Genomic DNA, 72,089 nt, shown 5'->3' on the forward strand with positions numbered 1-72,089 from the left:
GAGGGCCTGAAAGACCGCAGGAGCATTGGTCAAACCAAATAGAAGCACCAAATACTCATAATGTCCCGAGGGCGTATTGAATGCCGTCTTCCACTCGTCCCCCTCGCGAACATGGACCAGGTGATAGGCATTGCGAAGGTCTAGTTTAGTAAAGACCCGGGCTCCCTGTAGAAGTTCAGTCAGAAGACATGAGCAGTAAGTGGTATTTATTCTTAACCGTGATCTCATTCAAACCTCGATAGTAAATACAGGGGCACAGGGAGCCATCCTTCTTCTGTACAAAGAAGAAGCCCGCACCGGCCGGCGAGGAGGAGGGACGGATGAGCCCAGCTTACAAAGAGTCTTGAATATATTTCTCCATGGCCTCTCTTTCAGGAGCAGATAGAGAGTATAGACGACCCTTGGACTGAGAAGTGCCTGGAAGGAGATCTATGGCACAGTTGTAGGGGCGATGCGGAGGAAGGGACCTGCTGAACACGGACCAAAGATCATGATACTCCTCCGGGACCCCGGTCGAATCGGCAGCTTCGACTTGAAACACAGGTGACACAGAAACAGGAGCAGGACTAAGACATGACACGTGACAAAAAGTGACAGAATTAGTAGCCCAATCCATGTGAGGATTATACTTTGACAACCAAGGAGGCCCTAATATGATGGGTATTTTGGGGGAATCGAGGATGTACAGCTTAAGAGGGTGAGGGGTGATGTAAGTAGCGGAGGTGAAGGGATGCCACGCTTGCGACCAGACCGAGATGGGTTGGGGGAGGGGTATGGCTGGGATCTTTCATTTACGAGCCATAGTGACGTCGATGAAGTTCCCCTCGGCGCTGGAATCCACGAGGGCCAATTCAGTGTGGGTGGCTTTGTCGAAGGACAGGCGGAACGGCAGCTGGGTGCGGGAAGATTGAGAGGATACAGGAATGGCGCCCACCCGGACTCCCAGAACTACGGCTGGGTGCAGGCTTTTAACGGACACTGCAGTACCTGGTGATCGGGCTTGCCACAGTAGATACACAGCCCCTGGAGAAGACGTTCTTGATTCTGGACTGGAGAAAGACGAGAGCGACCCAGCTGCATTGACTCCACCTCCTGAGACGAGCTGACAGTGGTACCCGAAGCGTTGGCGTTCCGGCCCGCCAGAGGGTTGGTGAAAGTCGTCGTCGACGGCGGGCATTGACTCGACTCGCCACCCTGAGGCACAGGTTAGTGAGTCCCTCCAGGTCTCAGAGGGGGATCCAGGGTGGCAATCTCGTCCGCAACGGCACTGTTATGCCCGTCAAGAAAACGTGAGCGTAAAGCCCCCTTGTTCCAGTCACAGGCGGCCAGTGTCTAGAACCAGATGGAATAATCGGTCACCAAACTTCTTCCTTGAGTAAGACAAGAGAGTTGGGTGGCCGCCTCATGCCCTCGAGCCGACCGGTCGAAGAGATTCGTCATCTCGGCACGGAAAGCCCTGAAGCACAAACAACAAGGAGCGCGAGCCTCCCAGACAGCCACATCCCATTCACGGGCTCGCCCAGTCAGCAGTGTCAGCACATACACCACTTTCGCCTCTTCAGTGACATAATGGCGAGGTTGCAATGCGAACACCACGGCGCACTGCGACAGAAAAGCCCGGCAGAAGTTTGAGTCTCCGTCATAGAGCGGCGGGTTGTTGGCATGTGGCTCAAGCTCGAGGGGGAAACCGCGAGAGAAGGGGGCGGTGGCACCCTGAGGGCTGGCCTCCATGCGGTGCAACTCAGAGGCCTGGAGGAGCAGATCCGCAACCTGGGCGTTGAATGCCTCCACCTCCCGAGTGGTGGCACTGAGGCAGGACGCCTGGTGTCCCAGAATGGCCCCCTGCTGCTGTAGCGCGGTCCGTAAAGGGTCCACCCCCGCTGAGTCTTGTGACTGGTCAGGCCGTTCTGTCATAATATAACAAGGCGGCAGACTCAGATGCGGGGAAAAACAGAGATGTTTATTAAATCACACACCCAATACAACCCACAAAAAGTCCAAGTGAGGCACCACCGGTGGCACGGCAATCGGCAGGGAGATGCTCAACCGGCCAGAAAGATGACGAAGGCATAGAACAGAGTGTGGGGAGAACACTCGACCCATCGAAACTCACACAGAGAGAGATGTGGATCCTTGACTAGGACTAGGACAAAGACTAAAGCTACGGCTAATGTTAAACGTTCAGGAAAGCCAAATGGCAGAGTGGGTAGTCAAAGCTGGCTAAAGAGAAACGGTCTGACACAAGACGAGAGAACAAGAGGGATTAAATAGGGAAACCTAAAGAGCGGCAGGTGAGAGGGAGAAGGATAATTAATTTAATGATGGCAGGGACAATCTTCAGGTGAACAGAGTGATGAGGTGATTAGAAACTGGTGAGTGGAAAAGTCTGACGGGGAAACACAAGGGCGGGGTAAATGACGCAGATACCGAACACACGGCGAGCTGTCACAACAACAAGCAAGTGCGCTCGACAAAACAAACACACACACCTTGTCAGACAAAGTACCGACGTGACCGGGATCACGACAAGCACCCCTGATGTTGGGGCTAAAGCTACACTAGTTTTACGTGATAATAAACAGCTGCCTGGTGTTTCCATTTGTAGACATGACATGGTTAGATGTTAACTTTCATATATGAAGTTGGGTGTCCACCTTAGAGATAACCACCACCATATATATATAATGAAACCATTACATTTTAAATATTATATTAATCATGTAATATAATTTCTTGTTTCTATTGTACTGTATCTATATTAGACTTAGACTGATTTTATTTGTCATTTTAGATTTCCATCAAAATGAAATTTCGTTGCGATGACACATAGCACAACAAGAATAAAATGGAGACAGTATACACAGTTTGAAAAAAAATAAATGAGATAAGCAATATAAAAAGAAACAGAAAACTTTGCATAAAACCTGTAAGATATATATATATATATATATATATTGCACAGAGTAGTTGCCTGTGTAGAAGCAACTATTTGTATTAATAAAAAATTATATATATATATATACACAGTATAATACAATAAATATTTTTCACAGTGTAATTTGGAGTAGAGATCCTATGGGAGCAGTCTTGGGTAAGTGTATGGGTGGGGAGGGCGGGAAAAAATGGGGAAATACTGTAGTTACAGTATACATTGTTTAGCAGTCTTATAGCATATGGGAAGAAGCTGCTGTTGAGTCTGGTTGTTCTGCTCCACAGACTATGGAATCTCTTTCCAGAGACCAGCAGTGAGAACAGTCCATGGTTGGGGTGGGAGGGGTCCCCAACGATGTTTTGAGCTCTGGTCAAACAGCGTTTCTTTGCGATATCCTGGAGGGGAGGAAGTGATGTCCCGATGATTTTCTCCGCTGTCCTCACCACCCTCTGTAGGCTTTTCCAATCAGAGGCACTACAGGCCGCCGACCAGACAGAGATGTAGTTGGTCAGGATGCTCTCTATAGTTCCTCTATAGGTGGTGAGGATGGGAGCGGGTAGGTGCACTCTCCTCATCCGGCGCAAAAAGTGCATATGCTGCTGAGCCCTCTTTACAAGAGTGCCAGTGTGGTTTGACCAGGAGAGAGAGTTGGTTATCTGCATCCCCAGAAACCTGGTGCTGCTGACGATCTCCACTGCTGAGTCATTTATGATGAGAGGAGTGTGTCTGTGCTGGTTCTTTCTGAAGTCCACAATCATCTCTTTTGTTTTTGAGACATTCAGGATCAGGTTGTTGGTTTCCCACCAGTCTGCCAGATGTTTCGCCTCCTCTCTATAGGCCTGTTCGTCGTTGTTCTTTATGAGGCCCACTACTGTCGTGTCTCATATATAATTGACCCTTCGCTAAGCCACGCCCGAAAACCGCCACAGGCCAATCATGGTTTAGCAACTGTAACTAGGAGCAACCGTAACTAGGAGGTCTGTCAAGCTTTCGAGCGAGGGAAACATGCCAAAGCATTGTGCGTATGGATTGTGTAAATCTGATAGCCAGTATCCTAAAAGTTTGGACGGGGTGGTGGAATTTTTTCCCTTCCTGAAACCTAAAACCCAAGGGGAGAAATGTCAGACGTGGCTCAAGCAGTGTGGAAGGCCTCATTCACAACTAAATGTGGGACATTCTAAAACACTTAACGTGAAAAACGCTTAGCGTAGCTTAACATACTTAAACAGCGATCAAGGAAAACCAAATTTCTGTCAAACCTTCCTTGTATTAAACACTTGCTGCTGTCAAAAGAACGAGCTCTTGTTCCGCGGATAAAGTGAATATCACGTTAAGCGTTTTCTCCCCCATAGAAGTCCATTAAAAGGAAACAGCTTAACGTGGCATAACGTACCTAAACAACGCACTGTATCATCTCATTTATATTTCTGTCCCTTTTTATCAGAGCTTTTAGAAACATTTGTGCTGTTTTGTTCTAGTTTGCTCCACAGGCTATTCAGCTCGATGTAACAACACTGAAGCCAGGAGTTAGCAACTTTATTGCCTTTCAGCCTCATTTCTTAATATTGGTTTCAGACAGGGCATAAAGAGGCCCCTACTGCACTTTTTAACACAATGCAAGGTGGCTTTTGAAGTATTAATTACAACTAAAATGACAGAAATTTGTCTAAGCCACGTTAAGCTGTTTTCTCTTATAGGTTTCAGACAGGGCATAAAGAGGCCCCTACTGCACGTTTTAACACAATGCACGGTGGCTTTTGAAGTATTAATTACAACTAAAATGACAGAAATTTGTCTAAGCCACGTTAAGCTGTTTTCTCTTATAATGGACTTCTATGGTGAGAACGCTTAACGTGATAATCACTTTATCCACGGACCAAGAGCTCGTTATTTTGACAGCAGCATTATTAGAAGCAAAATTTGACAGAAACTTGTTTTTCCTTTATCGCTGTTTAGGTACGTTAAGCGTTTTAGAATGTCCCACTAAAGGTCGACAGGATTAACAAAAACACCTATGTTTGCTCCAAGGTAAGAGCACGCTAATGTTAGCTAGCTAGCTAACGCAGCAGCACATCATTGCTTGGAAATAATGACGGTTCTTTGTTCATAATGCATATATTTGAACGTAAAATATGATGATTAAAGGCAAGACGGAAATGTGTTTGTGTTGTTGATGATGTATGGCTCAGCTCAGCATCTCTGGCTCTTGCCAGGTCCAAGGCGTAGATTAGACCCACGACGTGTGAGCAGTAGCCTGTCGCGCTACTAAAATATAAGCGGGAGAATGTTATCATTCATAGGCTTTAGCTTCAATTTTGATTAAATTATTTTCTAATCGGTTGCATATTATGTCGTGGATATATCCCTCGAATGCACACTGCAGTCCCTTTTGTCTTGCTCTCTCAGATATTTCACATGTTCGCCAAAAATTACTAATTATCTCCTTGGGAATGTCTGACACCGGTGCATACACACTGTAATACACTTGCCAGGCGTGAAAGCTTGACAGGCGTAGCAACAGTAACTAAGGAGGGCGGGGCTTAGCGAAGGGTCAATTGAGATCTCCAATGCCTTCAAAATCTTAACTTAAAAAAAGTGTTTCTGTTTTTATATATTGTGATATTAACATATTTTAAAAATGAATTATTTTATTTATTGAAATAAACCAAAAATTTTACAAACTTTGTTAAAGTGATCGTTTTGAACAATTATTTACTTAAGCATTATTAAAACCTTTTTTTAATCTAAAGTATTTGATTTAATGGCTCCCCTCGCCACCTCATACATTTATACGATTTTTAAACTAAATTAACCTCTTATGATTTATTTTCAGACAAAATGTGTTGCTCAATAAATGTTACAAACATCATTCTTATGTAAAAGCCTTTCGGTGTGACACAGAAGATATTTTTCCTGATGTGCTGTGTGTACATGATTTCAGTTACGAGAACACCGAGCGCAGTCATATCGTACACCACTGGACACTGAGAGGTGTCGTAAAGAGATTGGGCGGTGCAAGGTTGCTACGATTTAACCAATCAAAAGTTTCCAAATGCGTCACGTGAACTTTCTCCGACCCCTGCGGGGAATCAGGTTTCGATAGTAACCTCGGGCACGCGCTCGAGCGCGTCATTGTGAGTTTGTCAGTCAGTCACTCGCGCGCATCCGTCAGCAGCATGTTTAGCAGTCCCTCGAGACAGTTTGACGAAGACCCGTTCTTCACGTGAGTCACTTTTATATCAATTCTGTTAAACAAAGAGAATTAATATAATACTTCTTCAATTGATATCAGTTATACTTCATACATGACAAGTGTGACACAAACTGCAACAGCAACATACAGTACGTACGTGTGTTTATTTATACTGGATTTATAAGAATGCCCTTACAAAAAGTAACCAATGTTTTTTTCACTATAGATGGGTCATGATACAATATATTGCTATGTATTTCGATACGATACACATTTGCGATATATTGCAATACTTTAAATAGAAAATGTAAAAAGTAGAGCTAGAAATACAACATGCTGTGCACCACCGAGGGTTTTCTGTAAGGATAAGTGTAAAAACATCCCTTACCTCTGAAGAGTGGCCATGATGTGCGATGCATGGACCTTTAGATCAGAGGTTTGGGTTCTCAAACTGTGGATTGGCCCCTCAAGTGGGTAGCACAGGGGAATAAGGTGGCTCACGCAAGTCACTTGGCTGTTGTGGTGCATTACAGTTAAAACAATGAACATGGGCAGTGTAAAACCCCTGATTCATCCGTGCTGTAAAAGCACTGAAGTCACATCCGTGAAAGCACAATAAATGTCATTGTTACTTTTCTTAATAAACTTTCTGTCTAATGCACTGCAGTAGCCAAGTGACTTGTGTCATGACTTGAGAAGCCTACAAACAGCATTGTTTATATAACTCATTACTCCATGACTTATTTTCAAAACCAAAGCACCCACACATCAGCTCTGAGAGCTCCAAGCGTTCTTATATTTTTCACCATGCTCGCTTCCACTTACTTTTGGCCGTATGTATATGACATGATTTAAATTATCAAATAAATCTAGACAGAAATCACCATCGAAAAAAAAAATGTTGTGATGGTTACATGTATCGATATTTTTGCACAGCCCTAGTTTTTTGTGGCACGATTGTAGTAACCAGGTTTTTTGGTGTATTGATTACTTGTGGCAAAAATGTAACCATGGTTTTTCGGTTTTAACTGTAGTAAAACCATGGTTAATTTTCGTAAGGGTGATGTGTACAGTGCATTAGATTAATTAGATTTTAGACATTAGATTTTATTATTAATTGATTATTATTTTATTATATAGTTTTTTTATGAATACTGTAATATTAAGTGAGACCATATATATATTACATTACAGTCTCACTCCAGATGAGAATAAAGTTTATTTGCATGTATTTATCTATTATAAAGTTTAGATGTACTTGAGTGTTGAATAACATTGCTTATTAAGCTTTCATAACAATAATATGATATCGTGACAATTGTGAAATAGATTTCGTATTAAATGATATTTTATTTGCATATCATATGTATTTCTACACTGTCCTCTCCCAGCGATCCATTCCAGGTGCATCATGATCGCATGCGGCAGATGATGAGGGCCTTTCCAGACCCTTTCGCTCAGAGCTTCACACCCCGCATCACAGACGGGAGGAACAGAACTCGCAGGGGTGAGGGTCAGGCCAGCACGACTCCGTCCCTTCTACACAATGAGCGAGTGAGTAAATGCCACACACCGGCAGCACTGTTCACCTGCTGTCGTTGTCTGTCAGCGTTTGATCTCGGTGCTTTACACACTTGGCTAGTAAATCGGTCTGCTTAGCGGATGAAGGTATTATTTCAAATACAGTAGAACGCCACTTCTACATACCAATGCTGTGTGCCGCAATATACAGCATCTGATAAATTGAACTAGTTTCTCATTTTTCCATTTCTCTCTGCTTTAAGTCTCCACTACCAGAAACTGCCTAGGGTTCTTCCTGTGAAATGCGGAAGTCACGCATGCATAGAGCCCATTCTAGATGCTCATGACAGTGAAGATACTAGAATCAACCCAGAGCCGTTGACTGTCACAGGCACATGAGGATCAGTGCTAATGTTTAGCTAATCTTGTACTTGGCTGTCGTGATGCTGAGGTTCTTTTGGAGGATTGCTGGATCATTGTTAGGTGGTTGTCAGGGTGTTCTGGGTGGTTGCTAGGTGCTCGGATCAAATCTCTTTGAACTATATCTCTGGTCCTTAGAAGTCTGTGGAATATTTTTTGCCCATTTTTTTTCAAATGGCAAGAATTGTAAGTCAGATAACAGCATCTGTAGTGGGATGAGTTTATTGTCACGTGTGTGTGTGTTTAGATCACTAACCCCACTTATGAGCAACACTCACGCATTTCTTTAGTAATGCCGACATTTCTGCCCTCTCTCTTTTTACTAAATCAATCTAGCCTGTTGACCTGTTTCTAGCAAGCTAAAAATATTGGAAGTGGAAGATCTGGAGGTTAAAGTGTGTCACTCACCAGCTGGACGCTTTGGCAGCTCAGGACACTAAACTTAGTCTCCGTGTCCATCTGTAATCCCCCACCTCTCTCGGAGGAGTATATTTAACCCTGGTCATTACCTTCATCTGATTCCAGTCTATTCACGGTCCTGCCGTCTCAGGCGGGAGGTGCTAAAGATAGCCTGTGGGTCAGGGCCGGAGAGTTTGAGGAGGTTTGTCCGGTGTCGGTCTATATTTGCTGGTCTTGCAGTAGTCTCGCATGATCAAGACGGTCGGTGTAAAGCCCGGTCCGGGTCCAGCCAATGCGACATAATAATCAAAAATAATCATTTAATGCCATTTCTCTTTGGGTTTCGGACTTCACGTGATATCAGATATTAACATGTTAATGACAACATTAGGCATCTGTGCATGCGGATTAGTAACCTGACACGTGTTTTTCTATGTTAGGTGGCATTTGAAGTCTCGCCAGTATATTCCCAGAAGCGATCCGGTTCTTCCTAGAGCTGCTCGTTTGCTAAATCAGAAGTGTTTTTCCCGACGGGAGCTGTGTTGATAGTAGGGCTGCAACTAGCGATTATTTTGATAATCGATTAGTTGGGCGATTATTTTTTCGATTAATCGGATAAAAAATTTAATTACATCTTTTGCTTATAATAAGTAAATCAGATGGGAAAAGTATACACAACTGAACTCATTAGCCTTCTCCCAAAATGTTGTGAATGTCTCCACAATTAATACACCTGGTGAGTTGATTCAGGTGTGTCATATTAGAAGCAACTGACAATAGTCTCTCCCAAACGTGGGAGCGAGGGGAGGGTCGGCCAAGGAAATCATTTTTTTGTGCCATGAAAAGTGAGATATTTGTCATTCAAATGTAGTGAAGTACAGTAAAAAGTAAACAGAAAAAGTAATACTTAAGTACAAATACTCAAAAAGTGTACTTAAGTACAGTACTCAAGTAAATGTACTTCGTTACCCACCTCTGAACTAAATAAAGCACCAAATCAGGGTATTTAGCCTATTATGTACTTTGCAAAGTGCAAATGCCACAAATTGGGTTTTACTAATATAATCTTTAATTTTGTCATTTAAAACACCTCTCCCCTTTAAACTTTAAAACTGCGCAGCTTGAAGAGATGCATGCAAAACACGTCTGACTTTAAAACTGCGCAGCTTGAAGAGATGCATGCAAAACACGTCTGACTTTAAAACTGCGCACCTCGCGCTGCACGGAGAGACACGTCTGACTTTAAAACTGCGCACCTCGCGCTGCACGGAGAGACACGTCTGACTTTAAAACTGCGCACCTCGCGCTGCACGGAGAGACACGTGTGACTTTAAAACTGCGCACCTCATGCTGCACGGAGAGACGCATGCACCGAGAGACACGTCTGACTTTTATGCTGCACGGAGAGACACGTCTGACTTTAAAACTGCGCAGCTCATGCTGCACGGAGAGACGCATCTAAAACGGTAATTTTAAAAGGGAAAGAGATGCGCTTGATTTATAACTGCGCAGCTCGCAAGTGACGTCACAGACCAACTAATCGATAATGAAATTCCTTGACAACGAATTTCATTATCGATTATTATCGATTTTATTGATTAGTTGTTGCAGCCCTAGTTGATAGCATGAAGCAGAAAGGAGTGGTGACCTCAGCTGATCTGATATGGTGTTCTGGAACTTAAAATACAGTGTTGATGGTGCTGACTCTGAGACAGCAAACACCTGCTGCTTCTCCATGATTACAGCTGATAAACACACATCGTTCACAGCACCTGTCACAATTGAACCACATTTCATCATTCACACATGAGAGGTTTAATCATTTCAGTAAGTAACAGAAGGAGAGCTGGACACGCGATGCTCCCCCATCACTACTAGCATAGGGCCGTCTGCAGGTGTGCTGCCAAATTATCATTTCAATATCTGTGGATGTGCCTGCGTTTGTCCCTCAGACACGAAATGTCAGTGATTTTTTGTCAACATCAGCTTCCCACTGGGTTGGTGGTCGAAAGGACATCAGCACGTGGACGTCAGTTTGATTTGGATATTCAACCTGGTTTTTGACGTCAACTATATGTTTGATGTCAATTTCACATCTTTTGAACATCCATTGCCCACTGTGACACGTTTCAAAAGGAGATGTGGCAAATCATGGATGCTGTTTGAGGTTCCAGTTAAGAAACAATGCTACACACACTTTATCAGGCTGACAAAGAATTGATATTATGCAAATCAATCCATATGACATCAATCTGGCGACTTAACGTTGACATGGATTTGATGAAAAGTGAATTGGCCTGCATATATATTAAAGCAATTTTAATGTGGGCATGAACTTCCCTTTTTTCACCCAATTACCACTGGAAGAAACTGCTGTCCAAGCTGACCTTGAAGGTCCAGTGTTGCACTGCCATGTTTTGTATGGGAGTCCTAAATGGACAAACAGCTCCACAAAGGGGGAGAAAAACGTCTACTAACTTACTCCTTACTGCTATCTCGCTGTCAGATCAAACACCTTGAACAGTGTTGCAATTTACAATTGCATCACTACTCTTACCTTGTAGTAAATAGCATGCAAGAAATCTGGCTAAAATCAGCGAATAAAACACTGACACAATTATAGAAATGTAACAATAACTTTCGCAATAGCATACAGGTTAAATGATTAATTACGTTAATTTATTTTCTTTATTTACCTTTGTAAAGAAACATCGGTGCTTGAATGGCTGCTATCTGCTGTCTCAGCCGATGACATCATTTTGTACTGTTGTGGCCACTGTCGTGCTCTGAAATGGAGGGGTGAGCGGAGGACTGAGAGATTGGTTGCAATTCTCAAACTCACCGCTAGTGGCCGCTAAAAATCCCACAGTCTGGCTTTTTTTTTTTGACAGAGAGAGTGACTCTTTTCAGAGAGGACAGGAAGCGAAGTGGATAAGAGAGAGGGGGTAGGATCGGGAAAGGACCACAAGCCAGGATTCGAACTCGGGTCGCCCAGGATGCACCGGCGCCACATGTCGGAGCACGAACCACTCGACCAACTGGCTCCGACTCAGTGTGGCTTTTAAATGATGTCATAGAAGCATCCTGATGAAGTCATGACAAACATTTGACATCAAATTGATGTCAAGTGATATCACGGTGCCCGCTGGGGTGTCGTCGATTCATCATGATTTGTCTGAAGGTTTGTTTTATGAAATTTTCACAGGAGGTGGATTTCTTCAGCAATCCTGTGGCTTTGATGGACAGCATGAGGAACAGAATGCAGGAAATGAACAGAAATTTTGTAAGTTTGACCTTTCTTAAACTCCTCATATTCTCCTCATAATGATATGATTTCTTGAATCGATTTGAAATTACAATTGTTTCTGTTGAGTTCTGTTATCATTACCACATAAGTGACATTTATGAGCCTTTTAAAAAGGAATTTGTATGGTTTTGTATTTGTTATGAGTGTGAATATTCTGCAGTTGAGAACTGAGTTGTATCACTATGTTTCAGGAGAACATAGCCTCAGAGCCCAACAGCCACTCGTTCTCCACCTCATCTGTCATGAGCTACTGTAAATTGGGAGATGAACCGGCTAAAGTCTTCCAGGCATCTTCTCAGACCCGCTGTGCTCCTGGAGGAGTGAGTGCTGCTCTCTGAAACATCTCAAAACATCATCTCACATCATCACACTAACCCTTCACACGTGTGTGTGTTCAGATAAAAGAGACCCGTCGTTGTCTGAAGGACTCTGACAGCGGCCTGGAGAAAATGTCCATCGGTCATCACATTCAGGACAGAGGACACGTCATCGAGAGGAAGGAGAACAGGAAGACAGGAGAGAAAGAACTCAACCAGGACTTCCAGAACATGGATGAGAGTGCGTGTTTGTGCGCTTTTGACTTCGGCGCCCAGGCGGGGTTGGGGTAGTCATTTTTGTTTCTCGTTTCAGCTGAGGCTCAGTCCTTCGATGATGAATGGCAGCAGGAAGTGTCCAGATTCCAGGTTTCGGCACCCATGTCCCGCCTGGAGGCACCGAGACACAGGACAGTACACAGAGCGGCCATCAAGGGTCCACAGGAGATACGCAGGTCAGCGGCACATACACGTCTCACTGCTCTTCTGTCCTGTAGGGCTCAGTTGATCAAACACATGTGAATAATGTCCCCGAGGTCATCATAGTGCCACCAAACCAATTGATCGGTTTGTCCAGCGTGCGCCTGGACTGCAGTTAACTTCCGGTCTGTGTTTGGCTAGTGTCTAATAATAACTATTTATATTTAATTTAATTTTTGTTAATATTCATTTATATTATAATTTTATTGTATAATAATTGCATTAAATAAACGATTTGTTGAATTTTGTTGTATGTTCATTTTATTAAATAAACAATTTGTTGAATGGGTCCTGTAGTTCGGTCGCAGTTAAAGAAACCGCATGGTACACTGACATCTAGAGGTCGAGCTTGGTATCGCAGTCTAAATTCTAAATATTGGAGAGACAAGTTTAGCCAAGTAACGCCTTTTCTCGATGAACGTGCACATGCCCAGTAACGTTTTGAATTATATCTATAACAGCTAAGGGGGCAACATACAGTGGCGTAATGAGACTTATGTAATGTGGTCAGTTGTATGTTCTTTTGGAATTTAACAACGCCTTTGAACACAACAGCCAATCAGAATCTAGCACCAGAACTAATCGTGTCATCAATTATTTATTTAGAGACACACCACCCGCTTTGGATAAATAAGCAAAAGTGTCATCCTGCCTACAGTAACTCTGAGATCATTACTTAAAATCTGATTTAAACCATGAGCTAAACATTTTATCATTTGAAGAAGTGTGATGAAGTAAGGAGAGAGTTTCTGTCGCTTGTTTTATTTCTGTCTGACTGGATCTCACATAAAGACTCAGGATCAGATGACTGTGTAAATAACCAAAGAGACATGACATCATAATGTCAAAGGTCACATATGAAAGATTAGCTGGGGTTTCACAGTCATCAGCTTGAGTCTGTGACAGTCGCAGTAGGTTGGGTCAGGGATGGACAATCTGATCATTTTGTATGGTAATCGATTTAGTCTTAAAGACATCCACAAGATGGTGAAGACTACAGAACAAAGGCAAGAAATTGTAAAGCGAAAGTAAAACGTGCTAATAAAGCAAACAGAACGTGCATAAACACTCGAGTCAGCGTATGATTATCACATGTATCGTATGTTGCGTTTCACATGAGAAACGATAAAGAACTGCCACGGCACAGGTAAACGCAGATAACGCTTTGTTCAATTTCAATTTATCAAGTTCATTTATCACGTGTACAGATGTCAGTGACAGTACGTACATTACATTTACATTTAGTCATTTAGCAGACGCTTTTATCCAAAGCGACTTACAGATGAGGGAAACAATGGAAGCAATTGGAACAACATAAGGACAACAAAAAGCATAAGTGCAATAAAAGAAAACTGGTCTCATATAGCCTATCACAGTATACAGAGCTAAGTTTTTTAGTATTTTTTTTTTTGAAAGAGTAGAAAAGAGATAGAAGTCAGAACTGATCAGTCAGGTGTTGACGGAAGAGATGTGTTTTCAGGCGGTTCTTAAAGATGGACACAGAATCTGCTGATCTTGTAGCAGCGGGCAGATCATTCCATAAATGTGGAACCGATCCCGAGAATGTACGTGAGAGTGATTTTTTACCTTTTTGGGATGGCACCACAAGACGTCGTTCGTTTGCAGAGCATAGGGATCTGGCGGGTATATAAGTCTGCATTAGCGAGTGAAGATAAGGGGGTGCCAAATCAGTGGTGGTCTTGTAGGCCAAGAGCAGAGTCTTGAATTTGATTCGAGCGACTAGAGGGAGCCAATGTAACTTAATGAAGAGAGGAGTGACGTGCGCTCTTTTCGGTTCATTGAAGACCACTCTGGCCGCCGCATTCTGGATCATTTGTAGAGGGTTGGTTGTGCAAGCTGGAAGTCCAGCCAGTAGCGCATTGTAGTAGTCCAGTCTGGACAGAACAAGAGCCTGGACTAGGACTTATAGCATGCTCGGATAGGAAAGGTCTGATTTTCCTAATATTGTAGAGGATGAATCTACAGGACTGGGTGGTGCTGGCAACCTGATCAGTGAAGTTAAGCTGATCATCGATCACCACTCCCAGGTTTCTGGCCATTCTGGAAGATGTGATGGTTGATGAGCCCAGTGAATGGAGAAGTTGTGATGAATCTTTGTGTCGGCCGGGATTACAAACAGTTCTGTTTTAGCAAGGTTCAGCTGCAGGTGATGGTCGTTCATCCAGAGCGAGATGTCGGCTAGACATTAAAAGGCTTGTCTCAGCGATACAAAACAATACAAGTATTTACAACATGATTTACAGTATTGGTGGCAGACACACAAAATGTATCTACTGTAGAAGGTGTGGAGTATGTATATTATCGCTTGAATGTAGATGGAGAAACATTTTACATGAGGTGTGTGTCTTGATATGTAGTTGTATGTAAGTATAGTACAAAAATAAAATACCACACATCAAGCTGAGCAGCTTCGTGTTGGTTTTAATTTCATGAACATAATGAGGTGATTTGTCTTCGCAGAGAGGCCAAACAATGAGCTGAACATCACAGGCTCCAACATCAAGAAGCAAGAAAAACTGGTACTACTGCAGTCTGTCACCAGTGCTGCTCGTCAATGTGTCTTCAGTCCACGAAATCATTTTCACTGACACAATGATTGTTTGTTATATTCCCTGAGATGTGTTTTTTACTGTTAATGTGCTGATTTTTTATTGTCCTACCATCACATCTGTTTGGATTAAATAAAACAAGACAAATGTCTGTCAGTTCTCTAATAATGCACTTAACTGATGTTGTGAATGTGGAAATCGGCTTTCTCTGCTCTATACATTTGTAAAAAAATGTAAGAATATGACTTTTTAATGTTATTGTTTGTTGATGATGTAATGTTGATCATGCTAATGCCTTTCAGCGGGTCCGTTTTTAAGCTTATGCAAATTTTTCCACTTTCATAATACTGCATTAACCAATCAATAAAGTCTTTACTGAGCTTTAACCCAGAAGCTTCCTTTGTCCTATTAAAAGATAGTTACACACAAAACTACAGTTGCTTTTTACTTAAAATCGTTTACTGTTGCAATTCTTCAGTGCATGTACATTATTGTCGTCTTGGTCTTTTGTCTTGTAGTTTTTCCTCAACCCAGCAAACATTTGTCATTTTATTCAGCTAATATATTGTTTGGATGTGCAATAGAGCTGCAGTTTCAACAGCAATACACAACACAAACTTTTGACTTCTTCATCCCCTTGTTGATGAATATCAATAACATCAGAACACACATCCAACAACAGAGGAACATCACAGAAATTCATTCAAGATTACACCGAATGACAGATTCAGTCTTTAAACTGAGTGTAAGGATTTATTTGATCTCTGACATTATTTTCAATACATTTCCCTTCAGATGTTTTTGATGTGCTGTGTTCATAACTCATGTGATAGATGCAACTGTTGTTGACCTCTACACACATAATCACGTGACCCTGACCTCGAGTCACATCAGTGAGGAGGACCAACCAAACTACAAATACAATTCCTTTTAATAATAGTAACAAAACGCCAAACGCAATCCATTAGAAATATATTTTAAGTATTGTTTTATTTGTCATCAGATTTATGTTTCTTAGAGAGTAACTTTATAGAGTGTTACATAAAACCCGAAATATAAATAATACATGTTAAATGCACTCGTTTAATTAAATTATATGTACCAGGCTTATTCAATTAAAGATAATCGAAAACAAATAATGTGACTGAATTAATGCTGAATGTTTCTTCATTTACAAAAAGGACATACATGGGCAGGAACGAGGTGACGAAAGAAAATCGCGTTTCTCACGCGTGTGCTTTGATTGTCCCTAGCGGGTCGCTGTAGAAGCGGAAGTTGTTGCTCCAGCAGCCGGTCAGAGCGTGACATTCAGCTCATGTGTACGTAACATCACACGTTTTAGTGTATCTGTCAGAATGAGTCTCCTGAGAGCAACATCAGCTTTAACTCGAATACACAAACCGACAAACATCGCGCTTACACAGGTGCGTGTGTATGTGTATGTGTGTGTGTGTATGTATGTATATGTGGACTGTCTCTACATCATTATCATCATGTTCTCTCTCTCTCTCAATTTCAATGTAAGTGTGCTTACTTGGCATGACAAAATGTACATTCGTATTGCCAAAGCATTTGCAGCTGGGCTGCGTACAAATAGTGCAAGTATACAAACGAAATGAAAGATAATTATAGTAATAAAGTGTGGTGTATATAGTGCAACTTAAAGTGGTTTATAATATATGTAAATATATCAAATTAGAAATACAGTATAGTTTAAACAAAGATTTACAAAAGCAAAATATAGATGTAAGTAGCAGAATAAAGGGCTATAATAATATAATGTTGTGTAGATATATTGGACACATCAGGTCAGGGCAGATTGATCGTTTTCTCTTGTGTTGCGACAGGCAGCTAACACACAGCAGTCCTTGTGTTCTCCTAACAGACACGCCACTTTCTCATCGTCTGACACACTTTCAAACGTCTAGTGTATGGACTTGATTTTTCCATAAAACATTGTCCATATGTGCATGTATTTTGTGCATTCTGTTAGGAAGTGGAGTTGTGTTGAGATGACAGTGTGGACACAGTCTTTGGTCCTGTTGCAGCCGTGTGTGTGTGTGTGTCTGCCCGTCTCTATAGTGAGTCTGATCTTTTTCATCTGTCACTGTGTACAGACTGGATTCTCTCTTTAGGGCCAAATAACATTGCATTTGACTTTATTGTTTTCTTTGGCTTTCCCAGTGAGTGATATAGTTTTGTTTCATGTGTGTTGTGATTGTGTTGAGTGCGATTTTGTCAGTGTTGTTGTGGTTGAGAGCATCAGGAGATGATAGGACTGAAACATCAGGGGGGTATTCCGGGGGTGTATTCCAGAAAGCAGGGTTAACTTACCGTCAGCTAAACCCTGAACTCTGGGTTGATTAACCCAAACCTTGCTTACTCTGAGTATGTGTATGGTGACTCGTGAAATCTGTGATCCATCGACAATGTCTTCATGTTGTTTCTGTGAGCGCGCGTTAACTCTGGGTATCTTTCGTGAGGTTGATTAAACTTACCCTTCAAACGTGTTCTGGAGCCAACATACCCTGAGTAAGCAAGGTTTGGGTTCATCAACCCAGAGTTCAGGGTTTAGTTGACAGTAAATTAACCCTGCTTTCTGGAATACACCCCAGGACTGAAGCTCTGGACCAGCTGACAGAGAGGATTCATTTCTTTGCTCATCTCGTGGTGTTTTAGGGCTTTAGAATGATATGATGTGTAATAGATGTTTCCAGAATTTGATCGCCCTTTTTTCTCTCTTTCTGATCAGTGGATATTTGCCTAATTCTGCGCTGCATGAGTTGTTTGTTGTGTGCCGTTGCACTTGTAAGAGATTTTTACAGAGTTCTGTATGCAGGCTCTCAATTGGATGTTTTTCCCATTTAGTAAAATCTTGATTTGGATTTGTCAGTGGACCCCACACTTCACTGCCATAGAGAGCAATCGCTTCAATCACAGATTCTAATATTTTCAGCCAAATTCTAACTGGGATTTCTAAAGGACATTGACGTTTGATGGCATAGAAGGCCCTGCATGCTTTATCTCTCAGTTCATTCACTACAGGATTCAAGTGATTTTTAAACCCAGGTCATTGTAGTGTGATGTGTGTGTTATGGGGTTTGTGCCTAATGTAAATGTGTGTTGTGATAGCTGTGTTCTGGATCGTTTCTGAAAGGTGATCATTTTAGTTTTACTGAGGTTTTACCAGGTCTGACAGTATTGTTCTAGCAGGTTCAGTTGTAAGTCATGTTCTGTCTCCATCACTCTGTCGTGTCAGGTGTTGATCAGCAGCTGTCGGTCGTGTTCAAATGGAGTCACACCGAACGAGCGGATACGGAACATCGGGGTCTCGGCTCACATTGACTCCGGGAAGACCACGCTGACAGAGAGAGTTCTCTACTACACAGGCCGGATAGCAGAGATGCACGAGGTGAGCGAGCGCTCTCAGACAGCTTTGCTTCAAGGCCTACGAGATCAACACGACAATGAAAGCAACAGAAGTGTGTGTGTGTGTTGTCAGGTGAAAGGGAAAGACGGGGTGGGCGCTATCATGGACTCTATGGAGCTGGAGAGACAGAGAGGAATCACCATCCAGTCTGCCGCCACATACACCAGGTGGAAACATCACAACATTAACATCATCGACACACCAGGTGTGTATTCACTGTACACAACACGCTTCTGACTGATGTTCACTACTCTAGCCCACAATGCAGTGCAATGAATGGAACGGTTTGACCAATCAGTCATTTTGTATACGTATATAAGAGATGATAACTGGCCACATGTCATGAGGTCATGTGACTCTGATGTAGCATTTGTGTTGCGCGTGTTCCTCAGGTCACGTGGACTTCACCATTGAAGTGGAGCGAGCTCTGCGCGTGCTGGACGGAGCCGTGCTGGTTCTGTGTGCAGTCGGAGGTGTGCAGTGTCAGACCATGACTGTGAACCGACAGATGAAACGCTACAGCGTGCCCTCCCTCACCTTCATCAATAAACTGGACCGCATGGGTGCCAATCCCAGCCGAGCCCTGCAGCAGCTCAGGTCACACGCACACGCAGTATTATTTGAAAAACTGAAACAAAATGATAACTGGAAGGAAATCTTGCTTTAGTAAAGTGAAATAAGATTAAATTAAGGCCCTAACATCTTTAATTTCGAAATAAATTAATAAGGGTGTAACGATATTCCAACTGAACCGATTGAACCGTGATACACCTCCCTCGGTACGCACCGAGAAACTCTCATGGCGTACTGCGAAACCCCCGCTTTATTGTATCCGTCGAAGCATAAGATAAACAGCAGTATCTTCTTATCTAGAACTTGCAATACATGGACCAGAAAGAGCGCAAAGCTGTGCGGATACAATCGGTAGTAAAATATGCTTCTTGATAAGCTTCTCGAAGTGATTTGCTCATTAATGTGTTTAACGTTAAAATAAGGTATTGCAAATTTGTATTGTTGTACTGTGGCAGACAGCGCGATGCACATTGGAAATGCTCTGTTATGATGCTGTGACGCATCATTTGGCCCTATATCACAAAGACAATTTGATTAAATAGTAGGAAGAACACTTTTAAAAACCAAGTTACATTGTTGTTGTTTTTGTTATTAATATTATTAAGTTAAAAGTGAATCTAGTGTTCTTTAGCATTGCTGGTGACATGCCAGGACCCTAGAACCCTAGAATTGGTGTACAGTTACACCCCTAATAAATAAACAACTGAATTAAAACTGAAATGAAATAAATGAAACATATATAGTGATATAAAAACAACAAAATAAATAATAAAATGACAAAAGCACCTAACAAAATTGCAAAAATACCTAAATAACTCAAATTAACATAAACTACAAATATAAAAATACTGGTACTTAAAGACGTCACATCCTTATTTTTTTGATAGAATATTGCCGTAATATTTATTATAAGTGATTCTTTTTTTAAATTCATGTGACCTCATATTAAACTTCTGTGCTTAACATATGTTTTAGCCTGAGGACAAGACTATATTGAGCATCCAATGGCCACGCTTCAAATAATCCAAGCCCCGCCCTACAGGTTTTCCCAATCCAGAAGCCGTCACACTCTCATATACGTCTCCATTCGGAAGAAAACACCATCACAAGTTCACAATTTATGTTTATGCCAAATTTAGAGAACGGCGCTCTTGAATACTTGATTCTGATAAACCAATCGCAGCAATCCAAAATCTGATATTCTCAGATAACAACCGCTAAAAACTAATTAACACATGGTAACCTGAATGCAGGCATCATATTGACAGGAACAGTTTAATATTACACAAATATGTCTTTTAAAGGGAAAGTTCACCCAAAAATAAAAATTCTGTCATTATTTCCTCACCTTCGAGTTGTTCCAAATCTGTATAAATTTCTTTGTTCTGATGAACACAGATAAAGATATTTGGAAGAATGCTTGTAACCAGACAGTTCTTGTACCCCATTGACTACCATAGTAGAAAAATTACTTTATAATTGTTTTGTTCTGTTGAACACAAAAGATGATGTTTTGTAGAATGTAGGACAGTAAACAGTTCTGGGCACTTTTGACTACCATTGTTTTTTTCCTACTATGGTAGTCAATGGGGTCCAAGAACTATTTGGTCACAAGCATTCGTCCAAATATTTTTCTCCGTGTTCAACCAAACAAAGAGATTTTTACAGATTTGAAACAACTAGAAAGTGAGTAATTCATGACAGAATTTTCCCCTTTAAAGTCCCCGTCATCCAGAAGTTGCGATTGTTTTTACTTCGGCATTTTGATGCATTTCCGAGTGAAATGGAATTTCTAATGAGAAAAATAGTGGGCGTGGCTTTGGTCTTTTCCAGTGATTTGATTGGATGTATAAAAACAGCCGTTGCATTTTGAAATGGAACTGGCAGATGGCAGATGTGTTTGGATGGCAGATTATGTGTATTACAGCACGGGTACGGTCTGTCAAATCAAATCTCCTCTTTGGGGACATACGTCATTTAAGATGGACAGTCATTACAGGAAGGAAGTGCGTTTTCAGATTTTAATTTAAGATTATGAGGGCACACCAATTTAAAAAAGAGAATGACCCACATTGATAAACTATATGCAATAAACGCTGCAATATTTCATGAAAAAATTGTCATTTTTAATTTCACTTGGACTTTAAAGGCTATATAAGGAAAGTTAACAGGTCATCCTCACTGAAGGTCTGCATTCGTTAAAAAATGAGCTAATAAAATGTCAAATCAATATTTCATGTTCAATAACTAACTTATGAGGTAAGTAGTTGTCAGTGTTGGGAGTAATGCGTTACAAAAGTAATGCATTACAGTAACATATTACTTTTTGCTGTAACGCAGTAGTGTAAGGCATAACTAATCAATTTTCAGTAATATTTTACTTTGTACATGTTCATTAACGCTCGCGTTACAACAAACTTTTCGCCCGCAAGACATTAACAAATCAAAAATCCCGCAAGTAAGTTCTATTTCCTGTTCATGAATAGGTGTCATTCACCTATTCACCTGTGGTGTCATTCATCTCCCTCTGGCTGGTGGAACTTTGTATTTTGTATTGTAACGCAGCATGATTTCAGCCTCTGAGCTCGAGGTCCGAGGCTATTGACCCCGCCCAGTTCGCTGTAAGCCCTAGCGCCAGTGTTGCCAGGGTCGCGATTTTCCCACACAATTGGGCGATTTTGAAAATGCAGTTGCGGGAAAAATTATGGAGCCGCGGGTTTTGGGGCTACGAATAATGTGTACTGAATTATGAATAATGTACTGCTGCCGTCAAAATGTTTATTTATATTCTAAGGATAAATGTTAATTGATGAGATCCTTAATGTGTATTCATACTCCGATGAATACCTGGCAACTCCAGGACCGGCCCATTCTCTAAAGTGTGGGGAATGAGTGTCTGACAGGCAGGCTACAGTACAGGGAGGGACGCGGGAGCTCAGCTCAACCAAAGAGGAAAATATAGCGGTGGTATTAGACAATGCATCCGAATTATGTTTTTACCAATGTTTCGTACTAAGGTGCATGTCACGTTGCACAATGAAAGAAATCACGCGTGAGTGTACAACAGTTGATTCTTCCGGCTGCCAATTATCACGTTTGAGCAGCTATACGCAGTCTAGAACAACTAAAACATTGACGTGCTTGTACACATCATACATATGCAATATATTTAACCATGCTTATTTCTTCAGCAAGTTTTTGCATGTCTTACGAAGAGAAAACACGTTTCTCGTCCATTTCCGTGCGTGGCCTCGAGCACACATGGGATCTTTTTTAAAGGGACACTCCACCCAAAAGTGAAAATTCTGTTATGGATTACTCACCCTCTAGTTGTTCCAAACCTGTATACATTTCTTTGTTCGGTTGAACACAAAGATATTTGGTAGAATGTAAGCAACTGAAAATTCTTTGGCATCATTGACTACCATAGCAGAAAAAAATATAATAGTAGTCAAAGGTGACCCAGAATTGTTTGCTTTCCTAAATCTCCCAAAACATCTTTTGAGTTCAACAGTACAAAACATATATACAATACCTAGGAAACCATTCAGATAAGTAAATATAGCAATAGAAAGTCTTTTGGCAGTTGTTAACTTTGATTTGACACAGTAAAATAATTGGGCTAGTTTTCATTCCTTTTGGGCGGGTTTTTGAGGGGTCATTAGGCTGCTTTCAGGAAGCTAGTTAGCAAGATCCCTGTGACCAGCAACAATGACAAGGTATGCTAACATTTACATGATGACTAGCTAGAATTATATATAATCTAGTTCAGTGATGAGATGGGACTATTTTGTATTTAAATACCTTTGAAAAAAAAAAAGTATTTTGGACTGCATGGATGGGCAGTGTTTCAAATACATCCATTTGAAATACAAAATACTATTATTTTGTAACAGTATTTAGTATTTAAATGCATTTAATCTTAGTGTTTTTTGTGTTTATTTTTGTATATCCTAGTTAATTCAAGAAATCAGCAGTCTAATAAAGAGGTTGATTGGCAAAAAGTATTTTGTATTTTGAAAACACAAAAATACAAAGACATTTAGTCATTTTAGAATGTTAAGTTCTACTTCTGTAGTTATTTTGGTGAAAGTAACTTGAAGCTAATACAGGAGTCATGTAACGTGTTACAATTCTGAGACAGTAATATTGGAAGGTAAGGGATTACTTTTAAATAACAGTAACAAGTAGTCTGTAATGAATTACAGTTTGGAAGTAACTTGCACAACACTGGTAGCCGTGTAGTAAGAGGGATAATGTACAGATCAGAATCAGAAGAGCTTTATTGCCAAGTGTGCTTGCACACACAAGGAATTTTCTTTGGTGTTGGAAGCTTCTAGTACAATGACAATACAATATAATATGATTTACAGTCTAAAAGATTCTAAAATATGCATATATAAAATAAAGACTATTTTACAGAAAATGGGGGATAATAACATATAAGAGACATTGTACAGGGTAGTATATAGTAGAATATACATATGAACAGATTGTATGTACACTTGTGCAAATGGATCATGTAGTAAGTAGAGGTAGTGTTATATACATGTAGAAATAAAATGTAGATATAATAAGGCACTATAGTGCACACTATAGGAGTAGTGGAAGTGGAATATTGCTCTTAAGGAGCAGTTATCTGTTTAGGAGGGAGATTGCCTGGGGGAAGAAGCTGCTTCTGTGTCTGGAAGTCCTGGTGTTTGGTGCTCTAAAGCGCCGGCCAGAGGGCAGCAGATCAAAGAGTTTGTGTGCTGGGTGTGTGGAGTCAATGATGATTTTTCTTGCCCTGTTTTTCACTCTGGAATCGTACAGGTCCTGAAGTGTGGGCATAGGAGCACCAATAATCTTCTCAGCACTACAAATCATTAAATCATTCTCTATTGCACACATAAGTGTTTTGAATTTACAAAGAGACACTAACTAATTTATATAGATACAGTTATCACAAGAATAAACGTCAAATGAAATTGCGTATAAATCAGTTGGTGTCTCTTTGTAAATTCAAAACACTTTTGTGTGCAATAGAGAATGATTTAATGATTTGCAAATGCTTTTAATGCTGTAATATTTTATTGTTGTGATGTATTGTTCTTTGTTGTACGTGTATTTGTATAACTGGGCCGCCTATCTTGGCCAGGACACTCCTGGAAAAGAGATTTTTAATCTCAGTTAGGTTCTTTCCTGGTTAAATAAAGGCAAAAAAACAACAACAACAGTGTGATCAGGACCTGACGCGAAGTAAAACAACTGGCAGCCTGTACATTAATTTGACCTCAGGCTTAACACTGGTGAACATGGTGAAGTAAGTGTAGAGTGAGAAATTATTGACAAGTCATGTAAATGTATTCTTACATGTTTGGAAGCAATGATATGCCTGACGAATGCTAAAAGTAAAATAAACCGAAGTTTGTCGAAGACTGAAGGTTTGTTGATCAGATGAGATGGGTTAGATTTATACTGGTGTAGATGTTCAACACTGCACCTTTCACCAAATGTATTACGCCACGATAAAACATAGAGCACTTTTCCACCATCGCGCTGAATCATTCTCGTTGCTTAATCGTTCCACACCATGCCGATCCATGCCAGTCGGCACGTAAATGGTTTCATTTTCCACCACAGGGCTGATAACGGACATTTTTAGAATGTAAACACAAATGCGCCACGCACTGCCTTGGTAACACAAGACTCAAGAGACTGAGCTATAACGGCTCTCCGCGCATTCATTAGCACGATTCAAATTCCGAGCTGAGAACAGTTTGTTATTGTGCCGTGTCGAACCAGGCTCACGTGGAAACATAACTGTAACCGTTTCAGACTGTGCTTAGAACCGTTTGGTGCGATTGTGGAAAAGCGCTCATAGTGTTGCCAGAAAAATGAGGACAAGTACTTTTACTGACCCAAGAGCGCACAATATCAAATGCTCTGTGGTTATATGCGCTCTATGTTTTAGAAAGCATGAGCGCTTTTCCATCATATATGCCACCACTGTATGGGAAAAGGAGGATTTTGACTGGCAAATATGGGTGTATTTTAGATCAAAAAGAAGAAAGTAATATAATATTTCTGCGATATGACAGATCCTCTTTACATTGCTGAGCACTTTGTTAAGACAAAACAACATGATAGTGTTATACGACCGGAAATGAGTCTGCCGACACTGGCGTTGCAAAAGCTCACCAGCGCCATTTATTTTGTGCAACTAGCACATTAAGCAACGAGAAGGATGGTGGAAAGGACTCCACGATTGAAGTCAGAGATGCATTTGGCCTATGAACTGAATTATAAGCTCATGTGTGTTTCCTTTTGTGTTGTTTGCACAGGACTAAACTCAATCATAATGCCGCCTTTGTCAATATTCCCATCGGTCTGGAGGGAAACCTGCGTGGGATTGTGGATCTGATCCAGGAGCGCAGCATCTTCTTTGAAGGCCCATTCGGGTAAAGCGTCTCTGCTCTTCAGAATGACGGTTGGTGAACGCGATGTGAAAGCGATGTTGTGACGTCTTTTTTCTTGTGAAGTCAGAGCATTCGCTTCGATGAAATCCCGGCGGACATGCGAGCAGAGGCGGCGGACAGGCGTCAGGAGCTGGTGGAGTGTGTGGCTAACGCAGATGAAAAGCTTGGAGAGATGTTTCTGGAAGAGAAAGTTCCCAGCGTGGAAGAGCTGAAGGTGCGAGCGTGAGTCCGAGTAGACGTCGCTCGTACGCTGTCGGCCCGTGTCCTTGATTGTTTCTCTGTCTGCGTGTGTTTAGGCGGCTGTACGGCGGGCGACGGTACAGCGAGAGTTCACTCCTGTGCTGGTGGGCAGCGCTCTGAAGAATAAAGGAGTCCAGCCTCTGCTGGACGCTGTGCTGGAATATCTGCCAGACCCCAGCGAGGTGAAGAACTATGCCATTCTCAACCACCAGTGAGTACACAACGCGTTCTCCATGACATCACAAACACAAACGTTACGTGTTTCTCCTCATCTGTGTGGGTACGGATGTGAACGCATATCTCTCATACAGGGACACAAATGACGGCACAAAAATTCAGATGGACCCGTCCAGAGATGCTACACAAGCGTTTGTGGGTTTGGCTTTTAAACTGGAGGTGAGTTCCAGACTGTACGAATGTTTTTGTTTTCCTCAAACGCACCTCGACTTTGTTTCTTTGCCCCTCACGTTCAGGCGGGTCGATTCGGTCAGTTGACGTACGTGCGGGTGTATCAGGGCTGTTTGAAGAAAACTGAATATATCTACAACACCCGCACAGGTAAAAGGGTCCGAGTTCCGAGGCTGGTGAGACTTCACGCCGATCAGATGGAGGTTTGTGTTCATGCTGAAGAGTTGCACTGTTGTGTTGTGTTGCGGGCCATCAGTGATTGAATGTGAACTGTGGTGTTGATCTTCAGGATGTCGAGGAGGTGTACGCGGGAGATATCTGTGCTCTGTTTGGCATTGACTGTGCCAGTGGAGATACATTCACTGCTCGCAGTAACTCCAACCTCTCCATGGTACATGAAGAAACCACACACACACACATTGATTATAACAGGAATAATGATGATGATGATGATGATGATGGTGTTTATTCACAGGAATCTATTCATATTCCCGATCCTGTCATCTCCATGTCCATGAGACCTTCTAACAAGGTACTGAAGCATGTGTCATGTCGTTGTGTTTGTGTTTGTGTACTGTTGGATATTCAGTCACGGGTGATCTTCCGTCTCGCAGAATGACACAGATAAGTTCTCGAAGGGAATCAATCGTTTCACCAGAGAAGACCCCACCTTCAGAGTTCAGTATGACCCTGAGAGTCAGGAGACCATCATCTCCGGCATGGGAGAACTACACCTGGAGATCTACTCGCAGGTACATACAACACACTTCACCACAAAAACATTTCACCTGACGCACCTCTCCATGCAAAATGGAAAAGTGGTTATTTTGCTTCAAGCGGATGCAACACACGCAGTTACTGCCAATCTAATATTCATCTTGAGTTCCTATAGAGTAGTATTGCATACTTCGTATCTTCGAAGAGTCTTTAGTTTGATCGCATTCATAGTAGACAGATACAGCTGTAGGATTATTTCCAGTGTTGGGGAGTAGCTAACTACAAGTAGCAACGCTACTAACTTAACTACCATCAAGCTACAGAAAAATGTAGTAAAGTTACTTTTCAAACATTGTAGTTTTTCCGGTAGTTAAATACTTCTACAAGCAAGTAGCAGTGTAGCGTGTCCAAATGCTATTCGCTACATTCCATTGTGACAAACTTTTAAGCAATCAGCAGTGCAGTGCAGCGCACTGAGCACAGCATCCTCATCTTACTTACTACTGTAGATCACAAACTAAAATTTTGCATTACTGCCATCTGTTGTTCTGTAACGCATCTTGCGGCTTACGCACAGTACTCAGAGAGCGTCTGATGATTACGTGAATGTGCAGAAGTAAACACACACACACACACGCACACACACACGCACACACACGCACAGGCTTTGGTTGACTATCCCCGTGGGGACAGTCCATAGGCATAATGTTTTTATACTGTACAAACTGTATATTCTATCCCCTATCCCTAACCCTATCCCTAAACCTAAAGATCATAGAACACTTTTTGCATTTTTAGATTTGTAAAAAATATTGTTCTGTACAATTTATTTTTTGCCCCTGGACCCGTGGGGACAGTCCATAGGCGTAATGTTTTTTATACTGTACAAACTGTATATTTTATCCCCTACCCCTAACCCAACCCCTAAACCTAAAGATCATAGAACACTTTTTGCATTTTTAGATTTTTAAAAAATATTGTTCTGTATAATTTATAAGCTTTTTTGCCCGTGGGGACCTCAATTTTGGTCCCCACGGTGACACGAGTCCCCATGTGTTGGTGTGCATTCAGGTATAGGTCCCCACCAGGATATAGAAACATGAACACACACACACACACACACACACACACACACATCCAGGATGGAGCAAGGCATGGCGGCCCATTGCATATGGCCTTATTTGTCCAAGTTCATGTCTCTTAAACAAGCAAACAGTAATGGTTACACGTTTGTATGTAGTCTGTGCAAACCAGAAAATAAAACGCTGTCTGCATCGAAGACTTCAAGCACAAATTTAAGGAAACACATACAGGTGAGTAATAGCCATTTTAAATCGAATAATTATCCGGTTTTATTAAAGCAATAAGACCCAGGAAGCAGTGGGTTACAGTGCATTTTATAACAGCTAAGGGCACTGTAGCGTGACGCGAAGCGCTTATTGCTTTTATGAAACGGTTATTCCAAATGCGTAGCAAGGTTTCATTAAATAAGTAAATGAAGTGATATTTAGGCTATGTAATGCGTTCAGCCGTTATAAATCAGGGTATTTTACAATGACTCAGCCAATCATAATCAAGGACCAGCACTGACCGTTTTATAATACATTTTATATATTAAATGTCTGTTTAATTGCAATGATGAATCCTTATTTACCATTAATTACATAGACGACCCGCCCATTTCAAATCTGTCCCGCAACAGTTTTCTAATGAACCTAACATTGTGCTAGGCCAGTTACTTTGGCAAAACGTCTGCCAATCGAACAGACAAACGTAATCACAATATAACAAGTGTGTTCATCAAACAGTAAAGGCCATGAATTAATTAACTTCTTAACAAGTGGCCCTAATTTTGAGTATTGTATTGATTGCAAAAACAAGTTTTGAAAATGAATGTTTAGTGTTTTAGCCTTTAAATGAGGCATAGCATTTGATACTTGATTAAATATTAATGTTAAAGAAAGGTAATAAAAAATGCAGACACAATAAAAAAACGCTCTTCCAGCTTGCCCATGTGCCCTTTGCAAAATATATAAATTGCATACATTTGTTCTTTTTGTTGTTTTAATGATTCACATTGTCTACATTTTGCAAACTGTTAACTTGAGATAAATTTGAGTATTCAACTTGACTGTTTAACTTTAACTTGAGTACTGTGTAGTTTACAAAATAAAACTGTCATGAATGGCAGAAGAACCCAAGCGCAGGCAGACGTGAAGGGGTTAACAAAGGGTATTTATTTATAAAACAACAAAACAGAAAACAAAAGACCCACAATGGGGTAACGAGGACTGAACTAAATATAAAGACAGAACAAAAGTACTTCCCACGAGGGGGGCAAAAACAGCTGGGTAAAAACAAAACCTAAACTAGAAAACAACGACACAACGTCTCAAATAACATAGAAAGGGAAAAACACGGGCAAAGCAAAGTACTCACATAACACGACAAAACAAACCGGGTAAACAGCACAAACTCAGAACAATCCACGGGCACAGGACAAAGAAACAAGAGGGTATTTAAAGGGAAGACAAACGAGGGATAACGACATGGGGCAGGTGTGGTTAATCAAACACTCAGGGAAGGATAACAAGGAAACGAGAGGAGCGGGGCCAATGACGAGACACTGGAGAGAACGCATATTATTGTCAAAAGAACAATAATATGTTTCTCTCCACACCAAACCAAAGACTTTGTCATGGCTCTGCTACAGGACCCAGAAAAACATGACTAAATGAAGCAGAGCCATGACAAAAACAACACTGAAGTCATAATTGTATTACATTGTTTTCTTAAAACATTTTTCATTAACAATAATTCAGTTATTCTTAATATACAATGACACTCTAAAATCAAAGTAGTTTCAATGTAGCTAGCTACTTTTTTATAGTAACTTGTAGTGTAACTAACTACTTTTTCAGATGGGTAGCTAAGCTGTAACTTAACTACTTTTATTGATGAGTAGCTTGTAGCTTATCTAACTACAGTTTCAAAGTAGCTTCCCCAACACTGATTATTTCTGAAAACAGCCGAGGTCCTGGAGGCGTGCAGTGGGTGGAACTAAAGCATACAATACATCATCGCATTATCCCTGCACAACTGTTGATTCACTTTACGTTCGTATTGTTTAAATTATGCCCATATGTGCCGTTTGGCAACAAAACACACATTTAACGGAGTTTGACTTACCGTGTGCGGTTCATGTCCACCATCTATCAGTTACAAACCATCTGCAAATCCAGCATCATATCCACCGTTTATGTAACATCCATCACCCAAATGCCGTGAACAAACAAACACTCTTGTACAGCGGACGAAGCAAATTGATGGGCGTGCTCTTCCTCTCGCTCTCCTTCTGGTTTATGTTTGCTGTTTCGGGGGAAATCGTCCATAAAAGGAAAATAAGCACCTTTTTTTCGTCACAGTAATAATCCATGGTTTACTTTGTGAATCTTGTATAAAAGCTAAGGGAGTGTATTTTGCATAGAAATACTATGTTATACGCCCAACCGAATTCAGTTTTCAATACTTAACATCATGTTTGTTTATTTTTATGTTGTTGAAGTCCACACAGATTAACCAGGGCTTGCAAATGTGATTTTTTTTTATAACATGCGAGGTAAAATTTAACAGGGTCGCATTGGTGCGAGTGCGTAAAACGAACTTTTGCTACGCCAAAGATTTATTTGAACATTTAATGTGATTTATGAGCGGTGAATGATGCGCTTGTGATTAGTGCAGGAAAGAGCGAGCAGAGAGCTCGTGCATTCCCTATGTCTCCAAACTAAAGTGTGTGTTTGACTTCATTCGGTGTTGCGCAGACCAAATGGCATCGCAGGACAGAGTGATCCATATGCTTTTAATATGCGCTCACGGAACAATGATGTCATATTCCGATCGTTCTGCGCAGCGCTTAATGAAGTTGAACATGTCAGTTTCTGAACTCTCTCTCAGAGGCGTAGGAATGGGGCAGGCAATTCGCCTGGGGCCCCGCTTTTGAGGGAGTCCCCGATGGCTGACGATTGAAACAGTCAGAAATTGTTATCTTAATAAAATGCTCAACATTTTGCCAACCCCCTTTGCTGGGCCCTCTCTCCTGCTATGCTCGCTATGATATCCGCGAAACACATGACAACAGCGGAAGCCTTCTGCTCCGCCTCGTCTTTATTTAGCGCACTCTTCAATCCACGGCCTCGCACTGCGGAGTGAACTTCAGAAAAAGAGAATACGGTGTGTGTATTTATTGCTATTTGCTATGACATCTGCATATGTGCAGTTCCTTGTTATAAGTGCAGTTTACATAATGTGACGCCCGCTGGGGCAATACAGTACAGTTATCTTTCATCATCTCGTGTTCGAGATCCACCTATGGGAAGGGCATCCGTACCTGACCTCTGCAAATGCATCCAATTGCACCAAATCTGGCTAGACAGACAGCGCGCAGCCAATGCCAGGTAAGGCCCCACCCCCTTACCTGAGAGCATATAAGGTCTGCCTGCGCTGCTGTTCTTCAGTTGTCATTCGCTTCTCGCGATCTCTGCTGTAACACAGTTCGGTTGGATTTTCGCTGCTCACTGTGTGTCTTCAGGAGGACATATCGTCTGATCAGACGTGACAGTCGTCTATTCAGCCAAGTTAGCTGTGTTTTTCGCATCCTGAGCCGCCCACGCTCGTGCTCTTTTTTCCACCTGTCCCCCCTTTACTTTCCACGGCTGCCCGCCACGGAATTTAACAAGTTTTTCGCAGGTATGTTGCTCTCTAAATCTGCCACTGCTCCCGGGAACAGCTCATCAAGGGCCTGCCCGGCCGCGTGCAGGGCTCTCATCGCTGCCAAGGACTCTCACGAGTTCTGCATGGTGTGCTTGGGCCTCAAGCATGCAGAAGAGGCTTTGGAGAACCCGGAGCATTGCAGCCATTGCCTTGTGCTGCTAAAAAAGCTCCTGCGGCGTCGACTCAAAGTTGCCGCTACCTAGTGTATCGAGCTCAGCCTTTCTGTCTCGCATGGGGGACTCCGGGGGCCTCCCAGGGCGCGACATCACTTGGCTGACCTGCCTAATCCTGCGTTCCCCAAAGAGGATATCTTCGCGGGCAACCTCCCGTTCGCCGATGAACCGGCTGGTTCCAGCGATGAAGATGACGCGGGCCTTCTTGGGGTCTCAGAGGACGAGGAGGCCATCCCACTCTCTGGTGTTCCCCAGGTTAACCCCCGCGGCCTTACCCCAGTCCATCCTCCTGGACGTGTGCGAACGAGAGGCCGCTCACCTTGACATTGCATGGCCGGCTCCGCAGAGCGCCACCGACCAGGAGAGGGATGTGTATGATGGGAAAGTGCTAGGACCCCCTCTGTGCCAGAGGAAACAACTCTTCCCAGTCCTGCCAGCATGCGCTAAGCACGTGAGGCACTACTGGAGCGACCCGCTGAACCTCAAACACGGTCTCGCGGGTCTGGAGGTGAAAGACATGGCAGCTCTCAGCTTGGGTGATCCCCCCGCTGTCGAGCCGTCGATCGCCAGACATCTCAACCCCGTCCAGTGCGGGCTGCTCGCCCCCCTGAAGCCGGTCTTGCCTGGCAAAATGGACCGTTTTTCTGCCTTTGTTCATCAAGCCACTTATAAATCCTCGGCCTTGGCTGTCAGGGCTCTTAATGTTTCGTCCCTGCTTTCCGCTTACCAAGCGGAAATTTTGGAGGATTTGGGGCAGCAGCTGGACAAAGGATCCCCCTCGCCAACCTTGTGGAAGGAGATCCTTACGGTCAACGACGCTCGTCAGGCTGTTCAAGCTTGCGGGCGCTCCATGGCGCTTTCTGTGGTGGGGGAGTGTGCTCTGTGAATGAACCTGTCGGGACTCCCTGACAGTGTGAAGAGGGGCATTGCGGGCGCGACGGTCGAGCCTGGCCAGGCTCTCTTCGGTCCCGCCGTGGCTTTGATGCAGCAGAGGTGCGACATCAAAAAGAAAGAGGACGAGGCTTTCAAGTTGTGCCTCCCTAGGAAAGCAGCTCCACTGCATGTTTGCCTAACCCCCCCGTCGCGGTGCGAAACCCGCATCATAGCAAAGAGAGACCGTGCATCAAACCCCATCCACGGCAGAGTAACCCACCCTCTGCTAAACCCCCAACCCCTACCAACTCGAAACGCAAGCAGCCGACCTGATGTCCACCGTTGGGAGCACAGAGTCCACGTTTGCGAGCCATAAGCTCATCAGACTCTCTTTCTGTCCCAGAGCCCCTGTCCAAAAGACAGAGGTTTTCTCGCGGAGGGGTCTGACACCCCCCCCAGAGGTTTCCCAGCCCGTGCATTCAGTGGACGCTGTGTTCTTTCCCCCCACGTTCAGGGGGTCGGTTGCGAGGGAATGTGCTCAAGCAATGTCACCACACAGCACACACATTGTTCCCCTCACCCAACTAATAAAGGCTTCGGCCCCGGTGTTCCCCAACACAAAACACACAAAAAAACAAACAAATCTATTGAATTAGTCTCAGGGAGAGTACGTCTCTCTGCAGAGAGAAAACCTCTTTCTAAATCCACGCATGTCGCCCCTAGTCTGTCCACTAGATGGCGCCATTGCATCGCAAAGAGCCAACGAGGATTACGGCGCTTCACCGGCCCTGGTGGGGACTCTCACGAATTGCAAGTCAGCCTGGCAGTCCATTGCGCCTCCGGAGTGGGTGATGCGAACAATTATGCAGGGTTACAGACTGCAGTTTGTAATGAAACCCCCGCTTTTCAACGGCGTTCTCTCTTCTCACACGGAGGAGAGATCTGCTCACATTCTGAAAGAAGAAATCTCTTCTCTCTTAATGAAGGGAGCGATTCAGGTGGTGCCTCCCAGCCTGATAAATCAAGGGTTTTATTCCCGTTATTTCCTGGTCCCAAAGAAGGACGGTTCTCTCCGCCCCATCTTGGACCTTTGAGTGTTGAACAAACATTTAAGGAAATACAATTTCAGAATGTTAACCCCCAGCACTCTGGCCCGCGCCATAAAACAGAACAACTGGTTCACATCGGTCGATCTCAAGGATGCTTTTTTCCACATAAGCATTTATCCGCCACACAGGAAGTTTCTTTGTTTCGCCTATCTAGGCATATGTTACGAATTCACCATTCTTCCTTTCGGGATCTCACTCAGCCCTCTGATTTTTGTCTATGTGCGGAGGCGGGCTTGGCTCCCCTGAGAATGTCAGGTCTGCGGATTTTGACATACATGGACGACTGGCTCATTGTGGCTGAATCGGAAGAGGAAGTGCTGCGGGACACCTGCAGAGTACTTACACATATCACATCTCTCGGGTTCAGGGTGAATGTGAACAAAAGCAATTTTACACCCAGTCAGAGTGTGATTTTCCTGGTCTTGGAGCTAAGCTCGGTCTCCATGCGAGCATGTCTCTCCCAGGAGCGTGTTCTCTCTCTAATGAGCTGTGTGTCGCAGTTCAGAGAGGGGGCGAGAGTGTAGTATCGCACATGCCTCAGATTGCAGGGTCTTATGGCTTCAGCTATCCAGGTTTTGCCTCTGGGACTCCTGAGAATGAGAGCATTCATGAAATGGGTTTTGTCACTACATTTCATACTCGGCCGCTCTGTAGCAGTGACGCGCGCCTGCACGGCAGCTCTTCGCCACTGGCGGGATGCAGACTTTTACGCACAGGAAACCCGTTTGGGAACGGTAGTGATGCAGAAAGTCGTGATGACAGATGCGTCCCTAACAGGCTGGGGTGCAACCCAGGAGGGCAGAGTGGTGAACGGTTTGTGGCCAAGCAGACTACGTTCAGCACACATAAATTATTTAGAGCTCCTGACCATATGGAAAGCTCTGAATTATTTTCTGCCTCGCCTGCAGGGACATCGTGTGGTCGTACACTGCGACAATACCACAGAGGTAGCATATATCAATCGCCAGGGAAGTTTACGCTCACAGAAACTTCACGCTCTAGCTCGCAAGCTTTTCGGTGTGGAGCGGGCGGTTTTCTCCTGTCGTTACGACTTAATCTGCAGATTTATGAAGGGTGCCCATCGCTCATTGCCAGTCATCAGGAGAACCGTCCCTGAATGGGACCTCTCCTTGGTGCTGGAGGCCTTGTCTCAATATCCTTTTGAGCCCCTGGGAGGTATTTCCTTGAAGCTGTTGTCCTTCAAGATGGCTTTGCTTTCGGCCTTGGCATCAGCCAAACGTGTCAGTGAGCTACATGAACTCTCCCTTCGTGCACTAAAATCCTATTCGTGCATTACAGGCATATATGTCCAGGACCAGTGTTTTCCGGAAGAGCGACCAGCTCTTTATTTCATGGGCGCCCCCTCACAAGGGGAGTCCCATATCTAAGCAGCGCCTCTCACATTGGCTTGTGAACGCTATAGCCTTGGCATATGAATCAAAGGGAGTGCTGCCCCCAGGAGCCAACAGAGCTCATTCCATGAGGGGCTTAGCGGCCTCTTGGGCTTTGTTCAGGGGAGTATCACTGCAGGACATCTGCTCTGCTGCCAGCTGGGCTTCTCCCCATACGTTTGTGCATTACCACCGATTGGATGTCACCAAAACCTCAGTAGCACATTCTGTTTTGGGAGTGGGGTCGCCATAGCCCCTTCTTGTTATATCCCTTTACCTTCTGTTTACACATTGTTGTAGTAACGAAGGTTGAACGAGCCGGTGGGCCATGCACATTCATGTCACCAAGCATGTATTCACATTCCTGCCTGGGTGTTATATATGTGCTGCTGGGTTAATTACATGTGTGTGCCTCACACATGTTGCCTGTCCTGCATGTGCACAGCGGCTATGTGTGTGCGTCAGGGTTGCCAGGTGCATGATTATGGGACGTGTCAAGCACCGCCCCCTTGGGGGTTACCGTCCTTTTTCTGGCTTTCAGAACCTCACTGTGAGTGTATTGGGCAATCGGGGAGCTGTCCATGTCTCTCCCATAGGTGGATCTCGAACACGAGATGATGAAAGAGAACAATAGATTACTTTCGTAACCTCGGTTCTCTGAAACATCGAGTGGAGAGATCCACCAGCTTTACCCCGCTTGCTGCACGAGAAGCAAATATACTTACTGAAGAACAGCAGCGCAGGCAGACCTTATATGCTCTCAGGTAAGGGAGTGGGGCCTTACCTGGCATTGGCTGCGCGCTTCTGTCTGTCTAGCCAGACTTGGTGCAATTGGAGGGTACTGATGCCCTTACCATAGGTGGATCTCTCCACTCGATGTTTCAGAGAACCGGGGTAACGAAAGTAACCTATTGTTTCCCATCTACTGTAAAGTTTTCACTCTCTCAAGTTTTCGTCTCATTAACACACTATACAGCTGTTGACCTCTGAATAAAGTGCTTTGAGACGATCATGGTGCTATTTTCATTTTGATTTAAAACATTTTATTCTGTATGTGGCATTAGATGAACTCAAAGTCTTGCACAGAAGTGACGGACAGCACTCGTATAAATGCATATCAGAGTCGATGGCAAAGAAAGAAAAATATTCCTTACTGATAAATATTGACCCAGCAACAGATTGTGACATTTATTAGAGGGATTTGTGCTTGGGATGTCCCTTTGAATAATAAAGTTTGTTAAACTTAACGTGAAAGGGATGATACAGATATATTTATTAAGATAATACATTTATTAAAAGTGTAAAACAAAACTGATGCTAACCATACCTTTATAGGTGCATTTCTTAATTTTCAATGTATTGGTAATATATGATAAATATTTGACATTTAACGTTGTAAAAGTAAACATTTTGTTATATCACATGTGTTTTGACTATACTTTTAATTGATCATTGTACAATTCTATTTTTAGGACAAATAAATATTCACAAAAAAATGTCAGAAGGGCCTCGTTGAATAATTTTGCCTTGGGCCCCCACTTAGTGTAGGTTCCCCTCTGTCTCCCTCACACTTTAATCAAAAAAAAGGTCGGAAGTCAGAATCCACGTTTCACGTGGCGCATTTGGAGAATATTTTTACGTGAATTGCAGCTGGGTGTGAATGTGCTCAAAAACATGTTGCCTTTTCTTCCCTGACAAGTGTTCCGCACATGCAGCTGACAAAGGACAAATCCTGTCCAGTGAAGTGTTTTCCGTGTTGACTTCTATCTTTTGCAATCTCCTAACAGCTGTGTAAAACAAACAGCATGTCAATGTCCGATTCGTGACGTAATGACTCATTTGAACCGATTCATTTTGTTGAAACAACTCATATATGAAACGGTGAACTCATGAGACTGACTGATTGAACCCATCACATCAGTCACTGAAAACACATCAGAACACAAGTGTGCTTAGACCATTTAACAAGAGTGGTTAGTAAGATTTAGTATTTAAAGTTTATTTATGACAATGTGTAGTAAAGTACATATATAATAATATAGTATTAATAGTAAATATGAAGCGGTCTATAGCCGACTATTTTAAAAGACAGTGTGACATATTAACATATTAACAGAACGATTCATCAACTGAGGTCATTATGATTACTATAAAAAAGGGTGCAACCAAATTGTAAGTTGGTGCGACCAACTGAGAAAGTGGGAAAAATGAGTCTAGAGCCCTGTTAACTCACTGTCGTCATCATCCAATGTCTTTCATCCATTTCATCCTCTGCTAAAGAAACTCTTACGCTTCTTAAAAGTCACTTTCTGACCTTAAGAGCTCTTTTAAGCGTTAAGATGCTGTGTGAATAACTTTTATCTTTACTAGGATCTTCTGGTCGATTCTAAGGTGAAATGCCCACATTGTCATGGTTATTGTCATTAGAGCTGGATTGTGACACTTCACAGCATCATTACAGATAGACACAACACATGTGATACCCTGAATTTCTCATATTGTTTAAGATCTGACGAGTTCCGAACTGAGCGTTGTTATGTGATGTTTGTGTGTAAGACCCTCACAGAGGTCACTAACATGGTGATGATGTTGTGCTGTTGTGTTGTAGAGGATGGAGAGAGAATATAACTGTCCGTGTGTGATGGGGAAACCAAAGGTGGCTTTCAGAGAGACCGTGACCAATGCTGTGACGTAAGTCTCACACACACATTTTTTGTGCCTTTGTGCGAGGTAACGTACATGAAACGAGTGAGTTGGAGGCGAGTGAAACCGAACAGACTCATCTGTGTAGGCATCTCTGAACCAGCCTTGTTAAACGCTTTTTAAATAAAGAACATATTAAGGATAAAAGTAGCTCCTAACTTGTCGATTTAGGAGAAACTCTTAAAGATAATGGGCGTGTCAGTCCTAAGTCTAGGACTCCTAAAGTATTTCACAAAGCATTTTAGCATTAAACTAGCTCCTAAATCTGTGAACGTTAGTAGTAGTGAAGAGGACTAAGACCAACTCACATCAATCCTAAAATGGCTGTAACACCGGCAGTCTGCCTTGAAACCCAAACATTTGAGAAAGATTTCATAACAATGAGCTTAACATCTGCTACCGGTTTACGAGACAGGCAAGATGCTTACAATTAGCTGAACATATACTTTATTTGAACATATAGTTTATTTGCAAAGGCAGACAACTCCTTTTTTGACTACATTTTTATTTTAAGATCTTAATTCAAATATGTCATTTAAAGATGATACCTCATTCTATAATATTTCTGTGATTAAATGACGGACAGAGACCAATCCTCTATCAGCCAATCACTGTGGTCATAGTCAATAAACTGACATCATCCATAGCAACAAGGTCAACCCTGCCCTTTCTCTGAGCTTAAGATTTCTTGATGTTCCTTAGTAAAAGTTGCTCTCAGCAGAGTCGAGAAGAGATTTTAAGAGGCAACTCTTCACTAAAAACTTTGACTGCTGTTTAGGAGAACTCTAATAAGATAAATGTTTTGTGAATACGGGCCCAGAAAGTTCAAATAAGAATTTACACAGGGCTCAAAAACAATGGTATAAGCACAGAAACTGGGTCATTAGATCATCAAGACATTGGGTGTTGTTTATTTGCGGTTTATTTTTCAAATGTTGAGCACGGGCCCAAAATGATGAAATATAAGGTAGAAGTGAAAAAAACTGAAGGATCCAGGTAACCATAAGATAATGGAGCTAAGTGCGCGGTCACTTTAAATAGAAGAGTGTTTAACTGAACAAATAACCACCTATGAATCCAAACACAAGCACACACTGATAAAGAGCACTCACACACAGCACTCTGAGGCCTGAGCACTTTATTTCTCCGTGGCTTCAGCACACATAGTGTTTCACATCAGTTTAAAGCGGATGATGACGACACGGGTTCAGTGCTGTTGGGCGGCATGGCGTGAGGGCATTTGGGCTGCCATTCAGTCTCCATCACCCTGACTCCTTCATCCGGAGACCAGGACATTGTCAGCTTCCAATGAATGATCTCCTAAAACACGCACATCAGTCATGAAAGCCCCACTGAGTAAAACCCACACAAACGTGACCGAACAGATCATGATGTCATACAGGTTTGTTTCAGGCCGTCTGTGATGTTGCCATGCATGTGTTACCTGTGAGGGCATGTCATGAAGCAGAACGTGATATTTCAACATCAGCTGCTCCTCAAGGGTCGCCTGCAATACATCAGGTCAAAGGTCACACGGGCCGATCAGTGTGCGCACTGCATGTGATGCAGCTCACCTGTTGTGCGACGCTGGCCACCTGTGCCATGTTGAACTCTGTGTTCTCGGTGGATTCTCTCAGCATGATGAAGGACGCGGCCACGCGAGCCAGATGCCAGAAGGGCTTCATGTCTTCAGTCATGTTACCGTAGCTGTCTGAGGAGAGAGAGATGTGCACGTGAAGCTCACGGCGCTCGGTCTGTGTATGATGTGTTTGGGAATGAACGTGCCTGGAATGTCGTGTGCGGTGACTGCGTGCTCGGCCTCACTGTACTTGCGGTAGAAAGCCATTTCTTCAGCCGTGCGGTTGATGTGCTGTAGAGCCTCACAGCTGCACTGAACCTCGGGTGGGGCGGCCTCATCTCGCCGTGGGAAGAAAACCTCGGCCGTACATCTGAACGCCGCTGAACCCTGACACATCCGACAACACACGTGACCAGCGACAGTTTGAATCCTTATCATTTCTACATAATGTAGTGTTTATTTCAGATTTATTTGTATTTTAAATTGGCTGTTGTTTGATATATCATTTTTTACATTTATTTTCATTTTGCCATGTAGGTTTAAATTAGGCTTGCTTCAGTTCTAGTTTAGTTTTTTATTTTCACTTAATAATTTTAGTGATGCACATCTAGGGCTGATAGGATCTAAAAAACAAAGTTCAGATGAAGCGTTTACATGAAAAGAATAGTTCACACACGTCACCTTCTGCTGAAAATCTCAGGTATATGACTGAACACAGTCTGGGTGTCACTCAGCTCTCTATACAGTAGGTGTGTGGTGTCCTGTGACATATGACTGCTTAAAATAAAAACACTTTCTGTGACACATCCATTGCATAATTTATCTGAATGCTACCTTAAATGCTCACTAGACTGTTCTCTATCTGTCTAGTGATGTTTGGTCATATAAAAAATATCATACACATCCTAACTTTCTTTCAAAAATTGTCAGGATTTACAGTTGAAAAGTGTCATTTTGTTTCAGATGTTCACTGGAGGGGTGTTTGCATTATTTTAATTATGGATGTTTTACTTTTTGGAGCTTTCACATTTTAAGACGATAACATGACAAGATTTTGTTTGCGTTCAACTTAAGTCAGTCGATCACATACATCTGAGATAACAGGAGGGCGAGTAAATGTTGAGAGAATTATTTTTGGGTGAACTGTCCCTTTAAGCATATTCAAACAGTGATGAAAGTGCAGAACACACAAACCTCGCTGGCCCAGTCGACCACAGAGAAGTCCAGATAGTACTTCCTGCCTCCTGCTGCCACTTCCTGTCAGCAGAAAACTTTACTGAGCAACACACAGTACAGTACAGTACACTACACACTTCTGAGCCACAGACACACGCTAACAGTACAGTACACACTTGGGAGCACGTGAAACTCACCTGGGCTCGAGCCTCGTGCACCTGCTGCAGTCCGAACACTTTGAAGGGCGAGCCGTGCCGCGTGTTGATGTAATGCAGGGCCACTTGAGCCGCACGACGGGCTGGGAAATGAGTGGGCACCAGATTTCCTGTGGACATTTCAGCTTCCGCCTGTGTGTGACAGATAAAGCACAGAATACAGACGGATGTGAAATAAAACGATGTTACTATTGACTTTGACCCTCTCTCTGAACGTGACATCACTGTATAAACAAACCCAGTAGGCGTTCGGGTTCGACTTTATGCGGCGCTGCGCTCACAGATCGCCGTGTGACATCAGAATATCGCGTGAGCAAAGCCTTCCAATCGCTCGCGCGGTACTTGAATGTCATACTCAGATCGATCTGCGCAGTGCCTTATGACATCGACACTCCTCTTCCCATGCTTCTTCCTTGCGCGTGTGGTTTTCTACACTTCCCGTCCGCGCAGCACCCCGCCCTCTCTTAAAGGGACAGCAACGCTTTTCCTTTGAGCAGCTGACAGTCATTTAACAGTTTGCTTTGGTACTGCACAACGCTTTCTCAAACACTGACTGTAGTAACAAAAAACTGAATTGTTAGAAAACAGTTCTCATATAGTATTTTAGCAGAGATGACGGTAACCTCCCTTACGAAAATTAACCATGGTTTTATGATGGTTGAAGTAGAAAAATACATGGTTTTGTCAATTGTAATCAAAATCCCCAAAAACATAGTTAAGTTACTGCACGTTTGCTATAAAAACATGGTTAATCATTGTAAGGTGTATAAGGTGCGTGCGGTATATAGTCAATGTCAAAGTCTGCTTTATTGTCAATTCTGCCACATGTACAGTACATGCATATAGTGGATTGAAATTGCGTTAGTCTCAGACCCATGGTGCATACAAATAACACTACACAGAATAAAAAATATATAAAAACAATACAGATTATTATATTTATATATATATGTAAAATACAACAATTACAAGCAGGGATATTAAAAATATATATACACTGTATATATAACATTTACTCTCAATTCTGCCTCAGGTTCCATTAAACCATCAAAATATGAGGTGTAAAATGTACAATATATTTTTTGCTCAAAGTTTTGTTTTGACTACAGCATGGCAAGGAATAGGCCTATGTTTTATTCTAATATACAAAAAGCATAGAAATACTATAAAACACGAAATAAACTGATCATTGGTCTGTTTGAAAACTGGATTCTGATTGGCTGGAAGGTGTGCATTAAAAGGGACAGTTCACCCATAAATGAATATTCTGTCATCATTCACTCACTATCAGATTGTTCCAAACCTGTATACAGGTCTTTGTTTTGCTGAACACAAAGGAAGATATTTGTTAGAATGTCAGTAAGCAAACATATCTCATTCCAATTAACTGTCATAGTAGGGAAAATGGGTCAATGGGGGTGAGATCTGTTTGCTTACTGACATTCTAACAAATATTTTCCTTTGTGTTTTGCAGAACAACAAAATTGCTACAGGTTTGAAACGGTAAATGATGACAGAATTTTTATTTTTGGGTGAACTGTCCCTTTAATGGACGGGTAGTTTCAGTCAGTTTGATCAATGTTTGAAATTAACTGAGAGAAATCAATTCACCTGTCATTTTCACCCGTCTGATCATCACAAATGACAGTGTAAACATCTATAACAGCAAAGGATTTTAATGCACTTTGCATCGGGTGGTTCTTGGCCTCCACATCGTGCATTAAAATCCTTTAACACAAGGCTAGCTGTGGGTTATCCCTTACTGATAATATTATTGTTGTTGTTACAGGTTTGACTTCACACATAAGAAGCAGTCGGGTGGCTCCGGGCAGTACGGCAAAGTGACGGGGGTTCTGGAACCGCTAGATACCAACACTAACACAAAACTGGAGTTTAAGGACCGGACCATCGGTACAAACATCCCCAAGCAGTTTATCCCCGCTGTGGAGAGGGTAAGAGCACATTGATACGCGTGCTTGTGTGCTTGTGCCTGATGTCACTCATGGTCTCTCTCTCTCTCTCTCTTTGGCTGTGTTTGTCCTTCAGGGGTTCAGAGAAGCGTGTGAGAAGGGTCCTCTGACGGGACACAAGATATCTGGAGTGCGCTTCGTGCTGGACGATGGCGCTCATCACATGGTGGATTCCAATGAAATCTCTTTCATTCGTGCAGGAGAGGGCGCTCTCAAACAGGGTATGAAACTCTTTCATCATTTACTCGTCCTCTTTCAAACCTGTGTGATTTCTTTCTTCTGCAGAACACAAAACAAGGTTGGTAACCAAAGCAAAAAAACATTGAAGTTCATGCATTTCTCAAAATGTCTAAAGAAAGAGTCATTTACAGGTTTTGAAACGCACAAGAGGGAATAAATGATGACAGAACTATCCCTTTAAGAGAGCCGATCAGAATCCCTGTTTTTCTCCTCTCGCTTATTTTTTATGATTTCTGTCTCTTCAGCGATGGAGAAAGCCAATGTTGTGATTTTGGAACCAGTGATGTCCGTGGAGATTGTTGCCCCTAATGAATTCCAGGGGGCAGTTATTGCCGGGGTCAATCGTCGTCATGGTGTCATCACAGGACAGGACGGGGCGGAGGGATACTTCACACTGTATGCTGATGTGAGTCACACCATCACATTTACATGTCAGAGGCGATGACGTACTTTCGCTAAAATCTCATCCAGCTAAGCCACTTGCTCTCTAGCGCTGAGGTGATTTTTTACCGATAGGTTTAGCAAGAAAACATTCACGTTTCAGTGAAGCGACAGCACTACGGCTGAGCATTGTTGAGTGCCTCTGTGCTCAAGAGCTTGAAGCCTCTCTCATTTTTGATTGTTGACGTATGACATAATGTTTGGATCATTTGACTCACATCATTGATTGTAATCCTATGAAGTGAAGTGAAGTGACCTATTTGTCAAGTATGGTGACCCATACCCGAAATGTGACCTCTGCATTTAACCCATCCGATCAGAGAGTAGTGAACACACGCACAGCAAGTGGTGAACACACGTACACACAGCGCCCGGGGAGCAAGTAGGGGTAAGGTGCCTTGCTCAACTCGTTACCCGCCAGCACTGAGGATCGAACCGGCAACCTTCTGGTCACGAGTCCGACTCTCTAACCATTAGGCCACGACTGCCCCCCATGTGCATCTTGAAGCGATCGAGCAAAAAACGCCATTGTTCACTAAGGACGCTATGTGCGTCAGATGTATCAGAGTTGGCTGACTATTGAATGCAGAAGAGAGTGTGCATAAAATGGATTTAAGAGCACTCTTAAATAACACACATTACAACAAACATCATATCACTTTAACACATAGACTTGTTTTGGTGAGAATTATCTAGAAATGCCATAGTTGATATCAATTGCACATATATGACTGACACGTGTTGATCGATGTCTGTTTGTTTCATTAGATTCCTCTGAATGACATGTTTGGATACTCAACAGAGCTGCGCTCCTGTACAGAGGTAACACAACACATGCAGCTTTACACTTCGACTACGTTCACACTGCCACCAAATTCAGATTTTTTTGCTCATATGCGACCCAGATCTGTTTACTCTATGACAGTGTGAACAGGACAAACCAGATGGAATCCGATCTTTTTTAATCTGATCTGAGCCAATTCCATATGTGGTCCTAAATAAGATACAGGTCTGATGTTTCACAATGCGACCTCAGTCTGAACGGTCATATCGGATTCATGCGACTTTTGCATCATTGTAAATCGACATGCGTCACAATTCTGCGCTGATTTAAAGCTTCACGCGCTATTCTGTTGACGGAAGTGCACTTTACAGCTCAGTTGCCAAACATTAAGCATCAGATTATAAACATAAGCCCTTGCACTGTCCGGGAATGCTCTATAATCGCGCCGCGCGAACAATCCGCTCAGCACCTCATAAAGTCAAACACACCCACTGACTTGACCCTTGCTTAATTCTGTATGAAAGCGTGCTGCGTGTTACGTGTTATTGTTGTTTTGCACATGCGATTCAGTTTATAACCATCACGAGTTCATACTGGAATCTGATATTGGCCACATTTTAAAAATAGTGTGAACAGCCGAACAAAAAATCTGAACTGAGCAAAATAAAAATCGGAATTGAGCATTAACCTCTTAAGACCCGAGCTTTGGTTTGGCTTGCATTTTAGATTTCTTCTAGCTATTTGGGGTTAGGAGGAACCAATAAATGTAATAACCAAATATTATATTTGAACATGAAGCACTTTTTGAAAAAAACGATGTCCACACATGTGGACAATCGGTCTGTATCCACAGAAAACAGTCAAGACACCATTGTGTAATAAAGTACAAATCTATTTTATTAACAGCCTGAGTACACTGGGGGAAGTGTGGGCTGTGTGTGGGCATGCTGTGGGTACACTGGGGTAAGTGTGGGTACACTGGGGGAAGTGTGGGCTGTGAGTGCGCATGCTGTGGGTACACTTGGGTAAGTGTGGGAATGATGTGGGTACACTGGGGTGAAGTGTGGGAATGCTGTGGGTACACCGGGGGAAATGTGGGCACCCCGGGGGAAGTGTGGGCTGGGTGTGGGTACACTTGGTAAAGTGTGGGCTTAGCCCCATGGTACTGCTTGCAGTCGTTGTGTAAATTGATGTTTTCAAACAAATTCTTCCCAAACTACGTTTTCCGTTATTTAAAAACAATTATTTTTTAATACATTTTTACATTTTCAACTAAGCAAAGTCCCATTGTCCACATGTGTGGACATCAAGTTTAGAGGCATAGTACATCGCAAAAATGTGTCAAATTTGCATGCCATATTAATCATACAACACTACTATGCATAACGTAACAAGAAGCAACAATGACATTTTATTACATTTTTTACCTTTTGGACGTTTTGTCCTGCCATAGCTGCCATTATTTTTCAGATGTGTTCGCCCGCCATCTTTGCAAAGTGTTTTTCTCTTCTGACACCACCAGATGGCAGTGTAAAGGTCCATGTTTGTGAATAACAGGTTCCAGTTACACAGAATTAAGTATTATCGTGCACACAACCAAAAATGTGATGTCCACACATGTGGATGCCAGGTCGTAGGAGATTAAGGCTTGCAGTGTGAACGTAGTCTTACTGCTGCTATAGAAACCACTTCAAATGTAACATCCCTCATGTTCCCATCAAGTAATTGGCTCATTGCCATGAAGTCAGTCAAAGAAGCTTGGATGATGTTAATGAAAGAATAGAAACAAATATCTTTTATCAAAGCGTACTGATAGCAAACGTGTGTATTTTAACCTTCCCTGTTGAAAAAAACAGCATATGCTGGTTAGTTAGTTTTTGAAGCAAGATAGCTGGTTTGTGCTGGTTTAAGCTGGTTATTTGCTGGTCCTAAGCTTGTCATGTGCTAGCTTAAGCTGGTCCTGAGCTGGTTTAGGACCAGTTTAAACCAGCCCAGGACCCTCTTAAACCAGCTCAGGATCCTCTTAAACCAGCTCAGGACCCTTTTAAACCAGCTCAGGACCCTCTTAAACCAGCTCAGGACTAGGGATGTGCACGAATATTCAAATATTTGAATATTCGATCCACAATAACTATTCGAATATTAAAAATGCTATTTGAATATTCCTATTTTTCATAAGAATAAAACTGCATCACCACAAGGTTAAGTTGTTCTGTTACAGAAGACCTTAGAGTCAGGTCTTATTTAACGCTTCTTCACTTCTTCTGTAATGATTTTTTAATGTACAGAAAATAAAAAAAAATCATTTGTATGTGTTCCTAAATCTTTGTTCACTCAGATTGAAAGCTAGTTTAAATATTTTAAGTTTACACACTGGATGCCCGGATCGCGTTTGCTCGACTTACATCACCATATTAAAATGTTTCAAAACTGGTGAGCCACAGAATTCGTTAACATTACTTACATTAGGTATAAATATATCAACGTAATATTAAATGATTAACAACAATAATTCATTTATTACCATTACTTGTTTGCAGCGGTTGTTCTTAGTAAATTCATATTCGCTCGTTAAAAATATATTAAGTAGGCCTAATGCTAATTTCAACAACTTGAAACATGAAAATGTACATTTCACTGCAACAAATGTTAATGAATTTGGCCTTAACATAAGACTGGCACATTTTTCCATACCTAAAAGCAAGAATTTTCCTTCTAGAAGTTCAAATAGGGTCGTCGCCTTCAAGTTACAGCCTGTAGGCCTAAATAAATTCGCACGGATGCTTTTTTTGTTTGTTTTAAAACGCGCTGTAATTCCTTACCTTAGTTGAAATAAATAGGCCTACCTTATTTATTGATGCAAAGCTAAACAAGACAGACACTGACCGTGAACGACAAAGAAAACAATATTTATATGCGTGCTGATCAGCAGAATATCTTCTTCAGATGACGGTCACGTAATCAGGGAATCAAGCACTATGGGCTCCGTCTTTGTTGCGGGGTATTTTTTAGGATCTTAACAGTCGGCATGAGGTATCAAGCCCGTTTATTTATTATCAACATTATAAACAATAAAGCCAGGTATTCTTGTCAGATCTGGGTTTTGTTACCGGGAGTTAGAGAAGAGCAGCGCGTTTTCTATGCTGTCGGCTTGTTAACCGTCGGCTTGTTGAACAGACTTTCACCAGAGTAAAATAGACCTATATGCTTGTTTTTCTTATCAAGCACATGTAAAACAAAATAAACAAGATAACCATATATCACAGACTGTCGATATACGTTGCGTTTTGTTCGTTTTGTTTTGTCTGTTTTCTTTTCTTTTTGTATTATACCGTTCCACGCAGGTTTAAATGCAGTTTTTATGTATTTTTCTATTTTTTCAACATAAAAAAACGATATACAGGATATAATATTAATGCATTATGACTATTTAATGATAATCATAAGCTTGATGTGAAATTGTGACTAATAAAAACGTAACAAATTATGTCATTATTAACTTAATTTAAATAAACCAATATTCGAATATTCGTTTTTTATTAGCTCAAATATTTGAATATGAAATTATTGAAAAATGCCCATCCCTACTCAGGACCCTCTTAAACCAGCTCAGGACCAGCTACCATACTTCAAAACTAACCAGCATATGCTGTTTTTTTCAACAGGGTTAACATTAAGACACATAGAACCAATCAAATTCACCTGCAGAAAATCAAATGGGTCGTAAATGCTCTTTCATGTTGAGTGCGTTTTGTATCTGTGTTGTTTAGGGTAAAGGCGAGTACACCATGGACTACAGCAGATATCAACCGTGTCTGCCGTCTGTACAGGAGGAACTCATTAACATATACCTGGAGGCAACCGGACAGCTGCCCGCTAAGAAGAACAAATGGAAGAACTGAACCATCACATCGATCACCATCCAAGAACATTTAAAACATGTCAATTTATTTACTGTTACTGAATTATTACAAATAATTTTTGTAAATTCATCTGTTCAAAAGATTGAGTTCGGTCGTTTATTGTAAATGTATTTGTACAGCATATGTTTGCAAGTGTAGTAATTACGGTAAAATATAAAGTAAAAATGATGTGCATATTTAAAATGAATAAAAAAATCTTTAAGTATACTTGTTAGTACATACTAGTATTAGTATACTTTTAAGTGTACTGTTTGAATACTGAACTGTCTAAAAGACTAAATTAGCACAATTTATTTAATTGAAGAACACTTTTGTGTCACAATAGTACACGCTGACAAGTGGACAACTACATTGTTATAAAGAAGTGCATGAGATGTATCTCTAAAAACTAGATTAAAAGTACAATCCGTCAACCCCGTGCACCTCAACGGCCTCCAGCATCAACCCCTCTCACCTCAACGGCCTCCAGCATTAACCACTCGCACCTTAACGGCCTCCAGCATTAACCACTCACTGGCCTACAGCGTTAACCCCTCACACCTCAACGGCCTCCACGGTCAACCCTTTGCACCGCACCTGCCTCCAATGTCAACCCCTCATGCCTCAACGGCCTCCAACGTCAACCTCTCGCACCTCAATGGCCTCCAAGCGTCAACCCCTCGCACCTCAATGGCCTCCAAGCGTCAACCCCTCGCACCTCAATGGCCTCCAAGCGTCAACCCCTCGCACCTCAATGGCCTCCAAGCGTCAACCCCTCGCACCTCAATGGCCTCCAAGCGTCAACCCCTCGCACCTCAATGGCCTCCAAGCGTCAACCCCTCGCACCTCAATGGCCTCCAAGCGTCAACCCCTCGCACCTCAATGGCCTCCAGCTTCAACCCCTCGCACCTCAATGGCCGCCAGCGTCAACCCCTCGCACCTCAATGGCCTCCAAGCGTCAACCCCTCGCACCTCAATGGCCTCCAGCTTCAACCCCTCGCACCTCAATGGCCGCCAGCGTCAACCCCTCGCACCTCAATGGACTCCAGCGTCAACCCCTCGCACCTCAATGGCCTCCAGCTTCAACCCCTCGCACCTCAACGGCCGTCAGCATCAACCCCTTGCACCTCAACGGCCTCCACTCTCAACCCCTTGCACCGCACCTGCCTCCAGTGTCAACCCCTCATGCCTCAACAACCTCCATCGTCAACCCCTTACGGCTCAGTGTTGACCCCTCGCACCTCAATGGCCTCCAGCATCAACCCCTCACCGGCCTCCAGTGTTTACTCCTCACACCCCTCAACGACATCCAGCATTGTGTCTAACTTTGAGAATCAAGTTAGTTTATACTCAGTAAAGGGAGTTTTACCTCAGATGTTTGAATTGTGTTGAGACAGTTGTCCACAGGATCTGCAGAGCCGCAGCAGGACAGCAGATGTTTCTGAGAGACTGGCAGAGCTGGACTGAGCTGAACCAAAGAGAAAACCAACAAAGCGAAACGGAACATTTTACTGATCCACAGCATGAGGATTTCTAAAGATGAGGTTGCTGGACTGTGACGTTTCTCTGAAGAATCCTGTTGTTTATGTGTCGATGCTTGTGAGTTGCTTAAATGCGTCACAAACATTAACCATTTAACCAATCAGCGGCTACTTTACTGCTAGCACATATAAACCAGGTGCTAATGCCTCTGGGGCGTGCGTCATGGTCGAAACCCCGCCCCTTTATGCCCTAGTACGGAGGTATGTGTTTGTAGCCGGTTAGCTGCTTGGCTACCTTATTTTTGTTGGGTTAGTGATTTTCTTGCTTTTGGTGTGTTGCAGTGTGATGCTGGGCGCCTCGTGTTATACACGACAGCGGGGGTCTAATGAGTGTGCTGGTGGGTTGAAACGTACTGTTTGTAAGTTCAATGCTGTTTGTTTGACGCGTTGAATGAAGTCTGGTGTTAATGTAATACATGCTCATTACATTGCTGTTAATATGGCCAAAATCGCAGCGATTGCTGTGGCTGTTGTAAAGGCTGAAAAAAGTTCTTATATGAGCGTTGTGGACATCACTGTGAGCGTTACGTCGTCGGTGAGTCAGCTTGGCAAGTCTAATTTAAAACTAGATGACCTAGAATGGTTTTTAATTGAGATTTTAATGTAATGTTTTGTATGCTTTGTGCTAAAAAAGAATGAGTGAGGGCAGTCAAGGCAGCGCGTCTCCTCTGTTCGTCCTCTGAGCCACTCTGATACTTGACCTAAAAATGAAAATTCTGTCATTTACTCGCCCTCGAGTTGTTTCAAATCTGTATAATTTTATTCATAATGAACACCGAGAAAGATATGAGGAAGAATGCTTATAACCAAAAAATTCTCGCCCCCCATTGACTCCCATTGTAAGAGAAATTACTTTATCAATGTTTTATTCTGTTGATCACAAAAGTGTTCTTTGGGGAACTTTTGACTACCATTGTATTTTTCCTGCTATGGTAGTCAATGGGGGGCCAAATGAGTTTGGTTATAAGCATTCTTCCAAATATCTTTATCTGTGTTCATGAGAACAAATAAATGTATACAGATTTGGAACAACTCGAAGGAGAGGAAATGACAAAATGTTCATTTTTGGGTGAACCGTCCCTTTAATTACAGCATGGCCTAGTATCCAAGTGAGTATTTTCCCATTTTTATATATTTTTTTTCTATTTGTGCGAGTTCTTTTATTGTCACTATTGTGAAAGTGACCTATTAGTCAGATATGGTGACCCATACCCGAAATGTGACCTCTGCATTTAACCCATCCAGAGAGTAGTGAACACACGCACAGCAAGTGGTGAACACACGTACACCCGGAGCAGTGGGCAGCTATCACTGCAGCACCCGGGGAGCAAGTAGGGGTAAGGTGCCTTGCTCAAGGGCTCCTCAGTCGTTACCCGCCGGCCCTGAGAATCCAACCTGCAACCTTCTGGTCACGAGTCCGACTCTCTAACCATTAGGCCACGTATTGTGATGATGACAACCATGTGGAAACTGTGACGTTGGTCATTTTGTAATTTCATGATCCTTAAAGTGTTCGTTCACCCAAAACTGAAAATTCTGTCATCATTTGCTCACCGTCAGGTTGTTGCAAACCTGTATACAGCACTTTGTTCTGTTAAACATAAAGTGAGATATTTTGAAGAATTTAGGAACACAAATAGTGCAGGTTCACCTTTGACTTCCATTTTATTTTTCCTACTATGGCAGTCAATGATGTCACAGAATTTAAAATTGGTAACATTCGCCCTAATATCTTTCTGTGTTCATCAGAACAAAGTAATTTATACAGGTATGAAATGACATGAGGGTGAGCAAATGATTTTGAGGGTGAGATCATTTTTGGGTGAACTATCCCTTTAACTGGTCTTGGGTTATGTGATGTTTCTACACTTCTGTGATTCCATTGGTGTAGGTATGCCCAGTGTCCCTGCCATTACAATCTTGAGCAATTGTATCGATTACTGCTATACGGTAACTGTGGTTTGTGTCGTTTTGAGACTTTAGCATTTCGACAGGTATTAGTAGTGACAGTAAAAAGTTGGTTTTCTGTTTTTGCTTGTCGGTGACTATGTACTTTAAGATTATGGTCATTTGTTTGTGTTTGAGTTGGTTTCTTTTGAGTTTTCTTTATGTAGTAGTATGTGTATTAAATTGATTCTTTTCTAATAGTTTTTTTTTCTTGTTTTTAGGAGCTGAGTGCTTCCAGTAGCAGGCTGGTTCGTGGTGTTGCATCCCCAAGGGTTGTCACTATTGCTGTGTCATCGATTGCTGTGTATTTTGTGACTTTATTGGTGTGCTTTGGATGTGTATAATGTGTGCTGCTGTACCAGCCCGCTCCTTTATGTAGGAAGCCTCAGTCTCCTGTTTTGTTTTTTATTTATGGTCTGTTCTGTGTTGGCCAAACATTTTAAAGTAACTTAAAATAAAAAAACCTTTTGTACCATTACTCGTGCCTCTTAGTTTTTTTGGATCTAACTTGTGTTTTCCCCATTTATCTGGGCTGGCCGCCATGCTACATTTATAAATCTAAGGGTTTGTTGAATAACAGCTGTCGGGATGAGCAGTAACACATGAAGCATTCCAGAGGATTGCTGTTCTCTCTCTACATCTGACCCAACCTCTCAAAAGAAATATGTGCTTGTTTCAACACATGCTGGGGGTTCAAACACAGTTTTCAGGATAGTTCGCAGCTTGTGTCTTACAGTAAACTATGAAAATAACTGCTATTATCAATCCACAGACAGTTTTGGAATTATAAGATACTATCTGCATTCTGAGCTTCATCGTTTTTGAAGATTGTCCAGTAGACCTTTTTTTCAAGAAAAAAACTTCACATCAGTTGTCACAGAATGCGAATATGTGAATAACTCGGTTTTGACAAAAATGTCAAATAGAACCTTCATAGAGAGTTTTGCTAAAGTGTCTTTTGTTAAGGTGCCTTGTAATTAGGGTTGGATACCATTCAAATTTTAACCGGTATCGTTTCTTTCAGTACGTCACTCTCCGTTTACTAAAAACATCTATCACAGTAAAAAAGTCCTAACCAATGTTGATCATACAATAATACATCATGTATATGTGCATCAGTCTCATGCTCCGCTTATTCACAGCTTCAAACTGCACCTTGACGGCCTCACTCGCCTCTTTACATCGTTAGTTTTTATCGTGTTGTCAACTGCTCTAATGCATCAGTCACTTGTTTCGAAACTTCATGTGATGATTTGATTAATTGGTGGACAGAAAACACAAAGTGCCTTAACAAACTTGATCTTCGAGTATCGAGTTCTGCTAGAGGTGCCTTACTGGCCAAACCAGCCTTGGATTGCAGAACGGTCAGAAGTTCTGAAGGCATAAAGGTGCCTGACCATTTCCCCTGAGAAAGGCACGTGGTGGCACCTGAGTCCAGACCTTTGAAATCTTCTTTGCTAATACATACTCATTACAGTTTTTTTCAACTGCTAACAAGCATCGTTCAATACTGAAGCCACATTATTATCAAAACTCTTCACACATTCAGTAAAACAGATGTCTGTGCAGACCAAACTGTGACTCATTTCTCATTGCTTTCAGACAAAATGCATTCAGTGACCACATTTTTCAAAATTCACAAACACTTTCGTCATTCATAGTCCACAACCTGCAAAACACTATGAATTTACAGCACATTTTTCAATTGCTAACACACTGCTTTCAAAATTGTTAAAAACACCTTTAAAACAGAATGATGACTAATGCTATGTATTTCTGCAGTCATTATTTTACGTAAACTAATTTAGCTGAAATCCTACTCAGGTGATCTGCTTTAGTCTCATTACCATGATTTACTGTATTTATAAAGGGGATGTTAGGAAATATGGATCAAAGAAGAGTGGTTCAGAGAGGGAGAACGCATGAGAGGAAGACCAAGAGCCGTCATCTCTGATGAGATTATTGATCATGTAAATCATAATCTCTCTTTGAGAGAGGCGGTCTAAGGGTGCAACCAAATCTGCCGCGTTCAACAGTTGCATCAACAGTAGAAATGTTCCGACAGAACAACAGGTGAGAAAAGCATCCTTTGATGATGCTGTAACTGAATTAGACATTCCAGACGATAATTTCCACGATGCATGGCCAGAGAAGACATCACATGTGATGTTGATGAGAACTTGTGGTCAAATGCAAGAGAGAGGGAGGACTAGAACCCTCACTGTACTTTTGTTGATGTGTTGAATTTTTATTTTATTTTTTATTCTTCATCATTGCAGCCCTGGAACCTTTTTCCTCTTTTTTCACTGTATTTTGTTTACTGTATAAACAAAGTAAGAAAACTTACTGTACGCATATGTAACAAGACTGGTTAAAAAATGCTGTAGTACATTCATTAAAGTAAAAATGAGTTATTCGAATTATTTGAAAGACTGATTTATGAGACAAATAATTCAGCATTTACTAATAAAGTTCATCATTTCTGTAATGCTCCTTGTTGTTAGTGTTTTTTAGGTCAGTATGTTATGAATGAAATGTATGTTTTCTTAATGAGAATTGATGTCAGTGTTATGTTGGAATGAGCTTATTTTGAGACATAGATGAAGTGTTTTGTTAGTCGGAGTGAGTTCTGGAGGTGAGATGAACTGTTTGGCCAACAGTCATGTTGGTAATGCAGACTGTGTGAAGAGTTTTGAAAATGTGGCTTCAGTATTGAACAATGCTTGTTAGCAGTTGAAAAAAACTGTAATACAGTGACTTGCCACCACCTTTGGTTTCATATTAATTATTTATTTTTCAATCAGTTAATATTTCTACAATAAAACAGTTATATTTAAAACATTAATCCCCTAACATAATGTATGCCGTTATAATTACAGTATAAATCAATTCACGCCTGCCTTAAACAGTATGCGTTAAAGATGGATTTTGTTGATCTGATTTCATTTGATTAAATGTATATGAGATAGGAGAACACAGATAGACAAAACTGTTCATCTCTGTGTAATAAACTCAATAAAAGGGAAGGAAGGAGGCGGGAACCGGCGAACAATCACAATGAACTTTAATAAAAAATTAACAAACAATAATCCGGAAGTAAAAAGGCCACACGAACATAAACAAAACTTAACATGTCCGGGCCCGGTCCTCTCTCGCCGTATCCTCCTGTCGCTCGTCCTTTTATGCTTCCGATCTCCTCCGTGAGAGATGCGAGGCCGGTGTGACGCCTCGCTTCCTCCTCCCACGGCTCTCGTCATGCCTCCCTCGTCACCCTCTGGTTGTGTTGCTCTGTCATTTTATTCAGGGTTTGTATCTTCTCTGAAATGAGAGCGGCCATCCATCAATGTAACTATTTAATTTCACCACTAAACTCAGGCCCAATCCCATTTCTACCCCTTAGCCCTGCAATTCCCCCTACCCCTCGGTTTAGTGCATTCACGTGAAGGGGTAGGTCTATCTCGATTCTCTTTTGTTTGGAGGGGTAGGAGGGATAAGTGCCATATAACCCTTCAAACGAAGATTTTTCGGGACCTCACTTCAAACGAAGGGGTATGACATTTTCCAACATGGATGGGCATTAATAAGGATTTAAACAAAAAATTATCATTTGGTTTTTTAAATTGACTCTTGTGTTCATATTCATGTTCTTCAATACTTGAAACGTTTGCAAAAGGTCACTAAAGTTTGCTAACATACCGCATTACTTATAGCACGATAGAACCGCAACATAAATCCGCGCGGTCGCACTTGACTTTTCCTTCCATTGACTTCCATTAATACGCATGCGAATGCGACAGACCGCAAGCACGTCCAAAGATATTTCGCATCTCGCTCCATTGCAAAGTTCAAGTTTGGTGAACGTGAGTGCGTGAGACCAATAGAATATCAAAACGTCACAGCGTGACCTCTTGCTACAGAAATGTAAAAGATGGAGGAATCGCCCATGCCCATTTTCGCAGCACAGTCCAAACCGGAGCAGGTTATGTTCCAGGGTTAGTTCATTAGTTCAAGGAAATGGGTTAGTTCATTAGTTCAAGGAAATGTTACTAAGCTTTAGGGGTTGTCTGCGCATGTGTGCGTTCTTGATGAGTTTCAAGTGGGCGTGGAAGCACAGATTATGTATAATATATTATAATTTTTCAGCAATATTACAATTACATTTACAATCTCACCCATCGCAATTCAGCATTCACAATTAATTTTATTATTTAACCTTTCAAAATGAAATAATCTTTAAATAAAATTATGTAAACTGTTATTGTTAAACTTTATGTAGGCTATTTATATTAAATATTGCATATACTTTGAATTAGGTTCATTAAAACATCTCCAAATATCACTGGATATATCTTACAATTTCCAACAGTTAAAGGATGTTAATAGTGAAGTATTTTAACTCCCGAGGATTGCATAGCATTAGCCTACTCTTGTCCACTTATTATGCAATATTTGATGCATTGGGTCAAAGATAGTTGTGGTCTAATGGTTAGAGAGCCAGATTTGAAACTTGAAGGTTGCGAGTTCGATTCCCAGGCTGGCAGTTTTATAATCTTAACCATTTACATAAAAAATACATAAAAAACTTAGACTTAAGGTTTTTCATACTGACTGTATTCCACAAAAATGTCTTTCTGATCCTGAGCCTCCTCCTACAGTTTAGCATTGAAAGGCCTTTCTCCAAATTACAATTAGCCTTTCAGGATAGGCCGTTTCCACCTCTTTTAACATTTGGAAAGCCATGGCCTTTTAGCTAACAAAGTCAAAAGAAACAAACAAAAAAAACAAAATGTATGTGTATTTCAAAGGGATGTATAAAGGCTACATGATTATTATGTGTTCCTCTGCTGTAAATTAATTATCATACATAGTGTAGTGTACTGAAAAGCATTGCACATTTTGTTTTCCAAAATTATGACCAATGTAGTAGTTTCTAGAATTAAAAGATTCTCCATTAATATGACTACATCAGCAGCTGTTGCAAATAAAGCTGATACAATGCAAAGTCAGTTTTCAGAAAACCAAATAAAGGTATATATTTTTAAGTAACATACAGAGAAGGAACAAGAAAGAGGTTTAATACTGCCTTCAAAATTACCAATGTGATACATATACACAACACAATTTGGTAAAATACCATGGTAAACACGTTAAAATTACAGTTACAAACATCTCAACAAATCTACAGTTTATGTAACAAAGCTAGCCATGATGAGTATATATTTTAAATATTATAGTATAAAAATAGTGCATATATTAAAAATATGTATATCTTTAATTAAATAATTAATTTATAGCGTTTATAGTTTTATAAACACATAACCTAAATAATTACATTTTATGATTTTTATCCCGCACTTTATACACTGATGCAGATTTAAGTCTGTGAAAAAAACCTCTGATTTATAATGTTGTGTTACAGTCAAAAACTTTAAGCTTCCCGGCTGTTTCCATGGTGACTCGTGAAATCTGTGATCCATTGACAATGTCTTCATGTTGTTTCTGTGAGCGCGCGTTAACTCTGGGTATCTTTCGGGAGGTTGATTAAACTAACTCTTCTCAGGTGATTTGGAACCGACATACCCCGAGTAAGCAAGGTTTGGGTTAATCAACCTAGAGTTCATGGTTTAGCTGACGGTAAATTAACCCTGCTTTCTGGAATACACCCCTGTTGTCTCTTGGATTATTTACCTGTGGATGTTTACTGAGTCCTGTTTTGTGGATTTGTCTGCACTGTCTTCAACCCTGGGAAATAAACCTTTACATTACACCTCAGTTCCCCTGTGTGGCATCTGTCCTCTGGAAGTGTTACAGAAGATCTGACCACGAACCAACGATGACCACACCATCCTCTTCCATTCCAACTGTAATGCCCTCTTCCCCCCCACCACCTGGTGCAGTAGCCAGTCCCATGGCCACCACTATCCAATATTCCGGCATCGCGGAGGAATGCAGCGGGTTTGTACTTCAGTGTCAACTCTGAAGTGAGAGGGCCTCCTCTCATCGCAAGATCAATTACTCCGGTGTCCTGATGGGGTGGCGTGGAGGAGATGCAGTGGATTTCGTCGGAGGAACAGCCACCAGTCTTTGCGACATACGAACAGTGTACTGGATAAGATTCTCCAATCCCACAGTGTCGTCGTGTATTGCCAGATGGGTTCCGTCGCATCTGCCAGCGGCTCTGTTTATATTGTGGAGGAGCTGGTCATATGATAGCTACTTGTCCCGTCCGCCCTCCTCGACCCATGGTGTGTACGATGCACCATGTCTGCCTCATGTGGTCTTACCCATATAAATGTTATAGTGACTTCCCCTCATTCCTCTGTTTCAGCAAAGCCCTTATAGACTCTGGTGCTGCAGGAAACTTCATATCCCTCTCCATGCTAAGGACTCTGCGATTACCGCGCCAACGGAAGTCGCAGAATTTACGGATTCACAACATTTTAGGAAAACCATTGGGTCGAGGCCGGGTATGCTATCACTCTCCCGCGATCTCCCTTCAAGTAAGGAACCAGCATGAAGAGACCATCTCCTTCTGGGTTCTGGAGGGTTCAACCTCCGACATCGTCCTGGGACGCCCCTGGTTGAATCTCCATCAACCCCACATTGACTGGAATACCAGCAAGATCCTCCACTGGAAGGAGACCTGTCGATCCCCAAGCTTCATTCTCCGGTTTCCGAGACCTCCGTCCCCAAGCAAGGTCCCGGCAATTCTCTACCACCCATCGTGCCCAGTCAAGTACGCCTAAGTTCAACCACAGTGGAGAGTCCAGAGATCCATACAAGCACCACGGTTCCAAAGGAATATGGGGTGTTCCAGGACGTGTTTTCTAAGCAGTTGGCTACCAAAATACCTCCTCATCGGCCATGGGACTGCGCCATCGAGAGGCTGTTATTCATAATCTACCTACACAACATTCTCATATACTCCCGCAACCAGCTGACCACATCTCTCACGTCTCCCGAGTCGCGTCTCCGGCAACACCATCTTTACCTCAAATTAGAAAAGTGCGAATTCCATAGCAACTCCATTCACTTCCTCTGATACCACATCTCACACAATTCAGTCAGTATGGACCAGGGGAAGGTGGACGGCGTTAACCATTGGCCACGTCCCAACGCTTCCTAGGATTTGCAAATTTCTATAGATGTTTCATCACAAACTTCAGCTCCATTGCTTCACCTCTCACTTCCATGATTAGCAAACGGTCCAAATCTCTGTCCTGGAGTACCGAGGCTCTCAACGCCTTCAACCACTTGAAGAACGCCTTCTGCATGGCACCCTCGCTCTGTCTTCCAGACCCAGCACTTCCCTTTGTTGTTGAAGTCGATGCCTCAACCACCGGAGTGGGTGCCGTGCTGTCTCAACGGCAGGGGAGTCCTCCGCGTCTCCATCCATGTGCCTACTTCTCACGAAAGCTGTCCCCGGCGGAGCAAAACTACAATATCGGAAACCGGGAACTGCTACCGATCAAGCTCTCCTTGGAAGAATGGCGGCACTGGCTGGAGGGGGATAATCACCTGTTTGTGGTCATCACAGATCATCGGAATCTCGAATACCTGAAGAACGGCAGACGTCTTAATCCCCGACAGGCCAGATGGGCCCCCTGTCCGAGACATACACATGAATCCTAGTGGCCATTGATCGCTTCTCGAAGGCTTGCAAACTTATCCCATTGCCTCGTCTCCCTACAGCCTTTCAAACAGCTGAGGCACTCTTCAATCATGTGTTTCGCAACTATGGGTTGCCGGAGGACATTGTGTCGGACAGGGGCCTCCAGTTTACCTCACGGGTCTGGAAGGCCTTCTTTCAGCACCTCAACATCACTGTCAGTCTCACCTCTGGTTACCACCCTCAAGCTAATGGCCAAGCTGAGCGAAAGATCCAAGATATTGGGAAGTACCTGAGATCCTACTGCCACGATCATCAGCAGGGCTGGCACCGTTTCCTACCCTGGGCCAAGTATGCGCAAAACTCCCTCCGTCAGGCTTCTACTGGACTAACCCCTTTTCAGTGCATACTCTGTTACCAACCCCCCATGTTTCCCTGGTCAGGGGAGCCCTCTACGGTGCCAGCCGTGGACCACTGGTTTCGGGAAAGCGAGAGGGTATGGGACTCAGCTCACCAACACCTGCAGCAGGCGATCTGCAGACAGAAGAGGTATGCGGATACCCGACGTGCACCCACTCCCCAATACCAACCGGGACAACTGGTATGGTTGTCTACCCGGGACCTCCGCCTGCGGCAGCCTTGCAAAAAGCTGAGTCCCAAATACATAGGCCCCTTCCCCATACTAAGTGTTACACAAAGATCTTTCACAATGATTGCAAAACACCCAACGCAAAGCGACTTTAAACACTTTCACAGATGACTCATTCAGTCAGTTTTTACCCATTTAGTTGACTTTTGTGTCTGTAATGAATTATATCCCAGGACAAAGCTATTTTCATGGGAGATTTATGGTTTTATGTGTTTAAATTATAGTTGTTGTGTAAGATTAGGAAAAAAATACAGGGTTTCCCTTCATATTGTATGCTTATTTAAAGTGATAGTTCACCCAAAAATGAAAATTATGTCATCATTTGCTCACCCTCATGTCATTTCATACCTGTATAAATTACTTTGTTCTGATGAACACAGAAAGCATATTAGGAAAAATGTCAGCAATTTTCACTAACTGCCATAGTAGGATAAATTAAACTGTAGTCAAAGTTGCCCCAGAACTGTTTGTTCCTAAATTCTTCATAATATCTCAATCTGTGTTCAACAGAACAAAAAAAGATACATATTTTTTTCCTACTATGGTAGTGGATGATGTCACAGAACTGAAAATTGCTAACATTCTTACAAATATCTTTCTTTGTGTTTAACAGAACAAAGAAATGTGTGTATATAGGTTTGAAACAACCTGAGGGTGAGTAAATGATGACAGAATTTTTGAACTAGCCCTTTAAACTCAATGTATTTCAGGGTGTGTAGTTTTCAATTACAGTGTTAAATACATCATAACATATACATACAGTATTTTTATTTTATTATTAGATGCGTTTGATTTCACACATCACTGTACACACGGAACAGGTGTCAAACTTAAGCTGCGTTCCATTTCATAGGGTTCCTATGCAGTGATCACTGCTCCCTGCTCTCTGAGCACAGGATATCCGTTGACGTGGACTTTGCTGACAGTAATATCTCATTTGGAATGCCCTGCAATGTCGTCACAAAGGAAACAGGATAGTTGCGCAAATTATGGTATTACATAAAAAGTGTACTTTCAAATTCAAAATAAATGTAATAAACATTTCGTCGCTGTCGGGCGGAATCCTCGTATCTCCAAAACCGAGCACGGAGGAGCAAGCCGCAGGCTTGCACTGCAGTGCAGAGCCCTATTGTTTCTGTGTTCTTCTCCCTCTTTGATCGCTAATTTGAAGGCCTAAACATGCTCAAAAACTCACAATAACTTGCACACGCATCAGACCTGGCGAAAATTTACGTCTGATAGGGGTTTCAAAATTAGGCGTGGCAAAATGGCTCGCTAGCGTCACCTAGAACTGCCCAGACCGCTACGCAAAACATACATGCACCAAATTTTGTGGGTTCATAGAACACCCCGAATCATTAAGAATAGTCTCTTGGAGCATATCTCTAAACCCAACAGGAAGTCCGTTATTTTTTATTTCCTGTGCAATTTGGTAAATTTTTTAAAAATTTTTTTTTTGCAGGCGTCGTACTTTAACGAACTCCTCCTAGAGTTTTAATCCGATCAACATCATTTTCATGTCATTCTCATCTTAAGGCCTTTGCGAAGCTAAATTGCGGAGATCTTGACTTTTCGTGGGGGAACGTGACCCTGGCGGCCTGCCAAAGTTTGGCGTTTCGCCATGAACAGGAAGTTGTTGTAACTCAGGCATACAATGTCCAACAGGCCCCAGACTTCACACATTTGATAAAAGTCCTGGCCTGAAGACATCTACATGGTAATATTCAGATACTGTTATAGCGCCACCTGCAGGAAACAGGAAGTGGCATGTTTCAAACTGTGATGAACTCATAGAGATTCAAACAGGTCAGCAATATATTTGGCCAGTATGATCTTCAGACATTTGTGATGATACATTGCAAGTTTCTGACTTTTCGTTGAGGGGCGTTTGATGTTTGATGTTTCACCATAAACAGGAAGCTATAGTAACTCAGGCACACAATGTCTGACCGGCCTCACACTTCACATGTTTGATAATAGTCTTGGCCTGAAAACATATCCATGTCAGTGTTCACTTATAGCAATAGTGCCACCAGCTGTCAAAAGGGAATGTGGCACATTTAAATAAATAACAAATCCTACTATAATTCGCCTGCATTAATTTTATCGCCTGCCATTCACTGTTTTCCTTATGCAATCGGGTTGCGGTGGCACTTTCTGCGAGGGCCCGATCATTGCTGCTCGCAGCTTTAATTAAACATTGTATCGTTAAAGTTGGTATTATACCTTATATTGCTATCATATACTGTTGTGTACCAACATTAACACAACATTTACCCAAAACCATGTTTAATCGGAGATACAAGGTTTATTACTTGGGAGCAGGGAGATACGAGATTACGCTGTCATTGATAAGAATGGTACGGACACAGACGTCGCTGCTGCCAGCAGTGTTCATCAAAGTCTGCGGTCGCGTTGAGCCTTTTGACAAGAGACGAGGCTTTAAGAGCTAATGAAAGCTAATGATTGTGGTTACATACATCTTCCTAAACTCTATTTTAAATGTTAGAGCTATGAGTGATGCAATACCAAAATAAAACGTTAAACAGGCTGTCTAATATAGGCGGAAATTAATCTGCACGCAAATAAAGTCGGCGGTTGCGTTGAGCCTCTTGACAAGAGAAAAGGCTTCAATTGTTAACCAAAGCTAACGACTGTGGTTACATACATCTTCCTAAACTCTATTTTAAAGGTTTAAGAACTATAAGTGATGTAATACAAAAAACGATGAGCTGACTAGGCTGTCTAATATGCGAAATTAGCCGAATCTGCTCGCAAATTTACCTTCGTGGCTCACGGACTTCCTTCTGCACCGAAGCATTACAGCAATCGATTTTTAACAAAACAGACCTACTCAAATGTATCTAACCTAACTATTTTCACTCGTTATTGTCTAAAAAACTTTCAATCAGGAGACGTAATGCCGAGAAGCTCCCGCGGAGTGAAGAAGAGGTGGAATTACGAGACTTCTCAGACAATTGAAGTGTCCAATAGAGTTAAGAGATTTGCTCTCAAGCTATTTTCAACACTTTAGATTGGTTAATAATTTTTAAAAATAACAGACCCACATGGGGACTGACCAATAGCATCGATTTGTGAAAAAATATTAAATTGACCAAATTTGGACATAGGAGGTTTCCGCCCGACAGCGACGATATGCAAAACACCCTGTGTATCTAATCTATATAATTAAAATTTTGTTATATTATTGTATTTTATTATACTATCGTATTGAACTATTATTGTATTGAATTATTTTCAGATTTGAAGCTGAGAATGTAATGCAATAGGAGACTATGTGAGATGCGCTTTAACTCGTGGTCATAGCGGTCTCATCTTATGCACTTTCTTTCCCACGCGCAGCTGTAAACATTTGTTAATAACGTTACAAAAAATGACAGAACCACAGCTGCTTCTCGCCACTTTCAAATCAAATCACTTTTATTGTCACTGTACCATATACACAAGTGCAACAGTGGAAAAACTTGTATGCAGTTCCATCCAATACAGTAGTGACAGGACAATAAATACAATAAAAGTTTCTGTACACACAATTACGACAATAGACATGTGCAATACAACAGTGACATATAATTTACATACATTTTTATACATGTAACTACATGGTAGCAGATATATACAGTACATGTGTGTATAAGGGACAGTGAGATGACAAACTATGCAAATAGCCATCAGTTGGTGATGAGTGGAGACTGTAGGATGTTGAGTCTTTCTCATTCTGCATGTTTATCATTTTTATTATTATATTTTTATGTCTGAATAATCTTTTGTCTGTACAGCACTTTGGTGCAACACCCTGTTGTTTTAATAGTGCTTTATAAATAAACTGAAACTATGTAGTTTCTCTAAACCCAAGTACATTTCGGTAATTAATATTACTCCTTAAATGTCTAAAACAGAAAACTTTTTCACTCTGTTGTACTGCAAGCCATCTGTGATCACAGTGGCAGGTTTATTGATGTGTTGTGTGGTTACCCTGGATAACACGTGATGCAACAGTCCTGTGTCGCAGCCCCGTTTACCAGCTTGCGGCATATCCACCACCTGGATGCTTCTTGTTAGGTGACAGAGTATATCTATACATCGACAATCCTATCAGCATCATGACACCTTACCGGGAATCAGTACAGGGCACTGTATAAACGGCTTCCGTACACGGCCCCTTTAAACTGTTTGCTACTGGAGATGACGCAGGGGAGGTGCACAGAAGAGCTGCACGGAATAACTGCGAGCCGTCCTTAGTTAAAATGTGTGCGTGTATCGAACAAAACCACACCCTTCTATGCTTCAGTAAATAATCATCAAGATCAGAACGGTGTTTGACTCAATTCTTGGGCTCTAATCAGCCGACCAGGACAAAGTGTACCACGCCCTACAGTCCTTAAATCAAATTAAAATCCCAGTCCAACAACTGGTCCTTCGAGCCGGATTCGAACCAGCAACCTAAGGAAACATTCTTCCATACACTACCAGGGCAAAGGTATTGGTACAACAACTGGATCAAGTGGCGTAGCTGGGACGATTCCCAACTTCCCCAAACCTTAAGCCAAAGCTGGAATGACTAGGAAAACGAGCTGCAGTTCCTTCCCAAGATCAGTTTCCCAAGAGCATATGTACCAGCCTCAGTAGACCAAGAAAGAGCTGTTGCAGACCTCCATATATTCAGCGATGCCTCAGAGCCAACGGCCTGCACAATCAGCACTGGCACCCCCCAGGGGTGCGTTCTCTCCCCACTGCTCTTCTCCCTGTACACAAATGACTGCACTGCCCAGGACCCTTCTGTCAGACTTCTGAAGTTCGCAGATGACACCACACTCATTGGCCTCATCCAGGATGGTGATGAGTGTGCGTACAGACAGGAGGCTGAGCAGCTGGCTGTCTGGTGCAGTCATAACAACTTGGAGCTGAACACGCTTAAAAGAGTGGAGACGATTGTGGACTTCAGGAGAACCCCCCCTGCACTCCCCCCTCTCACCATCATGAACAGCACTGTGGCAGCAGTGGAGTCATTCAGGTTCCTGGGCACCACCATATCTCAGAACCTGAAGTGGGACAATCACATTGGCTCCATTGCTAAAAAAGCCCAGCAAAGGTTGTACTTCTTACATCAGCTGAAGAAGTTCAACCTACCACAAACTCTATTAAAACAGTTTTACTCAGCTGTCATAGAGTCTGTCCTCTGCACATCCATCACTGTCTGGTTTGGCTCAGCCACAAAGTCAGACATCAGAAGACTACAGAGGACGGTTCGGACGGACTGCTGAGAAGATCATTGGTGCTCCCCTGCCCACCCTCCAAGAACTGTATACATCCAGAGTGAGGAAAAGGGCTCAGAAAATTACCCTGGACCTCTCACATCCAAGCCATCATCTCTTCACAATGCTGCCGTCTGGTCGGCGCTACACAGCACTGAGCACCACAACAACCAGACACAAAAACAGCTTCTTCCCTCAGGCCATCTACCTCTTGAACAGTTAAATGTTTTTACACACCGTGCAATTAATAACTCTGTGCAATAATAATTAAGTGCAATATTAATTATATCCTCCAGATAATACACTATCTATTTTTATACAACTTTTTCTGTAAATTATATTTCATTCATTCTGCTGTATATAGCACATACCTTGTATTACAATAGTCTATTCTTATTTTTTACTTGTACATATTTACATACATACATAGCTTTACACTCTCTATATCTTTATCTTATGTTTATTGTATTGTATTTCTTAATTTTTATACCCATAGGCCCTTATTTAAATCATTGTGTACTGTATTCTATTGTGTTATGGTCTCTGTGTACTGTTGTTGCTGTTTCTGTGTTCTGGATGCTCCTGTCACCAAAACAAATTCCTTGTATGTGCAAACATACTTGGCAATAAAGCTCTTTCTGATTCTGATTCTGATTCTGAGAGCGCATATGGAGCAGTCGCTTACCTGCGCACTGAAGATCAGCTTGGCAAAATCCATCTGGCATTTGTACTGGCACGTTCCAGAGTACCACCAAAAATAGTCCTGTCAGTGCCACGTCTAGAGCTCTGCGGTAACTGGTGCCCAGTTGGCAAAGCTCTTAAGTAAGGAGTTAACGTTGTCCATTCGCCACACAGTACTTTGGACAGACTCCACTACTGTGCTGTATTGGATTCAGTCAGAGTTCAAATTTCCATTTCAATGTTTTCATCTGGACCAGAGTGGCTGAAATCCATGAGCTAACCCACATCACTTCCTGGCAACGCGTGGATTTAGTTCAAAATCCAGCTGATGATCTGACAAGAGGAAAGAACCCGAAAGAGCTGTCTAGACCCAACCGGTGGAGTCAGGGGCCGCCATTCTTGCTTCTTCCACCAGAGAACTGGCCAGCCAACCCTGCAGGTTGACAGGTCTGAGCTCAAGAAACCTCCATTCTGTAGAGTAGTAACCACAAAGAAACTAATTGGTAGTGAGCACCTGACATGGAAAGAACTCATGGAAACCATTGCACGGGAGCTACATGGGATGGCTGGAGAATCAGGGGGACCTACAGCAAGTACTTACCAAACAGCAGAGACTTACATCCTCCAGAAAGTACAGAATGAGAGTTCCCCAGAGGAATTACAGCAACTGAAGTCCGGTAAGGAGCTTTCACATAGTAGCCACTTACTCACCTTAGCTCCAGAATATGACGAGGCTACTGATCTAATTAGAGTTGGTGGTAGGCTATGGCATGCTGAAACTTTAGATCCTGCTGTAAAACACCCTGTGGTTCTGTATGCCAAACACCCAGCAGTAAAGCTACTCCTCCAAGACTACGAAGTAAGAATACAGTTCAGGGTGTAGCCCGATTGAAAATAAGAAATCGGACTGTATCTGTTTCAATTAATTTATTTGTGTAAAATGTAAAGAAAATTTCTGTAAAAGGAAAATGTGTGGTTATCACCGTTAACCTGTTTAATTACTGTTATCATTTAATGTGTACTTTTTATTTTATTAAGTTTGAGTAAACTGTTATGCATGCTCACCTGTGATGTCATAGCCAATCCAGTGTGGAATGGGGGAGATTGAAGAGAACACATGGGAAAGATAAGTTAGTTTACAATATGTGAATAACATATTGTTCAAGTCAGTGCTTAATTTGTCAATTTAGCATATACAAGGAATATTTGACAATTAACAGATTAACAAAACGAAAGGGAAAAATGGTGACAATATGCTGATGAGTTTGGCTCAGTTTGTGAGGCGCAGCGCTCCACAAATAAATTCAAGAAAAGGAAAGCATGAAGGTCTACCCGCTCAGACTTTTCTATCTAGAGAAGTGACATTTTTGCAACATCACAAAAAGTACACTGTTTATGATCCAAGTTAAATCTGCACCTGGTAAACTCATTACAAATATATATATAGCATTAATGATTTTAAACTGAACCTCAGAAAGAAATCATGCTCTGATCTGTGCCACTTTCTCTTTAGAAAACAAATAGATGTCTTTAAATAGATGTCTTTTTAACTTTCAAGAGGTCACTCATAATGGCATTCGGAGGGGTTCTTCCCTATGCCCTAAGCCCTTCGGAGGGTGTAAGGGACCAAAGAACTGTTTCTTGAAGTGCCCTTCAGCGTCATTTTTCCCATGCTGATACGGAGGCGTCACGCAAAGAATCTGTGCAAAGAATCATAGGGGCACGAAGTGTCCATCAGCTGTACACTTCTAATGCCCCGTTCGCACTATAAGCAACATAATCCCAATCATTTTCTTCCGGCGACACCAGGGGCGGACTTGGCCATCTGGCGTACCGAGCATTTTCCCGGTGGGCCGGTAACGTATGGGGCCGGAACGGAGGCTGTGGCCGCTAACGTATGGGGCTGTAACGGAGGCATTGGACGCTTAGACGGACGTATTATAAATGCGAATGCACGCAACGCGTGAAACTTCAGAGATGTAGAGACGCAGACGTGCTAAGGGAAGGTCGGCCATTTTGGGGACAGTGGGTTGGCCCTCAAATGTTGGCATTCCATACCAGCATGCAGCAAACTGCGAAGAAACCCACTCTTAATCCTGCACTGTTAGATAACTACAGACCGGTATCTCTCCTCCCCTACATTGCCTAAACTCTTGAGAATGTTGTATGTAACCAGCTCTCCTCCTTTCTCACGCAGAACAACCTCCTGGACAGCAACCAGTCTGGTTTCAAGAGCGGTCATTCCACTGGGACTGCGCTGCTCTCTGTCATTGAAGCCCTGAGACTGGCAAGATCCGCCTCTAACTCATCTGTACTTATCCTACTGGATCTATCTGCCGCCTTTGACACCGTTAACCACCACATCCTTCTGTCGACCCTCAAGGCTATGGGTGTCTCTGGAATGGTGCTACAATGGTTCAGGTCTTACCTCACAGGTAGGTCATTAAGAGTATCCTGGAGAGGTGAGGTCTCTGACTCCCAACATCTTGATACGGGTTGCCTCAAGGCTCAGTGCTTGGACTGTTGCTCTTTTCTGTATACATGACATCCCTAGGCTCTGTCATTCGGAAACATGGCTTTTCCTATCACTACTATGCGGATGATACACAACTCCACCTGTCATTTCAGCCTGCATGCATGTCAGCATGCCTGAGCGACATTTTGCTCTGGATGAAGTGCCATCACCTGCAGCTGAACCTTGCTAAAACAGAACTGCTTGTAATCCCGACCGAAACAAAGATTCATCACAACTTCTCCATTCAACTGGGCTCATCAATCATCACATCTTCCAGATCGATGATCAGCTAAACTTCCCAGATCAGGTTCCCAGCACCAATCGGTCCTGTAGATTCATCCTCTACAATATTAGGAAAATTAGACCTTTCCTATCCGAGCATGCTATGCAAGTCCTAGTCCAGGCTCTTGTTCTGTCCAGACTGAACTACTGCAATGCGCTACTGGCTGGACTTCCAGCTTGCACAACCAAACCTCTACAGATGATCCAGAATGCAGCGGCAAGAGTGGTCTTCAATGAACCGAAGAGAGCGCACGTCACTCCTCTCTTCATTAAGTTACATTGGCTCCCTATAGTCGCTTGAATCAAATTCAAGACTCTGCTCCTGGCCTACAAGATCACCACTGGTTCGGCACCCCCTTATCTTCACTTGCTAATGCAGACTTATGTACCCACCAGATCCCTACGCTCTGCAAACGAACGACGTCTTGTGGTGCCATCCCAAAAAGGTAAAACATCGCTCTCACGTACCTTCTCTGGGTCGATTCCACATTTGTAAGATCAGCAGATTCTGTAGTCATCTTTAAGAATCGGCTGAAAACACATCTCCTACGTCAGCACCTGACCGATCATTTCTGACTTCTATCTCTTTTCTCTTTCTATCCTTTAAAAAAAATATTTTGCTTTGTATACTGTGGTAGACTATATGAGGGCAGTTTTTTACTGCACTTATGCTTTTTGTTGTCCTTATGTTGTTCCAACTGCTTCCATTGTTTACCTCATTTGTAAGTCGCTTTGGATAAAAGCGTCTGCTAAATGACTAAATGTAAATGTTAGCCCAAAACAAATGGCTGCTTCGCTCCTCCGAGCAAAAAATAAACAAATGAGCTCACCGCAAAAGTCTTGCACAATCCTCGCAGATCACATCCATTTCAGCCCCGCTCTCTCCGATCATTAGAGCTCACGATCTTTGTGACATCTCTCTCGCATGCCAGAGGAAGTTGGAGTCGTCCACTTGAATCGTTACCTCCAACAAGAGTCCATCAACAATCTGAAATGCACTTTTAGCCAAAGTAATGATCAGCACTGAGATATATCCTAGTAACATTAGATAAGATAACATTAAAGAGGTGTGTGAGCTCGCAAGCATGATGTCAGACACTGTAATATTCTCTAGCCCCCTCACTGCTTATCGTGGTGATGAGATTTACAGCAGATTATCATCACTAAATGGCTGGTTGTCTGAGTGGTGCCTGCAGAATGATATAGTTTTTATAAATAACTGGAAGAGTTTTGAGGGCAGACCTGACCTGTTGAAACGAGATGGTCTCCATCCCTCCTGGGCTGGGACTTCCATCCTGTCTAGAAATATGGCAAAAAGTCTTAATGCTAATTAGGGATGTAACGATTCACCGTGAGCCGGTTAAAAATCGGTTATAATGAGTGACGATTCAATTCGGTTGAGGCTTGAACTGTATCGCAATACATTCTTTGAACAGCAGGGGCCGCTATTTTCACTGCAAACCTAAACGTGGATGCTGATATTTCTTAAATGCAAAAAAATCCAAGAAAAGCACAGACAGTATTAGTGTGTTTATATTAAAGAGACTTTTTCTATTATTAATTTGTTATAAAATCGCAGTTTACTTTTGTTATTTGAAAAAAACATTATTTTATTATGCAAAGAAACGTAAAGCATTTAAGAAGGCATGCAAGGGAAGTTGTTCATTTCTAATTTGTTTCAACTCATTTTTTAAAAATAAATCGTGAGTAAATCGTGAATAAATCGCATCGTGAGATCAGAATCGTGAATCGCATCGCATCGTGAGCTGAGTGAATCGTTACATCCCTAATGCTAATGCTAAAACTTGACTCGCTGGGGCCCAGGTCAGGGAGCAGACAGTATGGCTTAACCAACTGTCTGCTTGCCGTCTCACGTCGCAGAATACGCAAAATGTACAACATGTAGTAATCCGTTCTCCCAAACATCACAAAATAGAGACTGTGTCTGTCCCCCGGATTAGCAAACATAAAATAATGCGTAAACCTCTTGAAAGTAATTTAATAAACGTTAAACAAACTAAACATGAACAAAATACAGATAATCAACTGTTACGACTCGGATTGCTAAATATTAGATCTCTCTCTAATAAAGCACTTTTTGTTAACGATATGATAACAGATCATAAAATAGACATGCTCTGTTTGACAGAAACATGGCTAAAACCAGATGATTATATTGCTTTAAATGAATCTGTCCCCCAAGATTATTATTATAAACACGAGCCTCGTCTAAAAGGCAGAGGGGGAGGTGTCGCAGCACTTTACAATAACTCTCTTAGCATTTCCCAGAAGTCGAACTCTAAATATAATTCTTTTGAAGTCATGGTTCTTCATGTTTCAACACCTAATACTAAAGATAAAACACTTTTTAAATTGATTCTAGCTATTGTATATAGGCCTCCAGGGCACCACACAGATTTTATTAAAGAATTTGGTGGGTTCTTATCAGAACTAGTACTGGCCGCAGATAGACTCCTTGTCGTTGGTGACTTTAACATCCACGTAGATAACGTTACAGATGCCTTAGGAATGGCTTTCAAAGACACTCTTAACTCCATGGGCATTAGTCAACATGTGTCAGGACCCACTCACCTTCGTAATCATACTTTAGATTTAATACTGTCTTACGGTATAAATGTGGACGACGTTAAAATCCTTCAGCAGAGTGAAGACATTTCGGATCATTATCTGGTATTATGTTTGCTTCACTGGCCTACGGCTGCAAATAAAACTCATTGTTACAAATATGGTAGAACAATAACTTCAACTACCAAAGATGCGTTTCTCGATAATCTGCCCGAATTGTCTCAAATCATGAGAAATAACGTTGAAGATCTTGACATTACCACTGAAAATTTTAATTCCACCTTCTCGGTAACGCTAGACAAAGTTGCTCCACTACGTTTAAAGAAGATTAAAAATGGCAGCCCCACACCGTGGTATAATGAACACACTCAGGCTCTAAAGAAAGCGGCCCGAAAAATGGAGCGCAACTTTAAGAAAACTAAATTAGAGGTATTTCGTACAGCATGGAAGGATAGTATTCGAAAATACAGGAAAGCCCTAATAACTTCTAGATCCGCCTACTTTTCATCACTAATAGAAGAAAACCAGCACAACCCTAGGTTTTTATTTAACACGGTGGCTAAATTAACAAAAAATAAATCGTCAGTGACTTCTGATCCTGTATATCAGCATAGCAGTGATGAATTTATGAACTACTTCACATATAAAATCCAAGATATTAGAGAAAAAATTATAACAATGCAATCAGAAGTGAAACCCGCTGAACAAACTAACT

At 42.1% G+C, this 72,089-nt stretch overlaps 3 protein-coding genes and 1 long non-coding RNA gene across 5 annotated transcripts; 3 read left to right on the forward strand and 1 right to left on the reverse strand.

Moving 5' to 3' along the window:
• The first annotated feature begins 6,053 nt into the window (after positions 1-6,053).
• On the forward strand, positions 6,054-15,534 carry mlf1 (myeloid leukemia factor 1). Its single transcript, XM_057327790.1, has 7 exons — positions 6,054-6,155; positions 7,517-7,679; positions 11,671-11,748; positions 11,964-12,092; positions 12,171-12,330; positions 12,403-12,541; positions 15,048-15,534. Exons 1-7 carry the CDS (start codon positions 6,109-6,111, stop codon positions 15,061-15,063), a joined length of 732 nt encoding a protein of 243 aa, XP_057183773.1. The 5' UTR covers positions 6,054-6,108; the 3' UTR covers positions 15,064-15,534.
• Positions 15,535-16,396: 862 nt separating this feature from the next.
• Positions 16,397-48,516, forward strand: gfm1 (G elongation factor, mitochondrial 1). Its single transcript, XM_057327787.1, has 18 exons — positions 16,397-16,560; positions 18,396-18,548; positions 18,639-18,771; positions 18,959-19,163; positions 25,463-25,579; positions 25,661-25,811; positions 25,894-26,048; positions 26,149-26,233; positions 26,311-26,448; positions 26,535-26,636; positions 26,721-26,777; positions 26,860-26,997; positions 37,887-37,969; positions 42,741-42,903; positions 42,998-43,142; positions 43,407-43,567; positions 44,371-44,424; positions 48,157-48,516. The coding sequence occupies exons 1-18, from the start codon at positions 16,492-16,494 to the stop codon at positions 48,286-48,288; spliced, it is 2,241 nt and encodes a 746-aa protein (XP_057183770.1). The 5' UTR covers positions 16,397-16,491; the 3' UTR covers positions 48,289-48,516.
• Positions 39,103-49,985, reverse strand: lxn (latexin). 2 transcript variants are annotated; one of them, XM_057327788.1, is made up of 7 exons: positions 49,658-49,985; positions 40,934-41,083; positions 40,755-40,817; positions 39,767-39,947; positions 39,556-39,692; positions 39,426-39,488; positions 39,103-39,301 (listed from the first exon to the last, which is right to left on the reverse strand). In XM_057327788.1, exons 1-7 carry the CDS (start codon positions 49,913-49,915, stop codon positions 39,158-39,160), a joined length of 996 nt encoding a protein of 331 aa, XP_057183771.1. In that variant the 5' UTR covers positions 49,916-49,985; the 3' UTR covers positions 39,103-39,157. The 2 variants fall into 2 exon arrangements, with proteins under 2 accessions (XP_057183771.1, XP_057183772.1); XM_057327789.1 differs by lacking the exon at positions 49,658-49,985 and adding an exon at positions 41,190-41,208.
• LOC130550348 (uncharacterized) lies at positions 49,941-52,254 on the forward strand. The gene is made up of 2 exons (XR_008962393.1): positions 49,941-50,030; positions 50,112-52,254. It is a non-coding gene; the product is annotated as an uncharacterized LOC130550348 (long non-coding RNA).
• Positions 52,255-72,089: the final 19,835 nt, after the last annotated feature.

Source organism: Triplophysa rosa, unplaced genomic scaffold, assembly GCF_024868665.1.
Source record: "Triplophysa rosa unplaced genomic scaffold, Trosa_1v2 scaffold297_ERROPOS213765, whole genome shotgun sequence".
Classification (NCBI taxonomy): domain Eukaryota; kingdom Metazoa; phylum Chordata; class Actinopteri; order Cypriniformes; family Nemacheilidae; genus Triplophysa; species Triplophysa rosa.

What these genes read in the sequence shown, in the direction of transcription:
- gfm1 (XM_057327787.1), top strand. Translation starts at nt 16,492, where the DNA reads ATGAGTCTCCTGAGAGCAACATCAGCTTTAACTCGAATACACAAACCG. An exon ending in CAAACATCGCGCTTACACAG is followed by an intron (nt 16,561 to 18,395) that starts GTGCGTGTGTAT and finishes CTGTCGTGTCAG; the next exon opens with GTGTTGATCAGCAGCTGTCG. An exon ending in ACTTCACACTGTATGCTGAT is followed by an intron (nt 43,568 to 44,370) that starts GTGAGTCACACC and finishes TTGTTTCATTAG; the next exon opens with ATTCCTCTGAATGACATGTT.
- lxn (XM_057327788.1), bottom strand. Translation starts at nt 49,915, where the DNA reads ATGTTTGTGACGCATTTAAGCAACTCACAAGCATCGACACATAAACAA. An exon ending in TGGTCGACTGGGCCAGCGAG is followed by an intron (nt 39,948 to 40,754) that starts GTTTGTGTGTTC and finishes CGGATGTGTCAG; the next exon opens with GGTTCAGCGGCGTTCAGATG. An exon ending in TGGCCAGCGTCGCACAACAG is followed by an intron (nt 39,489 to 39,555) that starts GTGAGCTGCATC and finishes GATGTATTGCAG; the next exon opens with GCGACCCTTGAGGAGCAGCT.
- mlf1 (XM_057327790.1), top strand. Translation starts at nt 6,109, where the DNA reads ATGTTTAGCAGTCCCTCGAGACAGTTTGACGAAGACCCGTTCTTCAC. An exon ending in CCCTTCTACACAATGAGCGA is followed by an intron (nt 7,680 to 11,670) that starts GTGAGTAAATGC and finishes AAATTTTCACAG; the next exon opens with GAGGTGGATTTCTTCAGCAA. An exon ending in AGGAAATGAACAGAAATTTT is followed by an intron (nt 11,749 to 11,963) that starts GTAAGTTTGACC and finishes ACTATGTTTCAG; the next exon opens with GAGAACATAGCCTCAGAGCC.